Consider the following 56757-nt stretch of genomic DNA (forward strand, 5'->3'; position numbering starts at 1 on the left):
ATTGACTTTGAATGTAGCCAAAACTCAAGAAATAATTTTTATTCATAATAAAATTTTTTTCCAGTGACTATAGTCTGTAAGATTGTTAGGTTTCACCATGTTTCACCCTGGATTCGGAGCTTGTGTGGGATGACCACATAGATGCACTTATTTGTGTAAAAAGAGTAAATCATCAATCACTATAGTTCAGAGGTAAGGTATGAGGCTCATAAGGCGAAGCGAAGGTACCGGGTTCGAGACTCATCTGGGCCAATAAAAGAATGTTCTCGTTTTTTTTCAAAATTAGTTTTTGTGAACTATTCAGTTTACTCAACTGATAACATTATAAGACTTTTGAGGAAGTTGACCTATGAACTAGGTACGTTTTAACTTTCTGAGACTTGCTTTCTTTTCTTTTTTTTCCAGGCCCATATTGTATATGGCACACTCCTGTGGGGTCACTCGCCGCATTCTCAGAAAGTAAACTGTTCTATAAAATAGGCTATCTGGGTAATATGTCAGGTTCACTATCTATGGAGCATTATAGGCATTTGTTCACTGAACTTTGCATTATGACTGTTGTGAATATTTATCAATCGTTGTTAGCTATTAAGGACATGGAAGAGGATCTTGTTTGTAATAAGGATGTCCACTCATATTTAACTAGAAATAGAAGCAATGTACATTTTAGTAGCAATAGATTGAGTAAAAAACTAATAACTGTTTTCCTGTTACTGGTATAAAGTTTTACAATGCTCTCCTGGGAAAGTGTTTGGTTGTTGTGGAAGTCCAAATGTATCAAAATATTGTAATTTTTTTTCTATTTGTTCATTATGTATCTACCACAATTTTCTTTTTTTTTCTTTTTGCCACAACTGCACTGCATGGTTTGCCCGTTTGCCACTTTATTTGCTGTATGAGATTAACCAATTTCAGCATGGTTTGCAATGGTTAACATTTTATTTAGCCTATTTATATAATATTTTTTGTTTGATTTATTTTTAGCATAGTTTCGACCACCTATTTGTATTTTATTACTTTGAATGGTATTATATAAATCTATTGAATCTCTCTCTCTCCCTCTCTCCCCCCCTCTCTCTCTCTCTTAAATCTCTTGAATTTGTTTATGTTTATGATCCATTCTGTTTTTGTTCTGTTCGTGAAAAACTACAAACGAACCATTAATACAGAAAGCTGTTAGTGAATTTAAGTAGCTATTACCGTAGGTGGCACGGTAAGACCTAGGCCCAGGACCAATTTACTTTTTCATTTATGATGTCCCCAGAGGCCAAAAACACTTCTCTGTACATTCAATTGTTATGTGTATGTGTGTGTGTCCATGAATGCAATAAACTTGAGTGTAATTTTTGTCCGATTTTGATGAAATTTGGCTTGAGGGTGTGGGGCAGGATAGACTTAAATGAGCCTGCGAACCAGCATGATCGGATCATGGGAACGGGGTTTTATGGGGTGAAAATTGGTTTTACATATTTTTTATCCTTAAAATTAAAAAATTTTGCAATTTCTTTCCAAACCATTTTGTAGAAGTTAAAAAACAAATAGGCCCACGCGCCCAATGATTACATAAAGACATTTCAAAAAACTTTAATTTTTAAATTTCCATGCTATTTTTATGGAGAGTAAGTAATTTGTTTTACTTTGCTTACTTATGGATATATTTTGATCAGACTTGGAAAATGTATTTATTTGATACTAAGCTCTATTTATATTTTACAAAAACCACCCTTTTTACCCCTTCTAGCAGTAAACCTAGGTACTCATTTACTCATTAAACTAATGTGTTACTAAAATAAATTTAAGTGAAAACAAAACCAGGCAAACAGAAATTCGCTTAGTCAGCAGGTATGCTGCAGCGGCAGTATATTTAATTTTGCGTCCTTCAAGTTTTATTTAAAACTAGCTGGCCCGATGACTGACGTTCTGTCCTAATGTGGTTGTAATTTTATGTCAAATGCTCGTTCAATCTCAAGATGAGCTCGTTTGCATTGCTCAATCTGTTCAATTGTTCAATTGTTTCTGTTTGTTTGAATTATTTCAGTGTGGTTAGCCCCCACATAATTTCCTTCTGATAGCCAAAAATAGATGTGACCACCTCAGAAATACTTAAACATTGGTTTAATTAAACTGAGCCTTTTATTCAACATTTCTGGGAAGGTAAACTAAAAAAAATCTCCATGTATTCTGAGTATTTAAATCTAGTTCCGGATCTAAATTGATTACCCCTTTCCACCCCCTTGTTTTTATAGATAAACTGTAAACTGAACAACAAGCAATGTGAGAAAACACCAATTAAAAAAAATGTTACTAACACTTTTAGCATGACCAGCAAATAAAAAAAAGTGTAACAAAATGATCAATTTGTTTTAACTTTCACACCCTTTTACTGTCTAGTCTAATGGATGCCTGTCAAATAACAATCATTCTGTCAGTTCAGTAGGCACAATCAAAACCAAGCAATTTGTTTTGACAGTTTTATCTGTGATCTTCGAGCTACATTTTTAGCACTCTAGACTAAAGTGCAATGAAATAATACTTATAACAGGAGCTGCTTTATGTTTTGGAACCGTTGAGAGAGAAATCACGTTTTTTATTTGTCACACTTAGTAAACAGCAGTGATACGGTTCCAATTTTTAAAACAATAAAACGTGTAAGTTTACAAATATAACATGAGGAAACTCTGCAAGGAATTTTGTAAAAGCTCTTCAGTCCATGGTTTGGAATTGGTGGTGAGCGCTAAGAAGTCGACAAAAGAAAGGTGATTAATGTTTATATCAATTATCCTCATAAAGCTGGGAAAAGCTATTCAGAAATTTAAGGTAAATTACTCAGTAAGTAGATGATGCCCCTAAATATCTTAACTATCTATATTTATACACAAAACGGGTTTTCTCTGTAATATCTCTTTTACGTGTGTGTAAATAGCCAAAATTGTTATGATTGTGTCAATTTTGTAGCACACATTGCTTCACCCAAGGCAACAATACATAGTGGTAACCTTTGATTTGTTTTAAGAGGACACTTCCAAAGGTCCAGCTGAGCTGACTCACTTTTTAAACCGGTTTTAAGTGAATTGTAATTTAACAGCTGATTACTTGATTTTTTTACATGGTAAACAAAAAACAAAATAACAGTTTAAGAAAATTGATTTGAGAGGTTACTTTTTGACTGATTTAAAGGTTAAATAATTTTTAATTTGTTAAAATCAAATTTGTGAATCAAATTGGTAAATCGCTCTTCATTGCAGTGATTTGAAATTTACATGTTTTAAATAGGCTACTGTAAATTAGTAGGTCTAGATGTATTCTTACTGTCATAAAAAACACGATTTCCATAATATCACTTCTTTGAATGTTAAATCTCTTTGGTACAGTGGTGGATCTAGAACAGTCATAAGGGGGGGGGGGCGAACCTGGGGGTCTGGGTGGTCGGGGGTACCCCCCTGAAAAATTGGTGCAAACTAAGTCTCCAGGATGGCAATTTTATACCATTTCTTTGTCCAAAGTTAGTGTGACAAATTAGTTTACACAATGTAACATGCAGTAAAAAATATATATATATGTATGCTCAAGGGGGCGGGGGGCGGTCGCCGTCTTCACCCCCCCTCTGGATCCGCCTCTGAACAAAGTAATACTTGAAAGGTAAAGGGTTGCATTATATTTCTTTCGCCTCAGAAACAAGTTTTGGGCCCTATTAAAATGTGCAAATATGTGCACAGGCCCCTGCTTTGTTATAAATAATTGTTTTAACATTATATAATTCTAAACAGTGTAGTTAAATTACTATCTGCATCTGATCACTGGGCGTTGGTCTACTTGTGCCTGCACGGGGCGAGCAATATGGACCCCTTTGGGAAAACTAAATTTTTAATTTACTATATGCTCTGAATGGTTTTAAACAATTTTAGCGATGAATAAGTATGTTTTAAATGCTGGTTTAATGTTATAATTTTGGTTTTTAGACTGAAATGTACCTACTTAATTATGTTTTAAACAGTTTTGTATCAACTTTCTGGGGGAGGGCCTCTTGATCCGGCCCTTGGAACAATATTATATTGGTAGCACTTCCTGAAGGAAATGTTTGCAGGTGCCCGTGCTCATAGGTCTACTCCACTTAAATTATCTTGATGTAGTGATTACAAGTGGGAAAATGAATTATATTCTTTTCCTGGCTGGAATATTGGTTTATGTTTGCGTACTACTGAGTTGTGTCTCTAATTTCTCAATATCTGAGAAATACCCATCAATGCCTTTAAATTTAAAAGAAGGGCTACAGTTGAGTGACAGGTTAAAAGGCCAGTTCGTGCATTTTCGGAAGAAATATTGTTTTCTACTTTACAAAGCATTATTTTTAAGACAATGTGTACTTTCTAACAATCCTCACCACCCCACACACCTTTGGTATCGAAGAAGACAAACTTGAAAGACTGTTTTTAACGAGTCTGCAATGCCAGACTCACATTAAGAATATAACATTATATAATTCTAATCTGGTATCTTTAATTTGACTACAGAGTTTTCTGGGGATGTTTGATTGTGGTTGCTACCGTACTTCTGACCCGGCATGTTTACGTGCTCGGAACTAATGTCACCCACAGTAATGTGGAGCTGATTGTAGATAACCCCAACTACAGCCTAGAGAATGCAGACTTCCCAGCTGTCACAATCTGTTCCAACAGCAAGGTGATGCGGTCAAAACTGTTCCAGTATTTGAAGGGCATAAGGTGAGTTGATAATTTGTCAGCGTTATGGTTGTTTTTGGTTTTTTTTTTTTTTTTGTTAGGGAATGACCCAAACACGGGCTAACACCTCTTTTTCCTTAAATGTCAACCGCTTGCTAGAAAACACCATAATGAATTGAATATCTCTGCCAAACAACGTTGCAAAACATACTTTGTGAAATTATTGAGATTATTTAAGATCAACAATGCAAATTACATTCTCTGCCGCGTGGGATATTTCGCTCTTAAAAATACAAAGTCTGGCAGCGCTCACGAGATTGAAAACTGTGCGGGAATTCGCTCATACAAGCGGGACACTGGCTGTGTTGACATTGGCTTGGACGTTTTAAGTTTTCCGAAATCTGAAAATATTTACTTTTGTCACTTGCAACTTTGTTCAGCAGAGTTATTGAATTTATAGTCCAACGACAAGGAGTGCCAAATGAGATGTAGGAACAGATTTTTCTTAGACCAAATCAAATTTGTGTGACCACTCTGTGTTCCTCACTGTTGTAAACACCGAAAGGAAAATTTGACCCTGGAAACTGGAAACAAAGAGAAATGCTTTGACTTTTTTAAGTTTTAAGGACTCAGTTGACTTAAACGACAAAATGATGTATGGCTTATAGTATGGATCGATAGCGGATATTGGATGTGAAATGTTAGAAAATACCTAGAACTTAGAACACTGTCAAAAAATGCCAAGTAAGATATTTACAATTGGATAATTTGATAATTTCTTAATAACAATTGGAAATCGAGAACCCCAACTAAAATCAAAGGAAGGAACATTCTTGAATGGAACTTTATTTTTTCTTTGACCACGTGTTGGAACGAAAGGAAGGTCTATCAACTGATGGTGTATGCAAGGGAGTGGTGGTGTGCAAGGGGGGTCTATGGGAGGGAGGGGGGGGGGTTGGAAAAATAAAATCTCCATAAAGATAATCTCTTAAATGTTTAATTGATTATTAGGTTTCATTTCCTGCATTAAGACCCTTAAGGGAGATATAGCACTAAGGATATGCACAGTTCTAATTTTGTATAATAATTTAAGCGTTTTTACGTCTAGAATTGTTTACAGGAAGGATATGCCCTCAAATGAAAAAGAAAGGTTTATTCACTCAGTGTTAGCAATGGATCTGATGAAATACCCCTTTCTCCATCACCCAAATCTCTATATGGAGCGTTTCAACAACAATCTCCGCTATATTCCCAATGAAGAAATATTCGACTTGTTTTTGACAGTAAGTTCATCACAGATTTAATGTAGCGTAAAACTAATACAACTGTTAATTATTACCTATTTAGCCTAATGAATCTAGATCTACTAGATTCATTGGATTACTTACTTACTTACTCCTGTGGCCACACAAATCCCAAGTGATTTTTGGCCTCACCAACAATGCTCCTCCACTGCTGCCTGTCTTCTGCTGCCTCCAAATTTTTTTTTTAAAGAGGTTGGCGGCCTCTTCTAACCTTGCATTTGCCCGTCCACATAGACTACCTACAGATCTGTGCGTGGAACGTATCCAGCAAAGCAAGGGGTGAGCCGGTACAGTACAAAGGTGAACTGTACTGATAAAAGTTAGTGGCAGTGACCAGGATCCGAACCCACGACACTACTGCCTTGGGCCCGAAGTCCGCGACGCTACCGACTGAGCCACCGACTCACCACTTGCTCCTAACCTCCTGAGGTCCTGCCTCACTTGGTCATTCCATCTTAATCTGGGCCGTCCCAGCGGCCGTCGTCCTTCTATGGTTGCCCCATCGATCCATACATACCTTCTTAATCATACTGTTATCATCTTTTCTATATACATGTCCCAGCCATCGTAATCTTCTGCTCTTTACCATTGCTATAATATCTGGGTCATTATAAAGTTCTCTTATGTATACATTTAATGAAAGTCTAAATGGGTTCCTAGTTCCCATAACTCAAATGAGAATTTACCAGAAGAAGTTAAATTTGCTTGTATAGTTACAAAGGATCAAAAATAATTTAAAATTCACTGGGAGCCGAGAAAGAGAAGTAGGCAAACCACTACCACATACTTTACATATTCACATCCTGTTAAGCTGTACGTACATCATACTCTAGGACTAGTATGAACACGTTCAAACAGATGACTGTACAATATTTAGCTGCAGAGGATTTTAGAAGTTTTCATGATTATATTTCAGGTCCGGCCCAATATTAATGAAATGATCTCAAACTGCAAATGGAGAGGAAGAATGATCAAATGCCGGCAACTTTTCCGTAAGCAAATGACCGAGGAAGGATTTTGTTACTCTTTTAACAGCAGAACTGCTGACAGAAGCTCAGATGAGTAAGATACTGGTGTATTTTTGACTTAAGTTTTTCATATTGACTATATTAAATGTTTTTTTTTTATAAACATAAGAACCAGGTTATATTCAAAAATACTCTTAAGGCCTCGCACTATTGAATTTCAATATGGGTAATTTTTGCTGCACCTCATGACAACAAAATATGACAAAAATGTGTATAAAAGAAAAAGGAGAATACAAAATTGAGTATTACGTGTTTAAAATACATACATACGAGGTGCATAAATTATCTCATCCACCATATTTCTAGTTTTAACACCATAGGGGAGAAAATGTCGTTACTACTTTGCAAGCTTTCAATGTTTAGCTATTTTAAAATTTTCACATAACAAAGAGAACAAATAGTTTGACCATTGCCTGGATTTGACATTTTAAAGTTAGTAATAAACATAAACTTTGACCATTTTGTCTTTTTCTGTCAGTTTACCTAGGGTCCCTCCTGAGGAGAAATCTGATGGAACTTTAGAATGTCTTCGCAATAATGCTGCTGGAAGAGACAGTGGCCTCTCTTTTGCTCTGAAGTCACTTGACACTGAAATATTCAAAACGAATCTGCAAACCAGAGGATATTCAGTAAGTATTACATCTTCTGTGTACAAAATTGCTATTTATGTAGGCTGTTTGGAAAGCTATGATCATTACTGCATCAGTAGATTACAAATATTTCAAGAACTGTACTTTGGTAATAACCTCTTGCAGGCATGATTTTAGGCAATTACAGATACAAGCAGTCATTACATCAAATTTCCCAGACTTGGAAGTTTTTTTTTTCATTTTGCCTCTGAGGTATAAGACCCAAGGTAATCAAACACTATATGCTAGGATTTTATTTTGTATTCTATAGATACTGTATAGTAGGACCTAGATAAAAAAAATTCTGGAAACTAAAGGTGGAAAACCCTGTTGACAAAATTAAGGTGGTCATTGCAGAGGAGGAATTGAAAGCACAAATGGAAATTGTATACTACCGGTACCTACTCCTATATCAGGACATTTAACATCTATAATTTAATTAAAATAACCTTTTTCTATTTTTCAACATTTCAGATCATGGTCCACAACCCTAATTCTTATCCTGAAGTTTCTCACAAGTATTTAGTTTTCTGGAAAAACTTTACAGTTTCACGGATTAGTGTTCTGGTAAATATGGTCAGAACGGATGAAACGTTTGCGAGAATTGCAGAATCTGCTCGTGGATGTAATATGTCTATCACAGACCCCTATATATGTATGTTGAGATGTCGTCAAAGAGAAATCTATCGCCAATGTGGCTGTTTGCCATATTACATGTACCATTTCAACCGTAAGTAAACACAAGTTGGTTATACTACTTTTTTCCTTAGGAGGAAGTAGGGTAGCATTTTGAGAAAAGAGTTTTTACATGCATAGCAACATTTTCCTTCATTCTTATATACTTTTGTAATTTACGTTTGCTATACTGTAACGTAAAATTATTTCTTTAAGTTTTACTCTTTTAGTACCTGGGGCAGTACACCATAAAAGTAGCATAGACAGCGTATTACTTAGTTCAGATAAAGAGCTGTTTGTCTACTTTTTAACCCTCTAGATGTTCCGGCTGTAAAACCCTGTGGTTGATTTATTCTTATAAATAACTGTACAAAAAATGATAATACATAAAAAAATCCATAATGATTCCCCTCTTGACAGTTAATGAGAAGAGATCTAACTCTGTTTTAGAAGTAGAATGTAGGATACACTCCATGGCACACTTAACCCTTCCCGGACGGGCGAAATCGTGACATAGAACAAGAAAAAATTAAAGGAAAAAATAAAAAATTATTTTCTTTATTTGTGTTTTGTTATATAAGTATACATAAAATAAACACAATGGAACACTTCATAACTGTCAAAATAATTTTTGACTCGTTTTTAACTATGCAGATATATCCGCTACCCGTCCGCGCATGAGTAGAAAAGCAGCGGATATATCCGCCCCACATCTTTGAACAAATGACCATGAAAACGTTAGGCAATAAATAAGAACAATATGTAAACAATAAATAAAGACAACGTAGTGTTGAGCGCGAAACGTCGAGGGGGGAGCGTAGGAGAGGTGATGGGTGGTGCGCAGGAGAGGGGGAGGCGCGAGAGAGGGGAAGGAGCGGGAGAGAGGGGGGAGTGCAGGATAGAGCACAGCCATGGAGAGAGCAGGAAAGTGGCGCCTTGGTACTGTGAAACATTTGGTTATTGCTCAAGCACCTGCCAGTCTGTCTGAAGAGAAGGCGGATATATCTGCTTCCCGCCCGGAACATCAAAAACCATAAGCAGATATATCCGCCACCCGTCCTTTATCGCCAAGAAGACTTAGGCAGGTCCGGGAAGGGTTAAGAGGTGTCAAGGACACATTTCAACACCATGTGCGATAGGAATTTCCTCACAGTGCTAGGTGTTCGGGCTCTTCTCAGCTTGTCACTATTATATTTCCGGCACAACATACCAGAGCTGAAAAGGCTTGGTTGTCCCATAAGTGTGTTTTCTTTTCTTCTGTACATACCTTTTTTTATGTGGTTCTAGTGAAAACTTAATAAAATTATCTGTAACAAAAACAAATTTGACCAAAGGAACCAAAGTTTAACTTAAACGTCCTGAACTCTTTTTTACTAATCATGTAAAACATCCGCAATAATCATAAAGGTTTCTTAAAGCACTAAGGTTTTATTAATTTTAACAAACAGTACCATAACATTGAAATATATTCCACACTGTCTATTAATATTAATTCATTTTAATTTAAGGTTTTCGGATATCCATAATTAATTCTGTTTTGTTAACAGGATATGCTGAAACGTGCGGAATTCAGCATTTTAAATGCTTGGATATTAATAATAGTAAGTGTTGAATTCACTTTTAATACTTTATAAATTTACAGCTTGCATTCATTCATGTAATTAAATGCAAGTGAATTCGTTAGGTAACCTCCTATTTTGAACAATTTATTAAAGTGAAAATCACAAAAGATTCTAGTTCACCAAATGATTTTCTTTTACATTTTGTGGAACATTAACATCCGAATTTGGAGGCAACACATTTATTTATACAAAGTAGTTTTTCAAAGATAAACCTATTTTCATATGTTGCAGAACGCTTTAGGAATGCTCGAGTTGATGGTGAACATTTCAATATACCTGCCTGGACTGCACCCATGTTTATGAGCTGTAAGTGCGAGAGACCTTGCTCAGATACTACGTACACAACAGAATACTCCTTCATTCCAAGTGAAGAAGTCACTGGAGATATTACTCCAACGGGGTATGCTTTAACTTTGGAGATATTTATCATTCAAAGAAAAATAAATAGAAATGCATATATGCACCAGTAGGGTGAAAAAAAAAACTGGGGAGAGTGGAAGTAGTAAATTGGTCAGTAGCTCAGACCGTAAATAAAAAATTGAAACAATTGATATGCAATATTCTTGCTTCCAACATTGTTACTTATACTAAATTGCGTTTGTTTCCATCGTTTTGATTAACTACCGTTTAAAACCGGCACATATGTGAGCCGTCGGTCTATAGCAAAAATTTATAATGCAGTTTTACTGTGGATTGATTGTCCCACAGGGCCGTCCCTAGGGTTGGCGGCGCCCGGAGTAAAAGTGGGCGTGGCGCCCCCTCCCCCCCAGTAATAGTCGCATTCGCATATTTGTAATACTATGTTAATACAAATTGCCGCAACAAGGAGCCCCCTCAGCCGCGGCGCAGCCCTGTATGTCCCATTTTGCGCCGTAAACCCAATGCCGCAAAACCAACTAAAACACAACTGCAGAGAACAAACATACACACAGTATAACCTCAGCTTCACTGAGAAACACGCGGTTACCACCTGGATGTTACTGTAGCTGTAACTAGTATAAGCACGTTGAACAAATACAATAAAAACGAAAACAGGTGTACCAACTATATGGTGTTGTACTAAATACACCAATCGTCAAATCCAAAGACCAGGCGTTCCATATGTGTCATATATCCCCAAAGACCTATATAAAATATCAAGGTGTAAAAATGGACCAATACGATTGGAGACACATTTAAAACACGTTCAGTACGAGGGGCGGGAATTCTCGCCCCACAGTACCAGCGCCACTGGTGCGGGGCGGGAAATCACGTCCTTCACCAATGCCAACAACTTTGCTTCAATGTGAGCTCAGCCATTGCCCGGGAACATTGTAATTGTTGCCATCCTGTAGCGTAGAATGCGAGCTTTATTTTGGTGTAGGTTGGTACCGTACCAAACATTCCCGTAAAATCTCGTCTGGCAATTCTTTTGTCCCGTTTTCGAGGATTTTCTCTATTCGAGCCATATTACAAAGACTCTGGTTATTGATCCAGGCAGTGCTGCTACCTTTGGGTGTTTCAGTGAACTACGTCCACTTTCGGGGTAACGCAGAACAATCACCACTGGTCTTTTGTGATTTGTCTTATATTTCAATGCCAATAGCGATCGCCGATTCAGTTAGCGTGCCGGGGCTCCGCCCAGCCTCGCCTCAGTTTAGGAGCGCCTGTATAAAGGTTTTCAGCAGTGAACGTGTTAAATAAGCCGGGGACTCTATACGTATGGTGGTGTATTGGAATGGCCCGAGCGGTGCACGTTTGGGATGGAGGTCTATGGTAAAGTTGTTGTGGGGCATAGGTGGGACGGTCGAGTATATATTTATGTAATTTTTAACATGTAGGTAGCAAACATGTTAAGGAAAACTATCACAATTTTACAACAGTTTGGCTTATATTAAAATAAAGTCTTAGAATGGAACATTCCCGATGTTTTTTGAATTTTATGTGTTTTATTTGGTGGTACGTATTTCGGAAGTAATAGTATGAGCAATAACTCCTTTAATGTAATTAAGTGCTTACTGTTACTTTAAGCACTTAATTGTACATTTTTCATCCACTTTTACTAGTTTATGTATTTTTATTATCTACAAAATATAGGTGCTGCTTTTTAATGAAACAAAAAGTTTGTTTGCTAATCTTGGTTTAATGGGAACTGCCTTTTTTTGGTGATGGAAAAGAACTATAAATACAAAAACTGCAGTTGATTCCGCACTAGCTATATATCCCATCAAATTTAAGATACATATTGGTTCAGCTTACACAGACCAAAATATAAAAGCTAGAGGGTCAAATGTCACCTGAAATAGCTAATAATAACTTCCCTCCTAAGCCCCCCTTGAATATAAAATTTTGTAAAACTACGTATTATTGCATATCTACACACCATACAAGGACCCCCTGTACCAAATTTGATAATAATTATAGGTCGTATATTTTGTGATAGTGATCATTTTTCAGTCAGTGATATTTGCCTTTTATAAGCATAGCGATTATGTCTGATTACATAGTAATCAATGTTTACTCAAGGTTCTTGGGATTCGTGGAGATAATTTACAAAACAAACTATGCTACCAGTTACATTAGAAGAGCTCGCTTTACCTGGAGTGACCTTTTAGGTGAGTTTCTTAAATAAATAATAAAGAAATACGCTGAGAATTTTTTTTTACTTGTATTCACAGTTCTTTGTCTGTTTTATTTGTGAATTAGATGAAATATTTAAGGGTAAAAAAACGCCTCATACACTGTATGTATGACAAAAGAGAAAATATCGCCTTTGGCCAGTATACATTTTCTTTAAATCTCGCACCTGTTATCGGTAGCTAGACACAAAGTAGATGGATGTAGATAGATGGAAAGTAGATAGATGCAAAATTGTGAAATGTGTGAGAATAATTGTCTTTTTAAGTTTTCTTGTACAAATTTAATTACTAAGCAATGCTAACCTCTTTTTGTACTCAAAATACAAACTTTATAAAATTAATGATTTGAATGAATAATCATAAACAGACAATAATTGCAAACTATGTTATACAAACCTAGCGTAATGCTGTGCAGTTTCATACTACCTTAAAATATTAGGCTATATCAAGTGTCGTAAACATAACTTTCATAGTCATGGGCTTTACCAACTGCGTACTAATTGCTGGTGGTGGGAGGATGTGGTAAATGCCAATAAATTATCTTTTTATAATAAACTTTCAATAGTATATTTTACTAGTACCAAAAGAGGCATTTTCCAGTGTGAAGTTTTATATTTCCGAGGCAATACCGTAATGGGAGAGTGCGTTTCATGTACATTACGAGGCAAAGCCGAGAACAGGAATAAGCGGAGCAAGTCCTGGAAAATAACTTTCAGTACAAGTTTAATGATACTTTTTATCATGTGAAAAAATTGCTCACATAGGCTACAGAATAACAGACCTCATAGTCTAGTCAAGATATGAAAAAAACACCCTTAACCTTAAAAAAATTGCTCTAAAAGGTTTTTTGATGGTTTTCATTTCCAAAAAGTATGTTAAATAACATACTAAAAGTCTAATAAAATCGGAGTCTCGGAAATTGGGTTTTTCCAATATGGCGTCCAAAAATAAAAAAAATTATAAACCTTACTATTTTCCCTGTAAATTTTCTTCTGAACCTCCAATTTAGACCGAATTTGGTACAAACCTTTGAAACTGTATGTAATATCTATAAACTATTCATGATTTAAGATAAAAAAAAATATACAGCAAACGTGTTGTATGGGGTTGAAAATAGGTAAAAATCTGTCTTAAGTTGTTAGTAGTAAATAACTTATTTCAACTTTGGTCACCATAGGGAACAAAACTTTTTATCCCTAGTCTGTGCTATACCCATGTTGTAAATCCTTAAAAAATATATGCAATTTAGTATTCTTAATCATTAAATTATCTTAAGTGGTGGTGGGATAGTTATAAAAAAAAACTATGTGATTCTTATGGGAATTCTGAAAATTACCATATCTTAATTGTTAGTTGGTACGCTTGGATAACAATTCATCGTGGCCTGTATCGTCTCCACAGATACTAACACACACTTGTCATAAGCGAATTCTGTGTTGAGTCAAGTAATACAATTTGTTTCAATACTTTTTTTACGCTCATTCAATTCTTTTACTTTGTAATAGTTCACAAGTAGTTTATAAAAAAAAATTATATGTATAATGTTAACAGGTATATTTCGGTAATACTGTTGTTAATCAGATGTTTTTTTTACTTCATATGATTCCAATCGTATTGTTGTTCATGTTTACAGTTATTTAGATCAAATTTAGTCTAGTCAAGATATGAAATAAAACCCCTTAACCTTAAAAAAATTGCTTTAAAAGATTTTTTGATGGTTTACATTTCCAATAAGTATGTGAAATAATACCAAACTAAAAGTCTAATAAAATCGGAGTCTCGAAAATAGGGTTTTTTTTCAATATGGCAAAAATTTCCAAATTTCCCTAAAATATTTCCATAGACAAGCAAGCTTTAAGACATTATTTATTCCCCATAAGAATAACATGGTCATTTTAAATGTACACTTTTTTATTTTCTCCGTAACCGTTAGGCATACAACAACGCTTCTGTATACTAAATTATTTGTTTTTATGATCTCTTCAAAATGGTTTGGAAATAAATTGCAACTTTTCACAGTGAAAAATGGGAAAATCCCATTTCTACCCCGTAAAAAAAGGAGATCTTAAGCATACTCAATTTTTGGGCTTAACCTAGACACAAATCTTAAATATACACAAATCATAATACAAAAACTTTCTTCAGGGTTATATGTTTTTAGGCCAGTGTAACTAATGTAACCTGGACATTCTAAAATAAAAATATTTTGTCTTATGGTCTGGCAATCTATGGAGGAACGCCCAAAATGTTTAGATACAGTTCTGAAACTCTAAAAATGCTATAAGAATCATGCTATACTTAGACAAACGATAACTGTAAACGATCAATTTTCAAAACTACACATTTTGACTGTCTGATCAATAAATATGTACTATAACTAGTGGCCTGTAGGGGCAATGGCCCCTAATCTAGACTACAATAAAAAACCAAATATAAAAAGACAAATACTCGAAATATGTTTTTAAAATTATCAATTTTATGTTACTTAAAATTAACAGTGTTTCTTTTTTTATATCTTGGTTTTCCTTCCGTTGGAGTCGTATATTAGATGCTTTTGATGTGTCGATGAAATACAATTGTAAAATAATGATTAAATCAATAACACAACATAACAAATGTAAACGTGCACACGGTTTGGCCTGAGCCCGGAGAACGACGAATCATGGCTGAAATCATACTGCCAAACATTGCACATCTTTTCTAGTTTAAAATTGAAGATTTGTTTTGTAATCTTACGAATCCTGTTATAGTTTCCATTTCGAGAGCCAAATGTATGTAAAGGTTAAAATTATTATTAATTATTATGAAGGCAACTACCCATTTCGCGGTAGTAAGTCAGAAATATGTCTATGAATTTGTCCCTGAATTTTAAAACAAAATTGGGAAATTAGAAAAAAATGTCCATTCATATGAAACCAGAAATAAAATTTATATAAATTTATCAATCTCAGCTTCTATGAAAAAACTAAAAAAAGGAAACCTTCATGGGATCAAAATTTTTGAATCATTTTCCTACCAAATTTAAAAGTAAAATAAACCAAAATTATTTCATAAATCTAGTGAATCAACTGCCAAAAAAAGAAAAGAACTATTATTCATTTGAAGAGTTTTTTTCAATTAATGCAAAAAAATAATGTTGAGATGCTCTGCTGGAAAAAAATAAACAATAAAAACGACTCGATGACCCAAAGTGCCACTCCAGAGATTCTTTTAAGATTTGTTCACTGCAACTACTCTACTGCAAGAATTTGCAATGCTCCTGCAACAAAGTATGGGTTACCTTGTACTACAGCTTGTGGACTTTACCAGCTTGGAGAACAATGTGACAGTTCGTAAAGTGATCATAACAGTGTACAACTTGATGAAAATTATGAATTATTATTTGTATAATGCTTTACTACTAACCACAAGAAAGTGCGACTATATTATACTATTACTAATGTTATAAATGTGACAGTTTGTTTGTTTGAAGTTCAATCACGCATTAACTACTGGTCGGATTGGGTTGAAATGTGGCTTTATGATAGCTCAGATTCCCGATTAATACAAGCCTATTCTTATCTAAAAAATCCTTTCGGGCTAAAAATGTATACTTAGATATTTATTTAAGTAAATAAAATACGCATGTTGCATTTTAGCAAGCTTGTGATCTTTATTTTAAGACATATTATTAGATTTTTCAAGCAAAAATTAGTCATAAATTAAAATACCCCCGCCGCAGCAAACCTGCACCCTAAGCGAATTTCAATTTGCCTGATTGAATTTACACTAAAATATCACATAAAAAATATCACATTTATTCCCTATTTAAATAGCAATACTATAACTAGTACTTCGGTTTGCTGCGACAGGGAGGGTAAAAAAGTGTTTTTAGTAAAATGTTAAATAGTTTAGTATAAAACAAATGCATTTTCCAAATTTGATAAAAATATTTTCATATACAGGCTAACTACAACAAGTTTTCTTATTCTACGTAAGAATAACATAGGAATTTTAAATTTAATTTTTTTTTTTGAATTTTCTCCGTAACTAGGTATTAGGCCCATGACAACGCTTCAATGTACTAATTTTTTTTCTGAGCCCTAAAATGGTTTCGAAATAAATTGCAAAATGTTATGTTTTTAGGGTCAAAAATGGGGAAAACCAATTTTTACCCCATACAACCCCCCATAAACCCCTGTTCCCATGGTCCGATCATGCTGGTTCGCGAACTCGTTCAAATAAATGTAGGTTTGCATGTTTGTACCAAATTTCATCGAATTCGGATCATTTTTGCTTGAGTTATTGTGCTAACGGACACATTTGACCAAAATCTTGGACGCCATCTTGAATTTTGGACTTCCGAGACTCCGATTTCATTAGACTTTTTTTCCTGGAAAATACACATAATTCTAAGTCAAAATAACCAATAAAACAATTTAAAGCAATTTTTTTAGGGTTCTCGTACGGATTTACTCGACTATCAGTAAAATTAACAATAGCCTACAGGATTTTACAATTTTCAATGAATGTTTCTTAAAATGGGTAAATATAGCAAATAGGTTATACAAAGCCTACCTGACAAAGTAAAAATTATAAGTTCAAACATAAGACATCCCATCTAGATATGGATCAGCTGTCGCCAATTTTTTACTAAAAAAGAGCGTAGTTGTGTGAACCAGTCACAGATTGCGCTAGTGTCTAAAACTCTATTTTGTACTTTATTTTTTGTTACTGACATAGTTGCTGGGTCACAACAGTTGCTATAGCTCATAATAAGTCATTCCATCAGTTTGACTTGGTAGAAACCATAGTGTAATCGGCAGAAGTCAGAAATTTAGATCAGCGCAATCTGTAGGTGGCTCACATCAACTAAGACAAATTTGATTAAAACCCTGGCTACAACTTTAACATGGGGATGGAATGTCAAAAAGGTTCAAAGCAATGTTCTTGCACAGTAAACACACTGATGATAGATAATATAAACCAACATGTGGTGGGCAAATGGAGAACTTAATGAGAGCAAAGGAAAATCAGCTGATTGTTTTCCCTTTCATTGAATTAGAGCTTGGGAAACAATTAGAACTGTACTAGATGAAACCCGTCGAGATCGACGGTTACCTTCAAGGCTTACGTTAATTCATCTAACTGCGATAAATTGGGTGAAATATACATATTTTGAGCATTTAGCATTGTTTAAAGAGTAATAAATGTAAAAACAATAATGATATTAATTACGTTAGTTGCAAAACTTGATTGATCATTCAATGAATAAAACATTCCACATACCGTACGTCATCGGAGTTATAATTACTATGTTATATAGTATCTCTTCCTTTGGAAGAACCTTTAAATAGTATTAAAATCGTATTGGTGGATCTTTTGTAGCTAAACACTTCCGTGATTTCATTAGTGTAATATGATTTTATTTCAAAAGAAAATATTTTTTCGGAAGACATATTCTAACTTCAAAGGAGGGTATATCCGTTACAGTGTAAGTTTGATTTTTCCTTCGTCACGTCGTGTGTTGCGTCAGTTCATATCGTACTTCTGTGTCAATTAATGAACCCTCTAGCATAGTTTTGAGAAATTGATTGTGTGGTTACTGTTATAGCTGGAATTCCTTGACATGGGGGATGTCAGTTAGTTGTCTCAGCCTTATCAATAACATAATGTTGTTAATATAATCTCTCTACGGAATGTTAGGTGTAGTGGAATACTTGAAGTGAAGTTGGCTTTTATTCTTGAACTGTTAGGGGCCTCCTAGTTCATATGGTCTTGCAGGTTCATTGGCAACAAATTATGCAAATGACATAGCAATGGGACATTTACAAAAAGCAAAAATATTGTAAATTGGCTGTTACGTATATATTGCCGTTTACATATTGTTAATCAACGTATCTTATAAAGGATTATGTGATCTAGTTTAAAAGGAATATGATCTTTCTGTCATGACAGTAGCTGCCTAAATAGTATTTTCTCTTTGTACCATATTTTACAGCCAAAATGTTGTGTTATTTTCAATAATGTTACCAACCCAGTGCGCCAAAGTCCGTATAGGCAGGTGCAAATAATTTGTCAAGATGGCATTTTTGGCAAGGTTTCTATGTTTGGATTTTAGACACAATAAGAGCAGATATTTCTACATAAATATTTGATATGTGTAGAATAATAGGATAAATGTAGGCAAAAGTGGTGATAAAGGCAGACACCAACCCGTACAATATATATAAGATAGTTCAATAAGAAATAATTTAAGAATTGCTGATAAAAGGATTTTCCACTGATTTCGTAACAGAACGTTATATTGGAAAACATGACATGATAACGAATAAAATCAATTTTAAAATCAGAAAATATTATTGCAAATACTTATTTGGTAGAATTAGTAACTCCCAATAAATGTGTGTTGTTTGAAATACAATTTAAATAGCTTATTCCCTATATGGGAAATTCGCTAATAAAAATAATGAACAGCTGTTTCATTAAAAAGTATTATTCACATGACCGAAATGTAAACAACTCTGTGGAGGGATCTTTAAAGGCTTCTGGGGCAGAGTCCTAAGGGATTTTGCTTAGTTTTTCTTTTGATAACTCATCTACAGACCAAGACCTTTCTTTGGACACCTCTACCAAGTTTCTACGCCCAGCCGTTCTCTGAAATTAGTGGGGACAAAGTTTCCAATTAAATATTTAGATTACCCCATGTTAATCTTATGGGAGAAACTCCAACTTTGATGGCCTGTGGAGCAAAGCCCGGGGATTTTTATTACATCAATTGGTGAAAGGGGGCGTCTACACAAAAAATACTTTATTTTGACACGTCGTTTTTAAAAATCCGTCCATTATTAATGGAGGAGTAGTGTTTTGTAGAAATCGCCTTCACGTATTATATATAAGGATTATTTTCTTTGATATCAGGTGTTATCACAAATAGTACGGTGCAATTAGCCAAAAAAGGGACTTAAACTGGACATTCAAAGTGAAAGCACACTTTTGACTCCAAGTTGTTCAGTACAGTCCACATAATTTTTGGTAAAAAGTTCCACCTATTTAAGGATCAGGTTTGATCGTTTTTCTTTAACTGGTTATGATTAAAACTAGTGCCTTATCATGGGTAAGCAGTGGGAGTAATCTATGATATTTTATAGGAGAAAATCACAAAAGTTTCAATAACTTTTGAATAATATTTTTTACTGCAATATGGGGTTATACCATTTTGTCAAAAGTTAAGAGGACTAACTTGTGAAATATTAATCAAAATTGTTTGAGCCATTTTTTAAATTTAGATTTTTCTGTATTTTTTAATGTTATGGGGTTTTTGGGAAATTGCCATAAACAAATTTCAAAAATAGAAAAAAACCTGGAGATACCATAGATTACCCACATACGAAATTTCATCAAAATCAGAACACGGCACAGGTGTGGTCTGTAGCTCTGTACACATCCTAACAGACACACACAGACATAAATTTTAAACCCACTTTTTTGGGTTGAGGGAGACCCAAAAAGGGAATTTTCACCCAAACCTCAGACATGTTGTTGAAAACAGTTTACTATGTGTAGGAGGAGAAAGTAAAAAAAAATACTGCATATGGCAGAGTGATGTCATTGCTGGTAAAGTTGAGAATAGTCAAATGTCTCGTTTCAGTGGACGTCGGGTCCCTTGCTGGTCTGTTTCTGGGCTGCAGCATCATCACAACGATTGAGTTGGCAGTGTTCTTGTACAAGCTGGCCATTGAAGTATACAATTCGATAACAGTGAAAAATACAGTTATTCTACCTTATGCGGAATAATGTGTAATTGTGTAGAGGAATTATGTGATATGGAAGATATAATTTCATAGTAAACCAACTGTAAAAGTTTGTTGTTTGTTGATTTTACCTTCCGTTACTAATAATTAATCTGTTAAATAGGCTAATGTGGCTATGACTATGACTAATTTGTTGTATGTATTGCATTTTAAAAATCAACTTAACCAACTAAAATGAAAAGTACTAATATGAATTGTGTACATTTGTTGTTTTGTACGTGTTAGTGAAAGGGGGAAATGTCATTGTCATTGAAAGACTATTATGAGATCAAAACCTGAGTGATTAAATTTCACATTAGACAAGTTGTGCCAAGGCATGGATTAAATTAACGTATTAAATGTTAGCTGGTTAGAATTTATTTGTTATTGTTTTCAATTTATAATTAATTGTTAGTATGGCAATACAAAAACTGTGTATCAAACTCTCTCAACTCATTCCAATATTATCAAACTTTTACCCCAATGATGTGGAAGACAAGCGATGGCGAGGTGTTGGTCCTCTTCATACTCCACGAAGATGCGGTGGCTTATCAATCGATTGGATGTCATAAATGGAGTAGTTTTCCATGCTTTTTGGGACATCACACACGATAGCATAATTGCCAATTAAATTTTCTTCAATGGTGGCGAAGGTGAAAGGAAGGCCAGAACAGTTGCAGCAGTTGTACGCTGTTAGAACACCAAAGTCCATATCGACGGTGTCGCAAACTGAAGGTCTACAAACTTGTTTGATGCAGTGATTCTTCGGTTGGACGATCTCGATGGTTGAGTTCTTGAAGATAATTTCATAATTAATTGTGACGAGTTCCATAATAAAAGATCACAAATCCAATGGTGATAAATAAAAGTAGTAGAATTAGGGTTTGGATCTTTATAATTCTTAGATAGTTCTGTCTGATGTAGTTAGATATAGTCATTCTGAATGGCATAGTTATAAACTACTAAATGTCAGCTGGTTAGAATTTATTTGTTATTGTTTTCAACTTATAATTGTTACTATGGTGTAACAATTCAATATTTCCACTGATATTTTTCAATAGAATAATTTAATTTTCACCATATGTTTTTCATTTTATCTAAATGTCAATCCTTTTTCAAACCATAATAATTAATTGTCCATGCAGACCAATAGGTAATCAATGTAATACAATATAACATAGAACATTTTCAAATAACCTAATTTCATGTAAATATACAATAGCCTTTATTTTTTGTAACAAAATTGCTTCAAATTCAATATAATTTTATTTAAAAACCTTTCCAAAATTCAATTTTAGCTCTCTAGCAAATTAAAATTGTTATAATATACTGTATGTGTGAACAGTGGCCTACAATTCTCTGTGATTAAGTCAGCATTGACATGTGTGAGTGCAACAATGCATCAAACCTTCATGACTTCCAAGAGAGCTGAGCTAAATGAAGATATAAATTGTGAACTGCCTATTTTAATATTAAAATTTATAAAAAAGTGCCTATATTTGAACCTAAATTATTGAAATTCGATTAAAGAAGAACCGTCCTTGTTAAGAACATTAATAATTACTACATCAAGAAATTTACCTGAAGAAGACATCAATTTTTGGTGAAATCACTCCAGTAAACATTTTCTTTCCTTGGAAGCCATTAGAACATTTTTAGGCCTAATTTTTGGAACATTTAAATACTAACATTCAAAGTCAAGAAACTAATAGAAGCTGATTCAGAACTTTAATTAATTCAACCACACAGAAAATTATTTGAATATGATTTATATTTCAAAACCAAATTTTATTAGGCTATATTATAATCAAAAGATTAAATTCAAATGCCGCTCGATCACCCCATCTGAGATAAAGATCCATGCAATAAGTTATAACACCTGAACCTAAGTTATAATTATTGTAATAGGCTTAGCCTAAAGCTTTAAACTAGTAAATTCATTCCCACTCTTTGTAAACTTTATTGTGAACCTTTTCTTTTCTTTTTACCATCAATTTTGTATTTTAATTAACGGAAAGTAAATAAAAGAAACGTCTTATAACACTTAAAACTTATATTTACGCTTATACTGTTACTCACAAGACGGTAAATATACAAAACAGATGGTAAGTGGTATCTTGTACCACTTACCATCTGTTTTGTATATTTACCGTCTTGTGAGTAACAGTATAAGCGTAAATATATGTTTTAAGTGTTATAAGACGTTTCTTGTATTTACTTTCCGTAAATTTAATAACGTGTAGCCTACAATGCTGATCAAGAAGTTATTTATTTTAATTAAATAAATTTAAGTTTTGATACCGTACATGGAGTTTCCATTATATTCTTAACTTTAAGGTTGATTACAATGGAAATAATACAAAAACTGTGTATCAAACTCTGTCAACTTAAGGCGGTGACACATTATCGATCTTTTCCCCGATCAAGACCCCGAACCGAGCAGGTAGAAGGGAGAAGGGAGATTAATATAAGCAAAACTTCACTCCAACATTTCCCCGAACAAGACCAAGACAAGATGAATTCTACCGAGCGTGGCAAAAGGGAGTTTAGAGAGAGATGGAGAGTGTGTGCGAGTGAGAGCGCCTTAAAAGTCGCTTTTTGAAAACTTGTCGCAAAAATAAAATATTCCAGAAAGTATGCTTATATGTATTGATGTGTATTGATATGTGATATGTGTGGATTGATATGTATTGAGTTATATGTATGCTGTGTTCAGTCATTCTCCTTGTTTTATCTTGAATGACTTCTTTAACCTTTACCCTTTTGGTTGTTTGGTTTAGTTGGTGTTATCATTGTTTCGAATTATAATGCTTCACATTTGTTTTATACTGGTTTGTTTGATTTAAAATCACTAAAGTTATTTTTTGTCTGTTTTGTAGTAAACTGGTGACACTTATTGCAATGAAGAAATATTTTATTATTTTCTCCGCTCTTTTACACATTTTTTGTGGGTAAGTGTATAAATTTTTTAAAGCGTAGACTGTAGAGAATTTTCGAAAATCTGAACAACATTTAATGTAGTTTAGCTTGTTGAATTATGTAAGCAACAATGTCTTAAGTTTAAATACCCTGCCGTAGCAAAACTGCTGACTAAGCAGATTTCCATCTGCATTAATAGATTTTTAATTAAATCTATTTAAATAACACTAGGGTTTAAAGAGTACCTAGGTTTGCTGCTACAGGTAAACTAATAAAGTGTGTGTTTTTAGGAAAATATTAATAGCTTAGTATTAAATAAATAAATTTAGCAAGTTTGATCAAAATATATCCATAAACAAGCAAACTACAACATTTGACAACATTCTCCATAAGAATGGGAATTTTCAAATACACTTTAATATAGCCTACTAAATTATTTTTTTAAGCTCTTTGAAAAGGTCTAGAGAGAAATTGGGAAATTTTGGTGTTTTGATTGGTCAAAAATGAGAAAAAACTATTTTTTACCCAATAAGACCCCCCACCCCGTGTATACCCCTTTCCCATGGTCAGAATTTCAAGGCCAAGGATGACTCATTCAAACCTGGCTTCAGTTGTATAATTTTGCGCACAGCATCAGCATTCTTCCGCATACATTCCGGATTTTTTTTAAATTTCACAAGTCAAACCAGTAAAATATCACGTGTGAAAATTTTAGGCGTATGTATGTCACTATACCCCATATGTTTGTGGTTATTTTATTTCGTGACAAAGGCAAAGATTTAACATAGAACATATCAATTGATACTAATGAGGCATCCAGGTGATAATGAGACATCGATCCTAGAAACTGTAATAGTAATCGGAAACACTACCTATATAAGATTGACATCAGTGAACCTATTTATTTTCTTTTAGTTCGGACTCAACAAAAAAGCGTCAGAATATAAAAATGGATATTTGAACATTTAAAAACAAAAATATAGGTACAGAGTTAGGCAAAAGTCTGGAACCCCCCAGTTAACTTTTTAAAGCGATGCAGTACGAAAACAAAACTCGGCAAATATTTACAACATAAAAAATTGCACTTTTTCATCAAAATTACAACTTTGCCCCAGCCCCCCAAAATGGGGTATTTTGGGGGCAGCCCCAAATTTTCAAATGTAAACACCTATCATGTGACCCCTCATTTTGAAAGGTTTATCAAGAGAGATTGAAAGACGCAAACCAGAGGTCAATATTGCACCCCTAATCAAAATGGCAGCAATATTAAATATAATTCATATTTAGAGCACCTGATATCATGAATAACACTATCCAATTGGTATGTTGCTAGCCACGAAACAACAACAAAATGGTAGTGTCTCAGACTTAGATGCGGAAGGGACGGATTTAATTCCCGGCACAATTACTCACAACCACAAAAACTTTATCCTCACATTGACACCTTGTAAAATGCCACTGACATGGAAAAAATTAGAACACTGAGAACCAACTCTTCAGGCGGTAGCAGTGACGAGACGCCGACGGCATTGTTAGTTGGGTAGTGTACTTTGTGTAGGTTACCTGTTGCTTGCTGGGCAGGTATAATGCAGTCGTGTTTTGGGTGCTAGTTCTTAAACACTTCTTAGATGAAATAAGTTCTCTGGTTCAAAATCATGGTCTGATTTTGGACAATTTCTGTTTAGCATGCACATTGGCACCAGTTGAAAGGGTGTTTATGTAAATCAATCATGCTTGAATGTGTTGTAATGTTGCGGTATTCCTTTGATATTAAAACCACAAGTCTCAATAATAAAAAAAAAAACATGACATTATACAAGTTTATTTTTTAACATTTTGTTGACCTTTAAAAAATAAACTGGGAAGCTTGAACACATTAACTAGGTCCTCAAAAAAGCTTAAAAACTACTAATTTTAGCACGTTTTTTCCAAATTTTCCTGGGGGGGAACCCCGGACCCCCCTTCTTTGCTGGGGGGTATTCCATACCCCCAGACCCCCCAGTGACTCCCCCCAAAATATATGTCTAGGACCGCCCTTTGTTCAGACAAATGCACCTGGTAAAGAATTATTGTGGTAACTAAGTTAACTTATTGAATAAATAAATACATAAAAACTTGTGTATAATTTAAAAAAAGCAGGTACGGTACCGGTACATAAATAATTAAGATTATCACAGTGGCTCAGGCAAAAGACTAACCTAAAATCAATAAATAATTTAAGTGATAAAACATTCAAATTAGGCTACTAAAAGAAACTAATAAAAAATTTAAATGCCGCAACAAGCAATTGATTGTTTAAGTAACTGTTATAGGGCTTGTGTCGCAGGGGCGGCTCCAGAGGGCAGGCCAGGTAGGCCCAGGCCTACCTAAAATTTTGGTAGATATTTGAAAATCATAAATAAATAAAATAATTTAATTATATGTAAATAAAGAGAAAGCTCTCTCAAAAAAAAAAAAAACATACTGGAAATTCAAACTCATTAGTTTGCATTTGAATTGTAAAATTCACTCCTCTTTGCGGGGAAGCCCCTCTCAAACCTCTTCAAAATTCGAATTCAAAATCCTTTATTAAGTGCTCTTATACAGCTTAATAGCAAATTACATAAGGCAATAACATAAATTACATGAATGACAACTACCCTACAGCAAACAGCATACAACTTTGATACATACACATAAAAAATATTAACAATTGAAATAGTTTTAAACTGGTTTTTAATAACTAATAGTCAAGAACCATGCAAACACTTATGTTTGTTGTATTTATAATTCTTGCCTTAATAACCGAAGGTTGCTATCTTGATGCCGAGTAGGACATCAATTGTGGACATAGACGTAATTTTGTCACTGGGCTATTGATTAACAATGCCTCTGAACAAAAAGATCTGGGTTTGGGCTGTTGCCTCACAAAATACATTAGAAAATGCCAATGGCCCTGCAAAAGAGAAACAAAAAACCCTTCTGCTGAATACCTTCATACAGTAAGGATAGGTAGTCACTCGGGAAAGCCATTGCTGCAAAGTTAGAGTGATAAGATAGAGGTGGAAAATGTCGTGATAAGCCTTAGGCTTACACTGAGATAGTGTGTATTTCTGTGAAAAAATTTGTGCTTTGCAGAATATTGTTTGAAACAAATTAAACTATCTATGTGCTTTTTATTTATACATTTTTTTTAGGGTAAATTATTTGTATACAATATTGCTTTTTTGGAAGTGGTTAATGTCAGTATGAAGTAAGTTAACGCTGAGATTTTTTCTCCAGAGCCATGGAAGGAGAAAAATTCACACTACCAGTACAAGAGACATGTTCAACCCATAACATAGAAGACTTGGCCAGCTACGTAATACAAGACATACACTCATCGGTCAAAGAAGCAGAATGTTCATTGGCAAACCCATCAGATTATCCAGACCACTATAGACCTCAGGATGGGGAAGAGTTCGATTTCATCATCGTAGGATCAGGATCTGCAGGGGCTGTGATTGCAAACAGGTTATCCGAGGTACCTTCCTGGAGAATCCTGCTGCTGGAAGCTGGAGGAAATCCAGCAAAATCAACAGAAATCCCAGGATTGTACGGTGCGCTGCAGAAGACTTCATATGACTGGCAATATCAAACTGACTCTGGTGAAGACAATTGTCTGGCGATGGTGAACAACAGCTGCAACTGGCCCAGAGGAAAAGCTCTTGGGGGTTCCAGCACAATTAACGCTATGCTATATGTCAGAGGAAATAAAGAAGATTATGATGGATGGGCTAGGGTAGGAAATGAAGGGTGGGACTATGATAGTGTTCTAAAATACTTTAAGAAGAGTGAAAAAGTTGAAGCAAAGGAAGTCTTGGAACACAACAACTACAGAGACTATCACGGAGAAGATGGGTATTTAACTGTAGGTACTTTTGAAAAAGACTATATGTCAGAGTTAGTAGACACCTACGCAGAAGGAATGGAAGAACTCGGATACAAAGCAAACAACGACTGTAACGGAGATTCTCAAATGGGATTTTCTAAGCTGCAAGGAACAATTGTAGGAGGCAGAAGATGTAGCACAGCCAAAGCGTTTTTAAAACCAATCAAAACCCGTAAAAACTTAAAAGTTTCAAAAAATTCACTAGTTACAAAAATTTTAATTGATAAACATTCTAAGAAGGCAAATGGAGTAAAAATTATCAACTATAGGGGTGCCGAAGTAAGAGTCAGGTCAAAGAAGGAAGTAATAGTGTCCGCTGGAGCTATAAACTCTCCACAGCTTCTCATGCTTTCAGGAATAGGACCAAAAGAACATTTGGAGGAACTGGGAATTGATGTGATAGAAGACTTGCCTGTTGGACACAACCTACAAGATCACATGTTGATGGTTGGCCTGGTATTTTCATACAACTACTCTCGTCAGCTTAAGCCGATTACCAACTATATGTATGACTTTTTAATGACAGGATCTGGTAAACTATCAGGCAATGGAATGCTGACCTACTCAGGCTTCATCAACACTCTTGATATCTCCTCAAAAATCCCAGATATTCAATTCCATCATTTTGATTTTGATGCGAAAGATAAACTTGCACTTACAATGACTTTGAGAATGCTTGGGTTAAGAGAAGAAGTGGGTAAATCATTTTTGGAACTAAATTCAAAAAGATTTATATCCATGGTATTTCCGACATTACTTAAACCTCGCAGTAAAGGGAGGATATTGTTAAAGTCAACAAATCCAAAAGACAAGGTCAAAATTATTTCAGGTTATTTATCGGACAATGAAGATATGGAAACACTTTTACGTGCCACTGAATTTCTATCAAAGCTAGCGTCAACCAAAGCTATGGAATCGTTGGACACCAAGTTTCATGAAATCGTTGCTCCTGCTTGCTCCAAGTATGTGGTGTCTTCAAGAGACTTCAGGATTTGTTCTCTTAAACACTTTGTGACGACATGTTACCACCCCACCTCCACCTGCAAGATGGGACCTGCTGATGATCCTACGTCCGTGGTCAACCCTCAGTTGCAGGTGAAGGGGGTGGGACACCTCAGAGTTGCTGATGCTTCTATAATGCCAGACATTGTGAGAGGCAACACCAACGCTCCTTCCATCATGATTGGAGAGAAGGCTGCCGATCTTGTTAAACAACACTGGTTGTGAAGTCTCCTCTACAACATCACAAGCTGCATGTTTTAGACACCTACTTAGTGTTTAGTTGTTGACAATCCACAGTCATCAGTGTCATAGTGTTAGTTTACATTAAGCTATGCAGATTACTCTAATCCTAAAGTATCTGGAAAAAACTGCAGTAGATGTAGAGTTGTTATCCATAACAGAAATAGCTTGTATTGAGGATTTTTATATTTTTAATAATAAGTAAGACTAAATGTGTCACTTTCAAAACAAAACAAAATAAGAATAATTTCAATCCCAATATTGAAGTACAAAACCAACCAACTGAAATATCAGAAGCTGTAAGGTTCCTTCTGACCTTGGATAGTAATTTGTTTTGGGAGTTTGGGACCAATATTTTAATCTTATTTTGAATAAAATAACCTCCATTCTTTTTGTGATTAAAAAAATGATATCATTTCCCCCAAATTCAATCCCATATATCTTATGGTATAAGTGTATATGAAACTATCTCAAAAAAGAATCTAGACAAAATTTTGACAATACTGAAGCAATCAATCAAAACTATGTTAAAAATAAACAACGATGATTCAGCAAAGAAGCCTTTAAACATTTAAGAATTCTTACTGTTTATGGATTACTAGCTGTACCCGCGGGCTTCGCCCCGTTTAACTTCATAAGTATTCGCATGGCTCATTCACGTCCTGGTTGTAGTTCGTTCGCTACACTCACTCCTTTAGGTTGGAGCTCGTTCGCTACGCTAACTCGCCTCCAGGTTGAAGTTCGTTCGCTACGCTCACTCACCTTTTGGTTGGAAATTAGCTGTTGTCATAAATTAAAAAAAAATTAATAGTGCTGCACCCTGTTGGTAATCCTTGTAACTTTTATGCTATTGCACATCATAGAACAGAACCAACTTATTTACTTCATGTTGTTTCTTGTCTCAGGATTACTGTTTTTAGTTTGGCTATAACAAACTAAATAATTACTGTTTGAAAATAAACTTGGCCATAGCCATGTCAAGAATCTATTACTCGCAAGTATGCATGGTTAAACATTACAATACTGAAAATATAGTGTCAAATAAACTAAATAACTATTGCCGTGCTTAAAACTAAGACAAAAACTATTTCAATTCATCTAAAGAGTATAACACACACAGGTCTACTAAATATTTCCTGACTTTTTTTCAATATTGGGGTTTAGTTCTGTTTTAATGTTTAAAGGAATTTATTTTTGAAATTCATGTCCTGCATTTAAAGTTTTTTTGACAAGCTCTAATTTTTTATTTCTAATTACAAAGTTTTTTTGTTATGTGTAATCATAGACAAGGGAAACAAAAGCTTTAATTTCCTTACTCAATGGTGAAATCTAGTTGATTGGTTTATAAATGGCGGTTTGAATTTTTGTTTACAAACATAATACAGTCAAGAACATTATCTTACTAATATTATAAATCTGAAAGTTTGTGAGTTTGTGTGTATGTTTGTGTGTGTGTTTGTTGCTCAATCACGCATAAACATAAGTTTAATAACCATTGATGGCATAAAAATATGGCTTTATATATTTCGGCATGAGTAATTAGTCTAAAAACAGCGTGAAAGTTGGAAAATGTACCCTTGGGACACGTCATGGTCGTGAATTTCGAGACTTTAAAAATACGAAAAAATACCTAGAACCTATTTAAAACCAAATAAATGTGTGTAACATGTTGCCCCCGTCCCAAAAAATATTAAAACATATAATAATAAACTACAAATCCAGTATCTACGAAGTAAAAGGCCAGGGACATGAAAACGTACGTTTTTAAATTTTCACTCATTAACTACTGGACGGATTGGACTGAAATTTGGCATGATGAGAGCTTATATTCCCGATTAACATTTAGGCATATTCTTATCTCAAAAATCCTTTTGGGCTCCGCCCCAGTGGCTCTGTATTTCCCCATGTCAACCTTATGAGTACTTATATTTAAATTGGAATTAAAGAATCGTAACAGCTGGTTTAACTAAACAATTTGATTCTGTGATGTTCAATAAATAGGTTTACCAACAGGGTGCAGCATTTTTTTAAGATTTATGACCAAAAGGTGAGTGAGCGTAGCAAACGAACTTCAACCTGGAGGCGAGTTAGCGTAGCGAACGAGCTAAACCTGAAGGCAAGTAAGCGCAGCGAACGAGCTCCAACCTAAAGGTGAGTAAGCCTAGCAAACAAACTTCAACCAGGACGTGATTGAGTGATGGGAACGAGCTCATCTTGAAAATGAACGAGCATTTGACATAAAACCACATTAGGACAGGACAACGTCTGTCGAGCCAAAATGTTGTGGTACACAATGAGAACTTTAGTTTTTTCTATGGTTTAGGTGCAGTGGTAGAACATTAGGGCTATGGTAGATGTGTGCTACACTATAGGATAACTTATAAACTAAAAGACCAAATTTTCTTAAACCGTGTCCTCTCCCATAACTGTAATAAGCATTTTATACTTGTATGCCAACCCCGTACGAAGGACGGGTACTCTGCTAGTATATCCATAAATAAAAAATATCCATAACAATGTATCTATCATTCTGAAGTAGAGCTAAACCACTCAGTTCAGCTGCCATGTCTGCATCCCTAATCCCCACCAAGACTTCCACTATGTTCAAACACTGTTCTTCAGGTTTATCATATCCACCACATTGCAAACTATTATTTTCAATGCCGATTATAAAATTTTCCTCAGACATCCTGTTATTTAGCATCTTAATAACATATTCTTCAAATTTCGGATTGTTTGGATTGGTTACTTTAGCTCAATTATATAAAATAAAGCACAAAATTAAAAATGTAAACATTACTCACTAACACCCTTGTGCAAACTGACGATTTTGCAATATTCACACACTTTAGTGCACAAAAACATGTCTGAAACAGCTGCGGCAAGCAGAAGCTTCTGATGACTATATGCTTGGACTACTTTTGGAAACCTATAGGGTAATGTATCCCTTGTCTTTGCTTTAAACAAAACAGATGAATGTTGAAGGCAACTTGGCTTTATTCACTGTGTTTTAAAACATCACCTCCACAACGGCATGTACGGGGGGGTTGTTGTATTAATAGTCAAAGCTTATACCATTCCTATAGTAGACCACACAATAGTGGTGTTATATAAATTAAAACACCTCATTGTAACCCTTTTTTTCAAGGCTACGCAAACCTTTCATTTTGGATAATTTTCATTTGGTTTACTACGGTTTGGGATTTTGATGTTTTCTATTTATTTTATTTTCAAGAAATAATGTAAATTGTTGCACGTTGCGGGTAGTCAGAAGTAAATATTTTATAGCGTTCTCTCACTAGCTTTTAGACAGATTTTTCGTGTTAAGAAACTATGGATAGTCAAACCTTTTATACATACAATTGTATTTGATCAGTCTATTTTATTCTAAGAGGCCTTCTAGAGGCCTGGTGGGTTTGTTTTATTTCTGACCTACCAAATAATAAAAGAACATTTTTGGCCTTATGTAATTAATGTTTCCCTTCATAAGAGAATTTGCCAAAAAGAAATAATAACTCGTAAGCATGGTTTCTTATAATGTCAAATAATAATAGGTACTCTTATAATGACCATAAATCAAATACAGCGCAAAGTCAAAAGTTGTTCAAGTTTTAGTGCTTTATCTGGTGTTCTCTGTTTTCTCTTTAATTAGTTAATCTATGTTTGTTCCTAATGGAGATAATAAATGTGGGAACCGTATTAAAAATATTTGGTGAGAAATGAGAATGGTATTGTGATCAATTAAATATGTTTAGTTACTAAATTAGTATATGTGGTGAAAATGAATAATATTTTAATACTGGTTTTTTGTTCTGTGGTTTACAATTGTGCTTATGGGTAAGAACAAGTTTTTAATTTGAATATTAACATGTTATGAATACAGAATACCCATTGATACCTGCATTTAGGAGTTAAAGTAAAAAAAAAACTCACGATTGGCTGATGATTAAGATGAGGGAGGAGGTATTTAGACAGTGATCTTAATTTTGCTATTTCAATATACTGTACAGAAAGGAGCCAAATCGGGAATATAGTTTTGGTTAATTACTCCTTTCTGCCCTAGGGCTAAGAATTATAATTTTTTTGTCAAACGGATGGATGCCATTTATAAAATTAACTTTTTCTTCACTATCAATATTCTTTTTGTTTTTTACAAAGTAGGTAAAGTATATATTTAAGTAGGTAAACATCTATATATATAATACGCTAAGCCGATTTTTGTGAACAGAACTCCTCCCACATTTTTGGACCGATTTTGATGATTAAAGTGTCAAGAAAATTGCCCTGATCTGTAGTTTTGCAAAGTGTTTTTGGTTTTTTGAAATCTTTATTAGTTTGGGCAGGATCTTCCATCAAAGTTGGGTTTTCTCCCATAAGATTAACATGGGGGAATCTAAATATTTAATTGGAAACTTTGTCACCACTAATTTGAGAGAACGGCTTGGCGTAGAAACTTGGTAGAGGTGTCAAAAGAAAGGTCTTGGTCTGTAGATCAATTATCAAAAGTAAAAACTAAGTAAATTCCCTTAGGGCTCTGTTCCAGAAGCCTTTAAAGATCCCTCCACAGATTTGTTTACATTTTGGCCATGTGGAAAACACTTTTTAATGAAACAGCTGTTCATTTTTAAATTGTAATCTAAACAACACACATTTATTGGGAGTTACTAAATAGTCCAAAAGAAGTATTTGCAATGCTATTTTCTGATTTTAAAATTTGTTTTTGGTCTGTATCATGTCATGTTTTGCATTATAATGTTCCATTACGATATCAGTGGAAAATCCTTTTATTACAGTAAATCTTACAATTAATTATTTCTTATTGAACTATCTTATATCTATTTTACATGACATTTTGGCTGTAAAAAATAGCACAATGAGTAAACACTATTTAAGCAGCTACTGTCGTGACAGGTAGGTCATATTCCTTTAAAACTAGATTAACTTACATAGTCCTTTATAAGATACGTTGATTAAAAATGCATGTAAAAATCAATATTTACGTAACAGCCACTATACAGTATTTTTTGCTTTTTGGAAATGCCACATTGCTATGTTATTTACATTATTTGCTGCCAATGAAGCCGCACGACCATATAAACGAGGAGGCCCCAGTTCAAGAATAAAAGCCAACTTCACTTCAAGTATATTCCACTATACACCTAACATTCCGTAGAGAGATTATATTGACAACTTTATGTAGGTAATTGATAAGGCTGAGACAACTAACTGACAGCCCCCAAGTCAATTAATTCTAGCTTTAACAGTAACCCCACAACCAATTTCTCAAAACTATGATAGAGGGTTGTTCGTTGGCACAGAAGTACGATATGAACTGACCCAACGTGACGAAGGAAAAATCAAACTTACACTGTAATGGAAATACCTCCCTTTGAAGTTATAACGTGTCTTCCCAACAAACAGATATTTTTTTCAAATAAAATCGTAGATCAATTGGCATTACACTGATGATAACTAATAATAACTTCGATGACGTACGATATGGGAAATATTTTATTCGTTGAATGATCAACCATTTTTTGTAACTAACACAATTAATATCATTATTGTTTTCACACTTATTACTCTTTAAACAAAAAACAATGCTAAATGCTCAAAATATGTATAATTTCACTCAATTTATCGCAGTTAGATGAATTAGCGTAAGCCTTGAAAGTTACCGTCGATTTCGACGGGTTTCACCTAGTTATTCTAAATACTAATACAGTAGCCATGAATTCTAGATTTTATTGTTTTGTAGAGTGTTAAGCACAGGACGCACTGACCTGTGGTCTATGTGAACGGGCCGAATGCAAGATGAAATAGTGTCGGCAACTTCTTTAAAAAATATGGGTTATGTTATACCTTTATTTTATAAAGCCGAGTCCATTATTTTATAATCGAGCCTTAACTGTTTTGACGGACCACACTGTTTAAGGTGGCACCACAAAATTCATTGGTTATAATTTTGTGTTTAGCAAATTTCTCCTATAGCGGATAAACTATTATTGTAAGTCTTATGATAAGACCTAGACCCTATATTAGTGGTTTCAATTGAGCACAAAATTAAATCCTCAAATAGTTTTGATAATGGTGAAACTCTGTTGATTTGATGGGTTTTAACAAGCTTACAATAGAGTTATTATACATATTCATCCATTTCAACCTTTCCTAGGCTTGGTTTGGGTGGATAATCAGGACTCCAATGTTTTAACAAATAGTAACTTTCCAACAGGGCAGTAAGATTGGAAACTCCATCCATTCTACCAGAGACATGTTCAACCGTCCAAAATCCAGAAGACCTGGTCAGCTACGTAATACAAGACATACACTCATCCGTCAAAGAAGCAGAATGTTCATTGGCAAACCCATCAGATTATCCAGACCATTACAGACCTCAGGATGGGGAGGAGTTTGATTTCATCATCGTAGGATCAGGATCTGCAGGATCTGTGATTGCAAACAGGTTATCTGAGGTACCTTCCTGGAGAATCCTGCTGCTGGAAGCTGGAGGAAATCCAGAAAAATCTACAGAAATCCCAGGATTGTATGGTGCGCTGCAAAAGACTTCATATGATTGGCAATATCAGACTGAGCCGGAGGAAAACAATTGTTTGGCAATGGTGAATAACAGCTGTTTCTGGCCCAGAGGAAAGGTTCTTGGAGGCTCTAGCACAATCAATGGCATGATCTATGTCAGAGGAAACAAAGAAGATTACAATGGATGGGCTAGGGCAGGGAATGAAGGATGGGACTATGAGAGCGTGCTTAAATACTTCAAGAAGTCAGAAAATATAGAAGCCGAAGAAGTTTTGAGACACGATAATTATAAATATTATCATGATGAAGGTGGTTATTTGACTATTGGGTCTTTTAAAAATGACAGTATAGAAGATTTACTTAAGGTATACGGTGCAGGAATGGAAGAACTTGGGTACAAACTAAACTACGACTGTAATAGTGAATCTCAAAGAGGATTACGGTGAACAACCGTAAACACCTCAAAGTCTCACGCAATTCATTAGCTACAAAAATTTTGTTCGACTATCAATCCAAGACAGCACGGGGTGTTAAGTTTTTAAATGATAATAACGAAGAGATAGCTGTTAAAGCAAAGAAGGAAGTTATTATTTCTGCCGGAGCTATAAATTCTCCACAGCTTCTCATGCTCTCAGGAATTGGGCCAAAACAACATCTGGAGGAGTTAGGAATTGATGTAATTGAAGATTTGCCAGTTGGGCATAACCTACAAGATCACATGTTGATGGCTGGACTGCTCTTTTCATACAATTTTTCAAGACCACGCCAGAGATTGACTGACCGTATGTATGAATATTTAATGTCACCTTCTAGCAGTCAACTCTCAAGTATAGGTATGTTGAGCTATTCTGGGTTCATAAATACTGTTGATACTGACTCTAACATCCCTGATATTCAAACCTACCACTACGATATTGATGTAAACAACACCTCGTCACTAACAAATGCCTTGGCAATGTTTGGTATACGGGATGAAATCATTAAATTATTCCTGGGTATAAATTCTAAAAGATTTGTTACACCAGTAATGCCGACATTATTGAAGCCTCATAGCAGAGGTCGGATACTGTTGAGATCTACAAATCCAAAAGATAAAGTTAAAATTGTTACAAATTTTTTGACCGATGCACGTGATATAGAAACACTTTTACAAGCCACTGAATTTCTATCAAATCTAGCGTCAACCAAAGCTATGGAATCGTTGGACACCAAGTTTCATGAAATCGTTGCTCCTGCTTGCTCCAAGTATGTGGTGTCTTCAAGAGACTTCAGGATTTGTTCTCTTAAACACTTTGTGACGACATGTTACCACCCCACCTCCACCTGCAAGATGGGACCTGCTGATGATCCTACGTCCGTGGTCAACCCTCAGTTGCAGGTGAAGGGGGTGGGACACCTCAGAGTTGCTGATGCTTCTATAATGCCAGACATTGTGAGAGGCAACACCAACGCTCCTTCCATCATGATTGGAGAGAAGGCTGCCGATCTTGTTAAACAACACTGGTTGTAAACTAACATTGGAAATATAAAGTTAGTTTTGTATATATGAATCATCATAGTCTTCTCTAACACAAGGGTGTGTCAAAAAACCTGGCAACGACACACTCACCAGCTTATTTCCCTGGTAAACAGTAACAAATAACAAAAAAGTGTAAACATTATTATTGCACAGACGCTCCACATGAGCTAGTGCTAAAGCTGTTTTGTAAGCTATGATGGCGGCTTTGCCACTTCTTTTTGCTGGGTTCTTGTATTAGAGGAGGATATGATATCTAGTCCAAACTCTGTCTCATGTTTTTGCTATCTAAATTTTGTATGAATTTTTGTACTGTATCTAATACAATATATAAAAAAAAACTGTAATCCATTGTATTATGAAAGTTCCGGGATTTAAATACATATTAATATCAACGTATGGAATCAGTATTTTATTTTGACTAAACGTTGAATGACTTGGTTAAATATATTAAGAAAATCTGAATCATACTGATTTTGCATCATTGCAGGACAAAAAAGTGTTTTTGTTGGGTCAGATCTAAATTTTGGAAAAGAATGAATGAAAAAAGTAAGTTAAAGTACTGTAGATGTAAAATACATACATATACTAGGCATCTTTTAAGAGAACATTTTAACCATTGTAGTATTTTAACCGTTGTTTTGAGCCATATTGTAGTAACTCTATCGCATTGTTCTAAAGATGCCTGTACTATGTAAAGTAAATCAGAGGGATAAAGTTATATATCTGTTTATTCAAAATTTTAAGTAGATAAGTAGATAATATTAAATATATTTACTGATTGCTTACTTTTATATTACTTCTCTGTGTTGTGCTCAATGATTTTGTATTGGAAGAAACGAATATATTTCACTTATTTCAGCTTTATTATCTACACACAGCGGTCTAGGATTCATTAAGGATGAAGTTTAAATGTCATAAATTTTGATATAGAACACAGTTTTTGTAAGTTTCAGCCATTGCTACTTGTCGGCCAACATCATCCTTAGTCACTAACAAGACTACAAGATCAAGCCACTCATCCTACACTCATCTCCATTCATACTAGGCTTAAAATACCTACTTTGTATGGTCGCCATTTCATTAAAAAGTATTAAAGTATTGCACGGTATTTCAAATTTCTGACTATCCGTTTGCAATGTGGGTGTATTCAATCAAATATCCACTGACTTTTTGCCAAGTCCACCGACTTGGCGACTTTATAGGTTTGTGGAATTTCAGACATCACTGCGCTGACGGTCTAGCGATTCGTCGACGATCCTGCTCGGCCATAAGATCTGAAATTATTTCACCACTTTCATCATTCTTTGATGCGCGACTTGCCAAGGTTCTGAGATATCTGGTGAAATGTATGAGCTGGTTGGATCTGGTTCGGTTGTAGACAAAGTGGTCGAATTTGTTTCTCGATAACCGATTTTAGCTTTTCTCCCTTGCAGATTCTGTAAATAGTTTCGCTTTGACGCTTTAAATCTAATATGTACATAAAAAACTAACTAAATACAACTGTTCGTTAAAATTTTTATTCCAAACTAACCAATGCAGATATTTTTATTTATAAATCAAATCAAATTATGACATGAAAAATAACCAGTAACAGCTGATTTGTTAACTGCCGCTACATAAAGGTGTTGTCGATAACATGGGCACTTTCAAGGGCTGTTGGACAGAAACCCGATTTTTCCCAGCGTTGTGACCTACTCCAATCGATTTCTTGTGTCCAAATACCAAATAACCCATATTCAACAAAAAGATGTAAAATCCTCGGACAAAAATTAAAGTTTGCCCGTACACACGCTTGTTTTAGAGTATGTTATTCTTATAAACACACTTTAGTTTTTTTGGAAGTCTATGGTATTTATAGTAGAAACATTTGCTGTTGACCAAAGTTCAGTTTATGCACCAGTGGCGAACAGGGCCGGTGACAGCTGTCACGGGCCCCCTATTTTCCTGATTAAGTGTCCAGCCACCTCCGCCGTTGTGTTACACATATAACAATACATATCTAAAATGCATGTTAGTTTGATTAATTCTCATGCTCACAGTTGCAACTTTATCCAGTCAAAAATTACTAAGTGAACTGGAAAACCATGCTAAAATTTTTGACTTTAGCAGATTACATGTACAGAAAAGATTTTACATTTATCCGGGCCGGGCCCCCTACAGAATCTTGGGCCCCGGGCTCTGGCCCCCCCTGCCCCACCCTCTAGTCGGCCCTGGTGGCGTCGGAGCAAACGGGTATATAAAAAGATGTCAACACACTCAACCATTACTTATACATATTCTTTAAAATTGTCTTCAGCCAAACGATAAGATTGTCATCCATGAGGAAGAATGTCATCTATGAAGGTGGTTGTGTTCATATAGGTAGAGATAAAAATATACCATTTACCAACCAGAGGAAAGACGGGAAGAGTCAAGTGACATATTATTGATTTATGATCAAGTTTACATCATATACTTGACCATAAATTGCTTCAAGTATCTGTATAAAACGAGGAAATCTTCACAAAATATTACAAAACAAAAACATTCTATGAGTTGTCCATTAAGTTCTATTCAGTCTTTTATACACGAAGGCTAGACCTATTCAAATGCTGTGTAGCAGATACATTAATGACTCTTACCTACAGTATAATATAGCTCTGCTGTAATGATCACTTCAACATCATTTTACCAACCGTCATTATAACAAGTTGCATTTCATCACAATGTCGCAGTTTAGCAGTTTTGTTTTCAAGAATGACTGAAGAGGTTAAAAAAGGGTTTATGCTCTCACATTGCATTGACGATTTTCAAAAGATCTCTTTTCTATGGCAAACAACACTTAGTATTCATGTCACTTTACCTGTCAAGCCCTTATGTTCTCATATCAGTTACGTTTATTTAGTTCTATATTTTACAATTTTGAATAAATAAAAGCTATACTATTTCTCATACATCATAGGTGATAGCTTTCCTTATTTGAAACAACTAGGATACAGTTAAAAAAAGTATTTTTTACTTTTATTTAAAAAAAATCTACTGAAATGATAAATTTAACAAAAAACCACAGTTTTTATTTTAAATATTATTGGGACTTGGCGTGCTAAAATTGCACGATCACCAAAAGGATATTTCTGTGTATTTACTTATACAAATATTAGATGAGGGGTCATGACATTTTATTCACCCTGTATACCATAATCATGAACAACAATTCCCCTTAGGGAACCAACTCAAATTCACTCAACCTGTATTAAGAAATGATTCTCTATAGTTAAGTACACAAACAATCCAAAACTTGAGAAGTCTTGTCAAAGAAAACGGACAAGTTTGACGGTTGGAAACTGTTAAGCCTTCGATGTTGTAACAAAAGCAAATGTTTTGCTCAAGCTGCATTTGTCTTTGCTCAACAAGCAAGTTGTGGTGTAGAAGACAAAACTTGTCTAATCTTATTATAAACAGCTTTGCATTCAGTTTGTTAAAGATGTATTAGACAAAGGAAATGGTTTACTCTAAGGGTTATTTACTGGAAAACTTTAGGATTTTTTTACCATAATTTTGGTTTAGGGACTATACTCCTTTCACAAAGTTTGAGAGGAAGACTCTCCACCATTTTTTTTCTGCTAAATGTATGTTGCAGCTAATTGACGTTTTGACAAATCTCAGCTGTTGAGCTGTGTTTAATGGTAGGATCAAGACGTGGAGGGGATAGATTTCCTACCATAAAATCACCTTGATTTTGTGAATGGAGTATAGTATGTTCAATACTGTATGTCTCATTAAATTTAAATTAATAGTTTTAGCAAAATTTTACATGCTTTGTAAAACAGCTGATTAAGTTATACAGTTTACAGCTACATTTGTAGTGTACAAGCTGGTGTTATTGCCATGTTTTAATATCAATTAATTGTTTTTATGTTTACAATTCAGTTGTTTTGTTTACTGAAGAAAAATACACATGAATTTTACTGAATATGTCTAAAACAGTTTATTCTATTAGATAAGCATAACTCAAGGAAATGTTAACCATAATCTAAAACTTTTGAATTATGTTGAATTATAAACAAACAAATCTTGACACAAATAAAGTTGATTGTTAATCTGATAAATTTGAACACAATATCCCAAAGTTTTCATCTTCAGTTTTAATACTTTGTATTTATATTCACCACATCAGCTAAATCGGTTGTATTTTGACTTATACATTATTCCTTAGGCAATATACGGGGACAGGTTGTACAAAAGGGGGAAGATTTAATATCAACAACATGTTCTATGCTCTGCAAGTATGATTTATGATATAAAATTCCATAAATCTGAATCATCCAGTTTCTCTTTATTGATTTATTATCATTTATCAGCCATTGTAATTAATTTGGATTTTAAGTCAGAAAGCACATTTTGGCTTGAATTAAACAAAATCTTTTACAGTCACTGCAATCAGAGCTCAGTTATTAAAAAGTTTTTTGTTAAGAAAGCATATTTAAGTGCAGGTGGTATCTGCTGATTCAATAAGCCATAATACAAAAGCTTGAAAAACAACTGAAACTTGTTCTGTAGTTTTTTCATTCAAATAAAAATCAATTTACGTCATAATGAAGCAAAAACAGCCGTTTTTAATACATGCGTTGCGAGTATAAAATAGCATTTTACTGTCTAGGGGCTAAAAACCCTGTTTACTCTTTAGACTCTAGAGCTCTCTAGAGAGTAAAAACCGCTTTTAGCCCTTAGGGAGTAAAAATCTGCTGTTGTCAGTTCAGTTGTAAATTTTGATTGTAAATTGCATGTATCTAAACTCTAAAGTATGTATCGATTGTAGTTAATTGCTGCATTATTGTAAACAGTTGTCATATCAATAAGAGTACACTAACACAATAATAGACGGAACACTAGAATCACTTTAAACAGCTACTTATTTTCATAAGGAAATTAAATTGAAAACTATTTAGAAATAGTTTTGAGAGGTTATTTTTTAATGAAAACTATTTCAGTTTTTTTCACGTAGCTTTTCAAATAATGATGCAATATGAGGAAAAATAAGTTCATCATATGGGCAAAAAGTGTCTTTTCAACCCTCGCTCATTTTCCGGCCTTTTGGCTTCGCCTCAATCGTAAAACTTAAGCTTGGGTCGAAAAAGTCACTTTACGCTCTAGTGATGAAATGTACTATTAATAGTAACTACTATAGTTCGGCCGCTTTGAAAACGACCTGCGCGCTAATGCTAAATCAATGCTGGAGGAGGTCGCTTTCTAAGCGGCCGAACTATAATATTGTGTCAGTAGAGAAGAAAATATTTATTTTTTATTATATTCTTAAAAATTGTCACTCTTTGCAGCAAATGTGAAGTAAAACGAATTTCAATCATCCATTCACAACTATAATTGGAACAATAATATGGTACACTAAAAAAGTGTTATTACCAAACTAATACATACAAATTTCAACTTGCTTTAAAAAAAAAAAATAGCTATTGATATTGATTCTGTTGAAATTTTGCAGTTTAATTATGTTTCTAAATAAAACTCTTTAAAAGTACAATTATTTAACATTTTAATTAATTTAAGTACTAGCTCTAAAATTGTTAAATGCTATATGAGAAATTGATACTTTGAGCAATGGATGTATTACTGTACTGCATAAACTGTGTATAGTTTATACATGAAATTTCGCCACTCGGATATTGTGTCCAAGTTTATCAACATTGTGCTCTATCTTGAGTTCCAAACTTGTAGACATAAGATCTTCATGCTCAACTGAAGTGCATTGTTGATGTTGCTATATTGTTGAAAGCAGTGCTGCCAACCGCTGTGATATTTGTTAATGCAGTAAACTGTTTTACCAACCGAGTTGATTATGTTCAATGTACTTGACAATTATTCTACTATGTTGTTGTTGTTAGTACTATGTTTCTACTTGTTGCTAAATTCTTTGTTGTACGGTAGTAAATAAATGTATCAACCATTTGGACGCTAAATTGTGATCGATTGGATACCTTTGACTATTGGTTGGATCTAGACATTCTGGTTTTGGATCAAAATCGTAATTGAATTGAGTCAGAGTCACTGGCAGAGTGAACTGTTGCGAATTACAGATTTCAGTTGAATAAAACAACTTTTCAACCAAGTCAAGCTTTTAGGATGACTTTATGTTTTAATCTATCTAATTTTCTATTTCACACCAAAAATCATGATCTAATACTAGAGGTTAAAATAAAATGTCTTCCGTTAGTGTGACCAACCCCATGTAGCACAGATGGTTGGGCCAACGTTGGTAAATTGTGGAGCCACACAGTTGGCCAACGGTAGAAATGTCACCTCTTTAAACTGTTTTCCAGCCAACCATTGACCAACCGTTTTATTTCACACAAAATAATAAAGATTTAGTACGAAAAGCATAATTATTAGTTGAGTAAATTGATTAAATAGTTCATAAAAACAAATTTTGAAAAAAAGCTAGAACAAAATTTTTTGGCCCAGACGGGTCTTGAACCCGGGTCCTTCAACTTATGAGCCTCTTACTTTACCACTGAGCTATCTGTGATTGTTGTTATAGAGAGTTTTCAAGTGGTGAAAGAGTAGCCGACAGTTGCAATGGTCGCAATACTTCATACATTTTTACATTTTTGATACTACACAGTATAATATGATTCTGTTAATCTGTTAAGGCATCATAAGTTATTATTTTTTTTTTTTTTGGAGTTAGAGAGGATACTGGTATTTGAATATAGATTAATTAATTACTGTTAGATTATTAATGCTATTATAATTGCCTGTTATATGATTAATTACTCTTTCCCCTTAAATTGTTGCAAATAAGTTAAAGAATATTCATTTAAAAAATATTTGCATTATTATAATTATTAAAATTCATTGTTGTAGCCCCGGAACTGTAATATATAAAATATCTGGTTTTACAATACCTTTATCAGTTCCAAAAACTTTTGGAAACTTTTGGAACTGATAAAGGTATTGTAAAACCAGATATTTTATTATAATTATGTTGTGAAAGCTAGACCCAGAGAATGAAAGTCGTGTAAACTCAACTATGGACCATCGTTGGTCCAACAAAAGTATCTTTTGTTGGTCCAACGGAGTGAAAAACGGTTGGACAACGGTTGGCTTGATGTATGATACCCAGCAATGCATATTAATAATGTATTTCATTAACAATGAACCAATGTTGGTCCACAGTTGTAAATATTGGTTGGCCCAACTACGAGATATACAGTTGGACAACGGTTGGTTGGTTGTGGAAGCTCCAACCAACCATCGACCAACTGTCCCATAGTTGGCCAACGTTGGCCCAACCATCTGTGCTACATGGGACGTCACCGATGAGTGGCGACTGGTTTCAACCTGGCAATTTGGTCATCTTCAGGAGATAAAAGAACATAATTTCACTCCGAAAAGGCCGTCAGAAAGTCTATAAATACATAACGAACACTTAAATACATTTTAAAAAAATACGTGTGGCCACAAATTGACTGCGCCACAGTGCTATGCGTAAAAAAATGTATTTTAGTATAGTTTTTGTTATATATTTATAGACTATCTGACGACCTCTTTGGAGTGAATTTATGATCTTTTATCGCCTGAAGATGACCCCGTTGCCGGGTTGAAACCGGTTGCCACTCATCGGTGACGTTGATTACTCTGAGGGATGAAAGGTATTTTAACCTCTAGTATGAATTTAAATTTGTGACCAAGAGGCAAAAAAAAAAAAAAAAAAAAAAAAAAAAAAAAAAAACTGAAATGAAATCATGATCTCAGTAACAAAAATCATGGTCAAAATAGAATCACATATGAAATAATTACTTTTAGTAATTACTAGTATAAAACAATAATAGCCTAATAATATAACTATCACTAATTTATACATTTGATACCTACTGAGACATTGATCAAAAAATAAATACTAAGCTTATATCTTAACCTTAAGATCATTACTTAAACAGTCTGCGGACCATAAGACAAAATGTGCTAGGTAAGCTTCTCCCAAATGGTTATGTCTGAACATTTTGGCCGTTATATAGCTGAGTGGTGGATTTAGCCATTGCCCATTTGCTCAACACCTCTTAGAATACAAATGGCTCTTTGAATGTCCCCTACTGGTCAGCATAAACCAAATGTTTTGTCTGTATTGTAAAACTAATGTGACTTTCGTAACAATAACTTGTCGGATTTTAACCAACAGTTTACATAATTGTCATTGTCAATATCACGACATAGCTGAAAGTGTTTGGTGATTGGCAGGAACTGAACCTGGGACCTTCAGGCAGAACTACATAGCTGTAACTACTAAGACCAGCCGCACCTACCACAAACTGGAATCAATAAATTAATTTTTAGATAGGACCGTTTTCCAATGATGAAATATTTCTAACCAAAATACACGTAATAGTAAACAAAAAAGATGCTATATATTTTTTTGGTCAGAAACATTCTTTCAAAATTAACCTTACAAATTACAATTAATATCTTATAAAGTATAAGAGCAGAGAAATTAACGAATTTAATTATTGATAATGAGATATTGAGTACAAAGAATGAAGTATTTAAAATATGTTGTTTAATCAACCAACTCAACAGAATTATCCTCTCTTAAATGACATTTTGCTAAGCTTTTATCAAAGCCTTAATGACTGTATTGATAGTTTAATAAAATAATCAGAAAGGATTAAAAGGTTATAATTAGCTGAAAAAAGGTTAAAACAACTGTGGTCAGACAACCAAATACATATAAATGGAAGGGAAACCATTCTTTTGGAAAACCAACTTATATACCTGTATATATAAAAAAAAAATTAGGTTTTTAATTTGAATGTATTAATGCAGTAAACACATTTAAATCCCTACTATTTTTAATATACAATAAAAAAATGTGTTTCTGCGTCATAGTCACTTAACTCTTTTTTAGTACTAAAAAAAGTTTGATTACATACAAGACAAGTCTATACATTTGTTGAATTGTATACTTGAAAAATATTCAAATATACATATTGAATCTGCTTCTTTAGTAACAAGAAAACTTTCAATCTTTAAATTGAATCACGACCACGTTTGTTTAACAAGATCGGCAGCCTTCTCTCCAATCATGATGGAAGGAGCGTTGGTGTTGCCTCTCACAATGTCTGGCATTATAGAAGCATCAGCAACTCTGAGGTGTCTCACCCCCTTCACCTGCAACTGAGGGTTGACCACGGACGTAGGATCATCAGCAGGTCCCATCTTGCAGGTGGAGGTGGGGTGGTAACATGTCGTCACAAAGTGTTTAAGAGAACAAATCCTGAAGTCTCTTGAAGACACCACATACTTGGAGCAAGCAGGAGAAACAATTTCATGAAACTTGGTGTCCAACAATTCCATACCTTTGGTTGCCGCTAGCTTTGATAGAAATTCAGTGGCTCGTAAAAGCGTTTCTACATCATGTTCATCAGTCAAATAGCTAGTCAAAATTTTAACCTTGTCTTTTGGATTTGTAGATCTCAACAGGATCCGACCTCTGCTATGAGGCTTCAATAATGTCGGCATTACTGGTGTTACAAATCTTTTGGAATTTATATCCAGGAATGATTTAATAATTTCATCCCGTATACCAAACCCTGCCAAAGCACTTGTGAGTAACGAAGTGTCGTTAACATCAATATCGTAGTGGTGGGTTTGAATGTCAGGAATATCAGAAACAGCATCAACAGTATTTATGAAACCAGAATAGCTCAGCATACCTGTACTGGACAGTTGACTCGTAGAAGGTGACATTAAATATTCATACATACGGTCTGTCAATGTTTTAAGAGGCCTTGAAAAATTGTATGAAAAGAGCAATCCAGTCATCAACATGTGATCTTGTAGGTTATGCCCAACTGGCAAATCTTCAATCACATCAATTCCTAACTCCTCCAGATGTTGTTTTGGCCCAATTCCTGAGAGCATGAGAAGCTGTGGTGAATTTATTGCTCCGGCAGAAATAATTACTTCCTTCTTCGCTTTAACAGTTATCTCTTCGTTATTATAATTCAAAAATTTTACTCCCTGTGCTGTCTTCAAATCTTTCTCAATCAAAACCTTAGTTGCCAGTGAGTATCTAGAGACTAAGAGGTTTTTACGGGTTGTGAATTCTTTTAGGAACGCTTTGGCTGTACTACATCTTCTACTTCCAACAATCGTTCCTTGTAGCTTGGCAAACCCTGTTTGTGATTCACCGTTATAGTCGTAATTTGCTTTGTATCCTAGTTCTTCCATACCTTTCGTGTGTGCGTTGACCAAATCTTTTACATAATCGTCAATAAAAGATCCAACAGTCAAATATCCACCTTCACCATGAAAATGTTTGTAGTTATTGTGTCTTAAAACTTCTTCCGCTTCAATGTTTTCACTCTTTTTGAAGTATTTAAGCACGCTCTCATAGTCCCATCCTTCATTCCCTGCCCTAGCCCATCCATTGTAATCTTCTTTGTTTCCTCTGACATAGATCATGCCATTGATTGTGCTAGAACCTCCAAGAACCTTTCCTCTGGGCCAAAAACAGCTGTTATTCACCATGGCCAGACAATTGTCTTCAGCAGAGTCAGTATGATATTGCCAGTCATAACGAGTCTTCTGCAATGCACCATATAATCCTGGGATTTCCGTTGTTTCTTCTGGATTCCCACCAGCTTCAAGCAGCAGGATTCTCCAGGAAGGTACCTCGGATAACCTGTTCGCAATCACAGCACCTGCAGATCCTGATCCTACAATGATGAAATCAAACTCTTCCCCATCGTGAGGTCTGTAGTAGTCTGGGTAATTTGTTGAGTTAGCCAGCAAACATTCTGCAAGCAGGACTGATGTCTTGATATCTTGTATTATAGAGCTGGCCAAGTTGTTTGGATTGTATTCGGTTTTTGGGCAGGTGTCTGGGAAAATTATTGGAGTCTCTTCAGCTGCAATCCTATGAAAAATAATTATTGACAGTCAGGAATTATTTTTTATTAATAATTTTCTAGTCGAAACACCCCGCACTTTTCACCATACATCTTAAATTATCTGCAATAACCAATTAACCATAAACACTCACCATTAGATGCAAATTTATAATAATAAATGCATGATTTGTAACACACTAAGTGCATACTACTCTTCTCAAGGTTGAAAAGAACGTCCTAAAACTACCCCAGTAACCCATTGAAACATCAAAACCATGTCAAAAATAGTATTAATCCTTTTTAATAGCTTACTCTAATTTCATTATTCAAAATAAAATCAGGGACAGTAATTTTCTTTATGAATATGGCAACTTTTAGAGTCTGTTGTATATACGACAAAGTGCAACAAGCTATCATAGAGTCCCAAACCTTTAAAATTGTTATACACTGTGGCAAATGCAAAACAAAATATTTTCAAGATTTATAAATGCATATAAAAGCTAAAATGGAGGCATAAAAATATACTAGTAGTTCACATAGAGTCTTGTCCAAAAACAAGGTATAGGCCTACAGATCAGCAAGTTTTAGTAGATCAAGAGTCAGTAAATTTGATACTCGAAAGACAGTTATATCAAAGTCGAATGATGGTCTAAATGAAGCAAGAATGTATTCCCTGTCAAAGTCCTATTATGTGACATTTTAAGTGAAAATCTCCTTATATTTAAACGCGAAATAAAAGTATTTTTTATTTTGAAGATTCTAAACCAACCACTTAAGGGGTTTTCATGAATCTTCTGTTTAAATAATGATAATTTTTAGAAGGATAGAATGTTAGAGCCATAATTTAAATTTTTTGTTTGAGTTTTTTAGACATTTAGATTCAGATTTATGTATTTTTTAAGTCTAGCAGCCAACACTAAGCTTTTATGATTGTTCGAGTGCAATATCATTTGGTTTAACTAACAGCTGGTTTATTTTTATGTAGTTTTTCCTTACGTAAAGGATTTGCGAAATATGTAATTTCAAACTGTATTCCAAACGTTTGCATGTAATCAAGTTTTGTCGTAAATATTATCTGTGTGAATGTAAGGTTATGCTATAAAAATTCAAACTCAAGAAGTTACTACCATGTTTTTTGGCAAACTGTCACTAAGTTGTATATACTACACCATAAGTGGTTTACATGTTGATGGTTGATGGTTTTTTTCTTTTCCTAATGTTTGAATGTCTGTCTGTCATACATTATGTTTAGTTAAAACTGATCAACCCTTATATTAGACTATCAGTATGAAATACTGGTCTCTAGAAAAACTGATTCTCATATGGGTTTTGTTGTAATAGAAACAAAACCAATTTCCCTACTATGCCATAATCATGCACTTCTGTAATGGGTCAGACACCTTTGCACTAACCAGGGAATTTGACAAAAAAAGATTATTGATTTTGAAAATAGAGCGGTGAGTAAATATATAAACCAGTAAAGATAAATCAGGCTGAAGGAGATAAAGGAACAGAGAGCAAAGAAAAATATTTTATAGGCCAATTTTAAACAAGTATGAAAGCTCACTATATCCAAACATATTTTTAGAATAAACATATAGTCCTACCTAAGGGCCTACCAAAAGAATAATTTGATATTTTGCTTAAAACATACATACTCATAAGATCTATCATAGTAAAAAACATTGTATACTCACCCATATGCACAATTACAGGTTACTGAACACAAAATAAATATTAAAAATGGTTTCATTGTAAATTTTATACAAAAATGATAAATACCATTCTCGATAGTACCGGTAACTATTCAAATATTTTTTTTGGACAAACCATACACAAAAAATCAGGTCACTTGTTTAAAATATACTGTGTAGTCTGTTTAAAATAAAATTTACTATAAGCAACTGAAAGAGTACATTAGCTTAATTTAACCTTGAAATGTTGTGATAACTTTTGATCTTTTACAATGTGGAAAGTACAGAACTAAGAAAAAGTCTAAAAAAAAAATCTTTTGTTGAAATCAGCTGTCTAATTTTGTAATATTTTATCAGTCCATTCAATTTTTTTAAATCTATTTTGAATGAAAATTAATTTTGTCAAACTTGACAGATAAAAAACTGTTATCACAATGCTTTGGCTATTATCCAAATAAACAGGAGAAGCTTGTAATTTATTTAAGTTGTGGATACAGTGCAGTGAAATCTGACAATTTAAAAAAGTTGTTTCGCCTAACTACTGTAACTTTTAAGGAGTTTTAGAAAATAATGCAAGCCTTTTGGAATTGATTAATATATTTAAGCTTCTCAAATGCTGCCTATGTTGAATAAATCATAAATTTTAGGGATTTGGTAAACTAAAACTGATAATTGAATAAAAGTTCATAAAACTATTTTATATCTTATTTTCAAATTAAAAAACAAAATTTAAAAATTTTGAAGATTTAGCAAGCAAAAAGAGAATAGGAAATGTTAACATTTTATCCAATGAATGGAACATGAAATATTGTTTCAACAACCCATAAAAGTCCTTTTACACGTAATATAAAAATAAAAAATACCCAAATTATTAGCAATATCCAGATTAATTTACAGCATGATTAAACACCTCGTCACAGCAAACCTGCAGGCTAACCGAATTTCCATTTGTTTTATTGGATTTTCCCTAAAATATCTCCTTAATAATGTCATATTTATGTACAACTAACAGTCTAGGACCTATCACAGAGTTTTGAAGTGGCATCATCACCTAGTTGAAATCTATGAGTGACAGGTGGTACTGTACTTGAACCTTAAACAACAGGAAAATAATTACCTTTAAACTATAGCTGCGCCCATTTGTAGGTAGATGCAAAGTTTAAACAACAATTTAAAATGTTTTAAATCACTGATAACTGAAAATCATATATTTTTTACTAAAATTATTTATGGTACCTAAACAGAAAGAAAATCACTTGAATGCAAAGAAAACAATAAACTATACAACCGATATTGTTAAATGTATAAATCGTTTACTTAAATACTAGAACTATAATATAGTGGAAAAAGAAGATTATAGCAGCCTTTGCTCTTGTCTTTACACAGCTTGTTATTTTCCTTAATACAGATTGAGTGGAAAAGTAAGTTGTACACAAGTTCTACTCAAAAGAAAACAAATATGAAGCCTGGTACGAATTGGCCATTATTGCGAACTTCTTCATGTTGGAAGAATTTTCAAGCACTCATGGAACACAGTGGAACAGTGACTTTTCTCGGAGAAATTGAAAAGTTGGTTTTGCAGACATTGAATTGTCACGTTACAGATTTAAGGAAAAGTTGTCTGAAAGCTGAAGAGAAATTGGTTTATACACGACCTTAAATAATTTATTGAATCATAGCTTGAAAAGCTGCTTGCAGGACAACTGATTCGACCCATATCTAGTAGAAGTAATTACACGTGTTTTTTTCAATTAAATAAACATTTTTTATGAAGTTTTATCCTGAATATTAATAGGCAAGCATTTTTTTTTAAACCTTATTTCTCAGCTCGTGTGCATTACAGGGAAAATCTACGTATAATGCTAGAAAGATATTTTCCTGCAGATGTGCAGAGTCCCTTCATAAATTAAAATATACTCAAAAATAAGCACACAAAATGAATTTAAAATCGAAAAATATATACCAAGGGCCTTATGGGTTGCCATGTTGGTGACGAAATAGCAACGAAACATAAACAGAAAATCAAAAGAAATGCAAGAAATTCCAACGACATGTTTTATTTACAGCGAAGGGTGAAAATAGAGAAGTCAGTACATTACATATTTTTGGTCGATTTTTTGACCACTGGACGACTTCTAGTGTTTATCAAACTCTAGTTCCGATATTGACTCACATTGATAAGATATTGAGATAAAAAACTACAATTTCACCAACCATATTAACTTGGAGACTAATACCATATTTTTGAAATAAATTATACACATTAATAACAGTAAGGAAAGTATCTATGAATATTTCATAATTCTCAGTAATAAATTGAATGCGGTTGAGCCTGAAGACATTTATCTTGTCATTAATTAAGTCTGTATCTCACTTCTCGACGGTTGATTGGGGAATTAATTTACTAAGTAACTGGATACTTAGTATCCGCCCTGAGGTAAATCAAGTTTACTTTTGCAATAACTGATAAGTAGATCAAGTAGGTAAAACTATATAGCTTTGAGCCATTCATTTTCTTTAAGTTTAAAATTGTCAATAGAAGTACGTCTGTACTAAACGTTTGTCCTTAATTCATTACCAAAACGTCCAATCGATCACTGAAAACTATGATCTATGCGAAAATTTAGAAATTAAGTTTAAGTTTGGCTGATTTAATGACGGGAAAAGCATAATTTTGTGAAGGTGATGTATTTATTTATTATATTAATGTAATTCAATATTATACTGTAGGCCTACTACCAAATCATGCTCTAATACAACCGCGGCGAGACAAAAGTGGCAGCGCCGCAATCCCGGCCTACCGAATCAGCTGTTGTACCAACTAATATTGGAGCTTCTGCACAATGTTTATGTTCACCTGTTTCTTATTACCATAGCAACAGGCCGGCCAGTGCGACGTTGCCACACCAACGCTGCAGCCTTGAGGAGCCTATGGTAATACGAAGGTAATACGTACCTTTCCTAATCAGTGCTAAAAATATTGTATGATTAAAAAATACATCGTTAAATTCCCTCCTTAAACTACGTGAATATATAATTATATTGAGTATATTTCATGAGTTACTACTAAACTCAACCATTTTTGGGAACACATACACTAACATTAAATACTATTTGTATAATATTAAAAATTATAAAACCTGTGCATACATCTAAAATTCCCCTCGGGGTCATAGATTATAAAGGCTGTAGGTAAGAAATTACTGAATATTTTTACTTATCCATAAAGTTATATTATAAAGCTTATTGTACTACCTTCTCTAATGCTAAAACATCTTCCACCCTCCCACCCTCTCACCCACACCAACCCCCCTCCCACTATGTCTTGGGGTGGTCATTAATAAGACTAGCTTCATTAGCGAAATCACAATTGCTCTACGCACTAATTAATCACGTTGTAACTTAGCCTTAGAAAGAAAATAGTTTTATGAAACAGAAAACATTTTTATAGTACTGTAATTTTGTCTAAATATTGTACCACGATTTCTCGGCATTGGTTTGCGAAGGGATTGGTTTAAAGTTTAAAAACTATCTTCGAGATGGTAAATAAAAATATTTAACTTGGGATCGGAAATTATTGTTAAATTAAATTGTTTAGGGGCAAAAAAGCTTAAAAATGTGAAATCTTCCTTATTTGATAGGCTTTTGAATTTTTTATTTAGAATAAAAACATGCTTTTGGCCTACTGTTAATAAGTTGCGCAGTATAATTTCTTACCATTGATTCAGTGTTCCCAAAACTTAAATATAAAACAAAAAATAATAATACTTAAATACGTAGGTTAAAAAAAGAACGGCAAAATCGCATCAAATATACCCCCATAAGAATACAATTTGGAGTTATTTTTTATTCAAAAAGGGTCTTCTCAATTTCAATACATTAAAAAAGGTTTATTTGTATTAACATTTATTTTCTTTTGTAACAATCTCAATCATTAGATAACAAACATGTTTAGGCATTGGAAATTTCTTTTCCAATTTACTTCTTCAAAAGAACTTTTCAAGCACTTATGAAGTACCGGTAGAAGACGACAAAACTTTCTCAAAATAAATTGGAAAGTTAGTTTTAAGGACAATAAATCGACACGTTCCAGGCTGCTTGAAACTTTGAATGGAGGATTTCTTAAGCATCAAATGCAATTCTGAAATTTACAAACTGTTTGCTGAACCCCAATACTATATATATATATATAATATATATTACATTTAGTCTAAAATTAATTGTTATATTTCTTTGTTAATTAAAATAAACTTGGAGAAACATTTATCTTTCTTAATTTGTTGCTGCTGGGGTGATGATTTTTCTTTTAATTATTCAATATTATTTACGCTTGTAAAAAAACATTAGATTTTTTATGAACACGCTATATTAATTGGCGCCTGCAACTCTTGTGATACTCTAGTACATTCATGTGAACGACGAGATTCTTAGCTGTTTGAAGGCGTTTTGTTACCGCCAAAATCTAGATAAAAATAAAATAAAATAAAAATAAAAACGTCTTTATTAGCCAGCGCTTCTCTGATACATATCAGTTTTTTAGAACAACTTTTGTCATATAACTACTGTCTACTAGATCTCCACCATAAAGACCGAAGAGAGATTTACCTACCTCAATCAGATTGAAATTAAAATAAGTAGAATAATTAAAATCCATTTTCATAAAATGGTTCGTCTGTCTCTTGTTTACATTACTGTGATTAAAAAGTCAACTGATGGATCAGCTGATAGCATAAATAAACATTTTAACCGTTACAAATAAAGTTTTTCAGGATATTTGAAAGCGGACTCTGGAAATAATTGAAACACTAGAGGGGCAAAGCCCTGATGGAAACTGTATTTTTTGTTATCGTTCGGAGGTGCGCTTGATCATAAGCTTTAAAATGACAAATCAATAGGGAAAATTGGTTAAGAAGGGCAGCTGGAAAAGGGATGTTCTAGAGGAACCCTTTATTGTAAAATGTATGTAAACTTATGGAGAAACTATTTTAAATTTCATACTTTGAAATTTAAAATATGAAATTCATCGCTCAGTGTGTGGACAGATTTAGAATCTACGCTGGCATACCCTTCCTATGACATTTAACAAAGAAACCACAGTAATAGCAATTTTACACTTATCTTACTTTGTTCGCAAAATAAATAAACGGCTTGGCATCAAAAGTTTTAGAAACAATATATCAACAAATTATTCATATAGCAACGCTTGCGAAATTAAATCTTCAATCATATTTATAATGTTGACGACCCAAAATTCTACAGAATCCAAAACTGTCCTTACAAAGAATAAGAGGTTATAACAAAATTATACATATCAAAACAACAATGGAATACTTATCTTTGGTTACATGAATGTGTTTAGGAAGTGACATTTAGATAAGACCCTTACTGTGTAACGCTATCTTCACGCAACAGTTTAAATATGGATGACATTTGTTATTTCAGCGTATAATTCAAACCTTATCTCTTTACAACAAACAATTAAAGTCACTAGCTATAATATTCAGACCATTCTCCTGTTTCTTTTCAATAGAAAGTGAAGTTAAATAAGGTACATTAAGAAAATAAACTTTAGCATATCGTTGAAATTTTATTTCAGCGGTTGTTGAGTTACCTTAAAAGCGTTTTTAAATACCCATAATTGAAAAAGTCATGCGCTTGGTGAATCCTTTTAACTATTAGCCCTCTATAGGGATTTCACACGAACTAAATTATAATTACTCGAATGTGTACTATTTATGAGTAACATAGGCTAGCTATATTGTCTCGCCATAATCGTTAAAAACAAAAATTCATAATAATAGTTAGATACATTACAAATAAACGGTATCAGAAATCAGGCATAAAATTTCTCCCATTAGCTACAAAATATTATTACAAATCAAGAGACATAAATGTTGAAGAATACAAATAAATCTGCAAGTAACTAGGATATTATGGAAATTTTTATGGTGATATTTTAGTTTAGTTTCAACCCAACCAATACATAAACTGGATTAATAAAAAACCCAGTTTTTAAACATTCTGTTTACTTTGGTTTCAAATCTACGAAACCGCTCTCCTGTTGCAACTGGAAGACACTTTATCTTCCTCTGTGCAAAGCTGAGGTAGGGACATCTGAATTGTAAATACCCTTCTCGGGCTGTTCCTAATTGAATTATGTCTGCCTCATTTTGCACCTGAATACAATAAGAAATGTCGGTTGGTGTAAAATGGCCCGTTTTATTTAAATCAATGAATTTAACTAATATTTTTTTCATTTTGCTTCGGTGGCTTTGGGGGTTTCGTAATCGTGGTATATTTGTTGCGTTTTCACCTTTATAGTTTAAAATTAAAATTAAAGCTTTGTAATTTACAGTGACCTTTAAGGTCCTTTCATATATTTTTTTAGTTCTTTTCTAATAGAATATTTTTGTAATGGCAGACGGATTTTCCAGATGGTTTTCGTACTTAAACTATAATTCTTACTAAGGGACGAGTAAGGGATAACTTCATCATGGTCTAAAAATGTTTAAGGCAATAAAAATAAATTATTTCGAACTTTTTTGTTTTCATGGAATTTATTTCAGCGTTATTTTACCAAATTGATTCTAGGCCTATATATATATATATAAATCCCAAAGTACCCATGAAATTTTGAGAAAACTACAAGTCACACCTCCATAAACCATATACTTAAAATGTTTGTCATGACGAGAAACCTTGCGCAAAACTATCCGTGATTTCATAAATTGCCCTTTTAGGTCGTAATTCTTTTCTAAAGGGAACTTTCCATATATATAATGTTAAAGTATTATGTTTTGTTTATTTCAGCTTAACTTAACCAATCAATAGTTTTATTTATACTTCGAAGTCAAACAGGGTGAAACCCATGAACAGCTAATATTTTTAACCATAAGATGTCATTCACTTTTATATTCACATTTTTCGCATTTTTGAACACGTAGTGAAATTATTTGAAAACTTAGGTAATATGTTTGATGTTTGTCTAGTTACCTGCCTTGGATTACAGTGTATTATTCAATGATAATATCTCAAAACATGTCCAGTTTACATATTCTAGAAATATAGCCTTTGTCGTAAGTAATAACACAAAATAGGCAAAGTCTCTGTTCTGCGGTATTATCGGAGTATACAACTCGAATGAGGTTTAGTTATACATATTTATTCTTGACTGTAACAGCACTTTAATGGTCATTTGCTTAAATGTATTTGCCGCGATTTTTTTTATATTAAACGGTTGTTGAAAATCTGAAAAATCTTACAAATATTTCATTACAAACTAAAATGTGTAAAATTGGATTTGCAACGTAAAAGATGTTCCAACAAATTATTTTAAGACATCAAGTAATTTTTGAGCACATAATGCGTTGCTGCAAACACAAATTGTTGATTTAGAGAGACAAGGGAGGAAAACTCGTCTCATTTGGAAAACAAATTAGGGTGTGAATAAACCATCTCGCCCTAGGAAACCGTTGTCCGCGTGGAACAATATGCATTAGAAGTTGGGCAACACTTACTAATATGATTTTATGATATAGTTAAATCGAATATTATGTAGCCATTTTATTCAAGGTGATTTATTTAGAAAAGGTAAAGTAGATGCACACGCTGTGTTTTTGGACATTTATCTTCATATTGTGTTGTGCTGTGTGGATTCTTTTAGACCTACAGAGTAATGAACTAACGAATAGTAACTAAAAAGATAATTTAATTTAGGGATTAACCC

General features: G+C 33.9%; 2 protein-coding genes and 1 pseudogene across 3 annotated transcripts; 2 read left to right on the forward strand and 1 right to left on the reverse strand.

Annotated features, from left to right (window-relative positions):
* The first annotated feature begins 8150 nt into the window (after window positions 1–8150).
* Window positions 8151–28786, forward strand: LOC129001758 (glucose dehydrogenase [FAD, quinone]-like). 2 transcript variants are annotated; one of them, XM_054429193.1, is made up of 6 exons: window positions 8151–8370; window positions 9863–9916; window positions 10169–10337; window positions 12443–12531; window positions 23207–23278; window positions 26508–28786. In XM_054429193.1, the coding sequence occupies exons 5-6, from the start codon at window positions 23229–23231 to the stop codon at window positions 28381–28383; spliced, it is 1926 nt and encodes a 641-aa protein (XP_054285168.1). In that variant the 5' UTR covers window positions 8151–8370; window positions 9863–9916; window positions 10169–10337; window positions 12443–12531; window positions 23207–23228; the 3' UTR covers window positions 28384–28786. The 2 variants fall into 2 exon arrangements, with proteins under 2 accessions (XP_054285168.1, XP_054285169.1); XM_054429194.1 differs by lacking the exons at window positions 8151–8370; window positions 9863–9916; window positions 10169–10337; window positions 12443–12531 and having other exon boundaries at window positions 23134–23278.
* Window positions 28787–33271: 4485 nt separating this feature from the next.
* On the forward strand, window positions 33272–36484 carry LOC129000639 (glucose dehydrogenase [FAD, quinone]-like; annotated as a pseudogene).
* An 8775-nt stretch (window positions 36485–45259) lies between these two features.
* LOC129000768 (glucose dehydrogenase [FAD, quinone]-like) lies at window positions 45260–49228 on the reverse strand. Its single transcript, XM_054427761.1, has 2 exons — window positions 49035–49228; window positions 45260–47363 (listed from the first exon to the last, which is right to left on the reverse strand). The coding sequence occupies exons 1-2, from the start codon at window positions 49088–49090 to the stop codon at window positions 45482–45484; spliced, it is 1938 nt and encodes a 645-aa protein (XP_054283736.1). The 5' UTR covers window positions 49091–49228; the 3' UTR covers window positions 45260–45481.
* Between the last annotated feature and the right edge of the window lie 7529 nt (window positions 49229–56757).

The sequence above is a fragment of the Macrosteles quadrilineatus genome, unplaced genomic scaffold (genome assembly GCF_028750875.1).
Source record: "Macrosteles quadrilineatus isolate MER2022 unplaced genomic scaffold, UCM_ALF_1.0 Scaffold_8__2_contigs__length_117827958, whole genome shotgun sequence".
Taxonomy (NCBI): domain Eukaryota; kingdom Metazoa; phylum Arthropoda; class Insecta; order Hemiptera; family Cicadellidae; genus Macrosteles; species Macrosteles quadrilineatus.

Excerpts from the sequence above, each read along its gene's own strand:
- LOC129000768 (XM_054427761.1), bottom strand. The coding sequence starts at position 49,090 with ATGAAACCATTTTTAATATTTATTTTGTGTTCAGTAACCTGTAATTGT. Across the intron at positions 47,364-49,034 it reads ACCTGTAATTGTGCATATGG|GATTGCAGCTGAAGAGACTC; the intron begins GTGAGTATACAA and ends TATTTTTCATAG.
- LOC129001758 (XM_054429193.1), top strand. The coding sequence starts at position 23,229 with ATGAAGAAATATTTTATTATTTTCTCCGCTCTTTTACACATTTTTTGT. Across the intron at positions 23,279-26,507 it reads CTTTTACACATTTTTTGTGG|AGCCATGGAAGGAGAAAAAT; the intron begins GTAAGTGTATAA and ends TTTTTTCTCCAG.